General features: G+C 44.4%; 1 protein-coding gene and 1 pseudogene across 2 annotated transcripts; both read left to right on the top strand.

The window, feature by feature from the left end:
* The first annotated feature begins 20,767 nt into the window (after positions 1-20,767).
* On the top strand, positions 20,768-46,861 carry LOC146203835 (ragulator complex protein LAMTOR3-like). Of its 2 annotated transcripts, XR_014703916.1 has the most exons (6): positions 20,768-20,837; positions 27,176-27,297; positions 32,930-32,993; positions 36,788-36,874; positions 42,391-42,545; positions 46,631-46,861. XR_014703916.1 is itself a non-coding variant. In XM_084588941.1 (5 exons), the coding sequence occupies exons 1-4, from the start codon at positions 20,789-20,791 to the stop codon at positions 36,859-36,861; spliced, it is 309 nt and encodes a 102-aa protein (XP_084445067.1). In that variant the 5' UTR covers positions 20,768-20,788; the 3' UTR covers positions 36,862-36,874; positions 46,631-46,861. The 2 variants fall into 2 exon arrangements, 1 of the variants encoding a protein (XP_084445067.1); XM_084588941.1 differs by lacking the exon at positions 42,391-42,545.
* A 1,073-nt stretch (positions 46,862-47,934) lies between these two features.
* On the top strand, positions 47,935-61,303 carry LOC146203834 (uncharacterized; annotated as a pseudogene).
* Positions 61,304-72,089: the final 10,786 nt, after the last annotated feature.

The raw sequence follows: 72,089 nt of genomic DNA, 5'->3' as shown, positions 1-72,089 counted from the left end.
TTCAGAAAGTGGTATTCTCTAAAGATGCAGTATTTATTTCATGTATTTCCGGGCGGATGGCTTTATTGGTTTCGTGCGGCGTTCCAGACGCGCGGGTAGGCTTCGTGCGTTCTTAAAGGCATACTGCACATTTAATGCGACCTTTAGTGAAATCGTTGAAATTGCACTCAGAAAGTGCGATTCTCTAAAGATGTAGTATGTATTTCATGTATTTCCGGGCGGATGGCTTTATTTTCTGGGTTTCGTGCGGCGTTCCAGACGCGCGGGCAGGCTTCGTGCGCTCAGTGGAGAGGGCGAGTGCATCGAGTGTCTCTTTTTTGTCAGTTCTGTAAATTCATCGCCTCCATGTCAGTTCAGTCAGATGTTTGGAACACATAAAGAGCTTCTCCATGTGTAACAAACATCTGACTGCTCTGGCATGGAGGCGCCGAAAATCCGTTGCGCAGCGCCTGCAACACCATTCCAGCAAACGCGCTTAGATGTAAAAACAAAGTAGGAATACACATTCGCGCAAATGAAATATTGCGTTTCTGTAACGCCGTTATTTCACAGAAGCATTCTCTTTGTATGATTGCCAACAGCTGTTATCATACTGGAGCCCAGGACTCAATGCAAGGGCGATCAGTTGTTATGAGTAAGTATCAGTACTTGCTCCGCCTTTCAGTTACTGCGCCTTTCCTTTGCTATAATTCCAGTTCACTTGTAGGGAATCGCGCGGTCAGCGTCGGCCGCGTGCCGAAAAAGACAGAGTCGCTCCGGTATGTACTGCATAGAAAGCTCGCTTCCATGTGGACTAGCTTCGGCCGGACTCTGCTGGCGCCGCTCCTCTACCTTTCCTGAAATAAATGTGGCTGCGGTCGCTCCTGCTAGGCAACCTCCACGTACGCCCGAATTTCTGTCCTGTTTTTAAGAGCGTAAGCTCTTACCTCTCGCGTGTGGCGATTTCTTTCGGTCTCTCGGCGGCTCTGAATTCAAGATTTCCGAAGCAGCGTTCACCATGGTGGTTTGCAATATGGTTCAAAATTGATCTAATCGCTGGTCACCCGAGGTTCCTACCGCTCTTAGACGGTTCGATACGTTAATGCACGCGAAATCGCGATTCCAGTCGAACTTTAAATGCGTGAGGGAGTCGTACGGACGACCTCTGGTTACTGAAACAGTAACAGGGCTGTGATTTACGGGGACGTAAATTACAGCTGGCTTTCCGAAGGAGAACATGAGAGAGCTTTGATTTGTACTTTCGTTTCTTTGCAGCGCGCGTGTCACTGTAGCATTTTGCACAGACCGGTACCTGATCGAAACACTGGGCTCCTTTGCTTAAAAGATCCTTCCCTGGACAGTGGCCCTTTAAAAGGGCCTTTTCTGGACAGTGGCCCTTAAGAAAGCCCTAATTTAGCAAGGGGAGTCTCTTTTAAATTTTGTAAATTTTACGGAGAAATACGAACCACCGACAAAAGAGAAAAAAATGGTCTATGGATTCTATTTCTCCACAGGACTTACATAGGTCGGTCAAGGATAGAGCCGAACGACATAAATACAGATTTGGTTGCGGTATTCTGCAGCGCAAAAAGTCATGGACACTGCACATTGCCTTGAACTACATACGAGCACACGCTAAGGCCATTTCAGGTGTCCGCTGCAACAAGCAGAGGCTCATGACTCAGGTAATGGAGACGTTGGAAACACTGTTAAGTAGTTGGTATTTGGGACGTACGGGACAATAGCTCCACCAAGGGCGTACATTGATAAAAAATCCGCCCTCTCATTAGATGTAATCCCAAAGTGGCTAAGGAATCAGTGAAAGAGTACTTATTGTAATATGAGGAGGAATAAAAAAAAATAAAGGGAACGGCAAAGCAGAGTATCACTCGAATTTTGAATTTTCGAGCGCTGTCAAGACGGAAACACTGTCAGAAAGCAAAATAACTTTAGGGATATTACAAGGAATCTTTATTAAGGCCAACTCAATGGCCAGAAACTCAGCAACAAGAATAGGCCTAAAGTCAGGGACCCGAATTGCATAACTATAGTCAAGAGCCCGGGAGTATATGCCGATAGCATGCTTTTTCCTTTTGCTGGGAGGCATCTGTAAAAATGGCCAGTATGGGTCAGAAACTTGTCTAGATATTCCTCTATAAGGCCATTAAATATATTGGCAGACAAATTCTTAGCATTCCCTCGCCGGGTGTCATAAAATGAGAATAGATCATCAGGCCGCCGGTTGTTAACTTGTACTAAAGAATTTATTGATATGGAATCTTTCGACACCTGGGAATTAGTAAACACAACCTAAGGGAGCTTATATTTAGGCCAAATATTACCAACTAAGTATGATGGATTCGAAGTAAATATAGGGTTAGCCAATCCAGGGACAGGCTCAGTGAGAAGCTGAAACGAATAATTGTTTTCAAGGCTGAGCACTGACTGCTTTTGTCGCATTTTGTTGTTGTGCTTACTTGACACATTTTTCTGCTTCATGTCTGCACTTTTCGTAGAGCGGCATACTATCGCTAAATGCCCTCTCTTGCCTCATGCGTTGCAACGGGATTTGGCATGCTGGCATACTATTGCGTAGTGCGGCTCTCCACAGCGATAACAACTTATCGTCTGTCTCATCTGCGCTCGTCTCGCAGTGTAAACTGTCTGAGCTTCGGCCATGCCCTGCGTTTGCATCAACATGTCTGTTCTGGCTGTCCCCATCGCAACAAGGACCTTAACTACTGACTCGAACACCAGGTCTGGCTATTCAAGCAGGCGCAAACGAGTCTGTCCCGCAGCATGTCAGAAGGAAAGGTGCCGTATACTCACAGTTCGCCGACAGCGTTTTCGATGATGCTGCATAATCGTAGACGGATTCATTTGGTTGGCGATGGCGACTGTTGACTTGAAGCGGCCCACCACCACGGAAGGCTTCGGAATGAAGTGGCTGGAGAGTGCGCTGAATATCTCGTCGATGGAGACAATTGGTCGGGCGTCTTGGGCGTCACCAGGCTTCGTAGCTCGGAGTATGTGTTGGGACCACAGCACGTCAGGAACACAGACCTTTGCATTTCCCGGGGAACGAGCGTCGAAAAACAGCTTCACTCGCTCCAGGTACTCCGTCCAGACTGCTCCTTCCCCGTGGAACGGCTCCTATACTCCGTAGGTCGGCATGGTTGCAGAAAATTTATTACAATTAATGCCTGGAAAAGGTTCCATCTCGTCGCCAGAATGTTATGGGGTTGTAAGGGGCCGAGCCTCAAGACACCTATGCGTGGGTCAGAAACGTGCCCTGAGAAAGGCGCGGGTAGAGGTGCCCAGAAAGCAGACCGCACACATAGCTAGCGGGAGACAGCTAGACTGGCCTGGCTGTACGCAGGAAGAGCGTTTATTCCGGTCTTTCCCTTCCCGCTACTTCGCCACGCAGACCGGTTTGGGTTCCGTAGAGAAGAACGGGAAACACATGGGAGGAATCGTAGCAGTATCCGAGCTTCCAAGTACAGCAGAGCATTGGCCACTGATTTTGGCAGACCTAAGCAAAGGCTCAGCTAGAGCTCGTTGCTCCAAACAAATAAGGGTCCAAGCTTGTACCTTGGATACCCAGGAAAGAGAACGGAGCCGAATTCAATAATTGGCCGTTAGTCTTATTAAGAAAGAGCAGAGTGTGCGACGCATACCGTATTCTTTGTTGCTGATTATCACCAACCGGCTAAGGGCACGTTCATCTTTAAGCACAATACTTCTAATTTGGGACCTCAGTTTAACTACGGATTGTATATTATACGCAAATATTTAATAGAACCAACCTGTGGGATTAGGGTAGAATTATATGACAAATAAATGTTAACAGGCGTTGCCTGAGTTTGCCTAGCCAGACTTCCAACAATATAGGTTGTGAACGATATAGGTCATGAACAAACGATATAGGTTGTGAATATTTGTGGAAGAAGCGAAAAAAGCAAAATCATCTGCATACACATGAACTTTGACAGCCGGGTGAATAGGAATATCATGCATTAGTACATTAAACAATAATGGCGAGAGGACTGCGCCTTTTGGTATGCACCTCTAGATTGGGGGTAAGCGTTGGAATTTAAGGTACCCTTTGTGCAAAAGAATGATCTATCCCTTAAGAATTTCCTTATCCACGCAAAGATGTACAAAGGAGGCTGTAGACCAGCTAGTTTATGAAACAAAATGTTGTGTTCTACGCTCTCGTAAGCCTTGGTAATATCCAGAATAACTATAACTGAAACCTGTTTTTGCCTCACGGCAACCCTAATACAGCACTTCAAGTCTACGAGCGCGCTCCATATCGAGCATCCCCGTCGGAATCCAACCTGAGCCTCGCTAAAGTAATGAAAGGTTAGACCGTGATCCGTGAGACGGCAGTAGACTAGCCGTTCTATAAGCTTAACTAAATTTGAAGTGATGCCAATCGGCCGAATATTGTCGAGACCAAAGCCCTTCCCCTCGCCTTTCAGTATAAAAATTATTTTCGCAGTTTTGCAAGCTTGTGTAATCCAGGCTTTTTTCAAAAGACCAATTCACAATCTGCAATAGGTCCGAGACAAAGTCTTTCGATAGTATTTTTAGCATGACAACTGATACTCTATCAACACCAGGGGCTGCTGACTGCAGGCAATTAACTACAGACACTAATTCAGATACAGACATATATTAGTGAAGTTAGTACCAAACTGAAATCTCGGGTTGAAAAAAAAGGAAGTGCGAGCTTAAAAAGGCGCCATAAGGCCTTGGGCTATGAATTCCAATTGACCCTTTTCTTCTCGTGTGGACAAAACCGTAGACTTGGTATGAAAGGAGAGCAACACTTTTGGACGTTCCATGTATAGAATTCCGGTTGACTGGATTAGACAAACAGGTGTTCAGATTCGCATTATATTCATCCTTAGCCTTAGAAATCGTTCTTTTAAACGAAGCTGCAAAGAATTTTTAATTAATCCAGTTGCTTGGGCAGTGGTTATGGGCTAGGCGCTTCATGCGGCTTTCCTCTGACGATAGGCTTTTTCGCACTCTTCATTCCACCAGCTTGAAGAAGTTTTGTTTTTAATGGCGGACTGAACTATAAACTCTGATCGCCGAGTTGCGTCTTACATTGAAGACAATACTTGAGGACCGCGATTCGATTTAGCACAGGGGGCAGGGGACCTGAAGGCCTCCCGTAGAAGTTTTTTGAACAGTGTAGTGTTGAAAAATTTTTGTCAAGTACCAATTGGCCGGACTGCACGCAATGATGAAAGAGATTAGGTAGTGGTCACTTGACGTACCGAAGTCTAGACCACGAAGATACTCCAATACCATTCGTAGCTAATGTAGAATCAATAACTGAATGATAATTTGCCCTCCTATAAGTAATGGCTTGACTATTGTAACAATGTACATCATTTCTTGACATCCAAGAGCGAAGTAACTGCCCATTATAACCTGTTCTGAAGCCCCATATGACATGATGAGAACAAGCCCCCGCCAAAACTACTTTTGAATTATTACGCAGTAAAGCTTATAAACCGTATGTCCTACGGACACCTGCGGGGAAGTAGATATTTGCAATTATAACAGGGGCACACTGCGGAACAATGACTTCAACGGCAAGTATCTCACAATCAGGCCCAATAAATTCGTGAAACACTTTAGCACGATGAACCAGATTCTTTGATATCAATGTTAACAAGCCTCCGCCCCTGCCGTGTGGGCGATCAGCTCTAAAAACACGGTAATTTTCAACTGTAAAAGGACCATTAGGAGAGAGTCAAGTGTCTTGCAGTAAGATAATATCCGGGTAAGTTTGCTGTAGGTCGTGGAAAGAGGATAAGATAGAGCGACAATTCCACTAGAGACAGAGATTGCCGCCATGATTATAGCTTTAAAAATGAAATATTAACAGCCTCTTTCAATACATCTTATTTCTTTGTAATTTCTTGTGAACCTATATAAGATTTGACATGCGGATGATCCGATTTATTAGGAGAGAAGGAAGCACGACGCTTCTGAGGTGGGCGAGCCCTCTCAACATTTGACTAACAAGCGATGGAGATCGAGATTGGGTCAGTGTCGTTTACAGCCACAGACATGGACGCAGAAGAGGTGGTAGGTTTAATGTCATTTATTGTTGTATAGGAAGTAGTGCAGGTAGACGGGCTTAGAGTACCTATAGTCAGTGAAACAGCCTTCGCGGAAATGATTTGTTACAAAGCATCGCTGAATGTAATAATTATGCGTTCAAGTACACCAGCAACAGCCGTCTCTACTGCAGCCACAACTGACTTTGTTATCTTGCCTCTACATCGGAAGTTGTGGTGCGGACAATAGTTGCGTATGAGCTGTCTTTTGGCTACTGGGGCATAAGCACCTGCGCGCGAACACCTGTCGCGTTAAATGAAGTCTAAGACACTCTGCTAATCGGCCTTTATTTGGACAAGTAGGATCGTCATTTGCGTGACTGCTTTGGCAAAGGCAGCAACTAATAGTTTCAGAAGTGCAAAGATCTGATCCACGATCACCGCTACAAAAGCGGCACCGCGTTGCCGACTTCCAAGCTTTGCCACTGTGCCCAAAACAACAGCAATTTTTACATTGTGATGGTCGATAATGCAGAGGATCAGCACGGTAAATTACAGGCCAAACTTTAATTTCGCACGGGAAAGAGGATTATGCAAATGTTACAATGACTCCCAGCCTCCCTGCTACAGCGGTAAATTGAAAGGATTCCAAAACCGGCCTCATGTAGCTCTTCAAGAATCTCTGCTCGCGTAGCGGAAGAATCCAACCCGCGGATTATTCTTGCCACACATGCAAGCTGCTCTGGAATAAATGCTTTTACCAGCAGTGAAGCAAAATAAGTGCAATGGAGTAAATCTACAACGCAATCCAAGTCATCTGATTTGTATAATACTCCTCGCCAAATGCTCGCACCTCCGAAATCTGCAGGTATCGACTGATTGCAGCTTTCAATTGCTCTTAGATCAGACGAGGATTTTTTTTTCTCATTTTTATTACACCATATCCTACAGGAACCAGCACTACAGGAATATGATTGACACCATTGTCAGAAAAACATTACAGAAAAATAATACAGCACGAGCCCATCGACTTCGGCATCCTCGACAACCTCTAGACGGAAGCCCAAAACAAGTCCAGTTCTCCGAGGATCGCATATTATAGTAGTAAAGGCTTCTAAAATAAAAAAAAGAGAATATGCAAATAAAATGTTTTTGCTCAAGAAACAAAAAAACTCAGCGACCACTGTCCATGGCGTGCATGCAAGTGTGCAGCCGACACCTCGAATAGCAGACGACATGGGCATGATAAGCCGTTGTGACGTCAGCGGCCAACGGTTACCAGACCCGCAAGCTGATTTCGAAATAATAAAATAAAATTCATTAAAAAAGATCTACAGTACCGAATGAGCTCAAATTTCTAGGAATTATAATTTCACGTATGCGGAGTGAAATGCAATAATCAGTTTATGCCCAAATGTTAGCTGCCATGACCTCTTTAACCTGTGAATGACCTTGACTACGTCTGTCTCATCGAGCAGTATAAAGCAAGTTGGCAGCGCACTAGGCGAATGTTTCAAAGAACTAAATGATTGAGTTTTTCTCATTCAACAACTTAAATTGCCGATACAGTGAGCTATAAATATGATTTCTAGTCCACTATAGTTGCTGGTAACATTGTTATCCATTGTGAAGGCGCTTAGAGCAGCAGAAAGCCCATCAAAAGAGTCGTTCTTCTTCTTCTTCTTCACCTTCGGTGTATATGGCACATACCCAGAGGGGGGGATTGGCCAGAATACATTGTAGGTGACAGAATAGTAGTCATTATGTCGATTTAACTGTATGATAGATAACTTAATTATTAGGAGTTAATGTTGCTCAAATAATTTGGAATTTTTAAGCAATAGAAATAGAAATCAATGAAAAAAGGGTTAAAATTTTAAAATAATAAAAATAATAAAAAAGAGCGAGTATAGTTCAGACAGATCAGCGCTGAGACACAAATCTTCCGTTAGCAATATTATAATTGGGAAGTAACTCACACACTGGTTTTAGGGCATACCCGTTGACGGTTGCACCAAAGGAGAGGAGGACAGGAACTGTAAATGGCAGTCCTAGGCGAGCAATAGGTATTTCTAAATAGTTTCTTCTCTGAGTAGCATACCTGCGGCAGGAGAGGATTGTTTCCACGTCATAACATGACGCACAAAGATTCGACGGCGTGAATCCACAGCGACATGAATAAAGATTGAGGGAAGGAATTCTACAACGCATGAGCGTCTGGAGACCTCACATTGCCTCGAGTTACAATATCGGGCGTTCCAATGGAAATTTAAATGCTTGAAATCCGTAGTCACAAGGAGTGGCTCATGGCACAATAAGTTTAACGTTTGAAACCGTTCAAAACGGGATATATTTAGCAAAATAACATTCGGTACAACATCGGCAACAGGCCCATTGAGAGCTGAATTTGCTAAATAATAGTCGTTATATGAAAAACACTTCCAGTCATTTATATCTTCGTCCTCCTCACATGCGCTAGCAATAGTCCCGGGAGTTGAACAATGCAGACTATGTTTTTCTTATGCGTTCGTTTTCTTTTAACTCAATCAATCACTATACAGTCACCCACCGTAGCCGAACTGTTGAGGCCACGGAGAAGGTAGCCAATGCAGCTCTTCGCCATGCAATTCCAGCAGTAATTGGCTGAAAAAAGGCTGAACTGCTCTCCAGGCATAAATCAAACTATTTCTACGCATCAGAATATTCGCGCGCTCGAAGTGGTTGCGAAGGCAGCATTGCTTGGCGCAGTGTAGGCACGCAGCGTTTTTGCCTACACGCCACGTCGCTGCCAATCTCAGTGTCCATCTACGTCACAGGGGCCGCCATTTTTTTTATGCATAAAGTACAGCGAAGGGCTGCAGACGAGTTTAATCAGGTGACGAGTATCTTTTTCGGCTTGCACTGCTAAAGCTGTACCTAGCTGCACTACAAAATGGTGCCCGTGACGTCACTACTCCGACGGCAACGCCGCTTAAGCCAACAACGAGCGCCTAACAGTTGCTGTCCAAAAAGCGGCGATGCCATAATTCTTATGGCGCGTAATTATTTGCACACATTATTTGACTTCACGATAACAATGAATATATCCGCTGACCTTCCCAGGCAGGCTTCGAGCTTTTTGCCATTAGTTTGCCCCATTGGTTTTCTGTGACAGTCCTAATTACTCGTTGTGAGCACTGGACAAACTTCAGAAGCAAAATGTTACTACTCATCGGAAGCTTCGATCATCAGCATGCTCATAAAAGTATCTTGCAATATTCGAAAGTTGCTTCACGATTATTTTCAGATACGCAGACCATTTGTTTTCTATAGCAGTTTTAACTACTTGGAAGCGAGGGAAAACTTCAAAAGCAAATTTTAGCCTAGCGTCGTTAGCTTCGACCATTCCCATCAACATGTGCACAACAGTACATTACATAATATCCCCCGGCTCCCTCTAGTAAAATCTGCCTCGCAATCCTAGACTTGCACTTATTTGTTACCATAAATGTCTTTTTATGTCCACTAAACGGTATCGTCTGCGCGTGTACTGAGGCCAGTTATAGAAGCAAAAATTAAAACTTCAAGCAAAGATCAAACATTACAGAATTTTTTTACTCGGAAAGCAATTAAAGATTTAGCAACGAGGCAGGCGAGGTTTGTTGTTTCGTGAAGTTTGCAGACGCTGCAAATTGCCGAGTCCCGTGGACAACTTTGGCCTAATGGCCCTGTTGCGCATCAAATGTATGCAAAAAAGTGAACACTGTTCAAGCTACGCGTTCCACTAGGAGATTTCTGCAGAATGGGTAACCGGATGAGCGCTGCGAGACACTTGCCAGGTCTACAGTGCAGCACACCGCGTAATTGTAGGTCACGGCGACCTTTAACTGTCTTCGAACATATAAAAAATTCGTGGTAGCATTAGGTATTCATTTCTTATAATCCTAGATAAACTGCAGCCGACGCCTAATATCTGAAACTTGCACATACCGACATCCATCTCTGCTCATGACGTCAACGATATTCAATCACAGAATCAGTCACAATCGTACTGACGTTGCAGTCGAATGTATTCCACATTGCGAGCTGACCTCGACAGATTCTCCCTTTTCTCCAAACGGCCGTGGCACGCAGAAGGCGCATCCATCGCAGCTTTACTGATTTTTTTCCCTCCACTAATGTCCAAGTGGTGTAGGATCCTGGCACGAAGCCTGTCGAAAAAAAAAAAGAAAAAAAAAGAAAAAAAAAAGCAGAAAAACATTTGCACCCCCCGACCGTTCATGCCGTCGCAGCCTGGACGAAGTCCCTACGGGGCGTCGCTAGCCTCGCTCGTTAATGTACGGTTGCCTTGCAGAGGCGTGACACCAAAACGCGTGAAGTAGATGTAAAACGCTATCGCCAGCAGCGCTGTCACGACAGCCACCAACACCAGCAAGATGAACGTAGTCGAAGCCGGCTCTCGGGTGCAGTTAGGAATTTGCCAGAGAGGATGAGTCATGCTGAGCGCCTCAATGGCGCTCATCGGAGCGCGAGCGACCTCATCCTGGCGTGATCGTGGTCGTGGCGGCATGTGGGCAGTCTCGGGCTGCTGCTGCTGCTGCTGGTGTTGCTGGTGTTGCTGTGGAGCCGCTGTGTGGGACCCTAGTGGCTGGCCCTGCGTCGGTGGTTCTTGGCGCTCCGAGTTGCCGCGAAGTGACGTGTCGCACATGGACGTACTAGGGAGCCTATTGTCGGACGTCTGACTGACATCTGCGAGCGCGGTCGCGTCGTCTCCACTGCGACGGTGGCTGGCCATGGCTGCTGTTCCCTGAGCACAGGTCCGCGCACAGCTGTTGCCGCAGTGTGGGGTAGGGTACGGTGGGAGGTTGATTTCTGCTTCTTCACTTCCATACCCTGCTCGCCGGTCAGAATGCTGGTATCCAAGTGAAAGTTAGGGGCAGGCAACAGGAACATGTTGTTTTATTGTAGCTGTGCGACTTAAAAGAAAACTTCCCAAATGCCGAACTCGAGAGTGCAAGCAACGCAGCAATTACGGGATAATGCTTAACACGCCTAGCTTTTTACCACACGAACAAAGATGATGTCTATCAGGCTTCCTTCTCGCAGCAGCAGTATACCTTCACAACGAAGTCATTTGTATCAGTCTTATCAAACTTCACCGACGCCTGTGTTGTCTTCAGGCTAAAAAAAAATGTTACAGAAAAGAAATGAAAAGTTTTTCATGGAAACTAAAGATGGAGTCAAGACAATAAATATGACTGAATTTTTCATGTACACCAACTAAAACAGAGACAATTGTGCATCATTCGTAAAAACAAGAATGCGGGATCGTGGTTTATTGAAGTCGTGCGCTGCATCGTCATCAGGTCTCCAGGCAGCGGCGATATTCTAGGCACTGTAGCATGCTGTAGCGGCGACGCGATAAGGAAATTGTACACATCACGCAGGCTGAAGAACTCAGTCCGAACGTTATCTGCTTTCATGAAGCATAACGACAAGGCTGAAAACAGAGTTTGGTGACATCTAGCGTCATCTGAAGAGCGCAACAGCCCCCAGTAGCGATGCCAAGCGCGAGCTTAGTGCCCTGCTAGACTCCGTGTCGGAGTCTGGCGCCCTCTACCTCACCTAACCACCCGCTTCCCCTTTTGGCCTGAGGTAATCTTTATGAATGAAGATTTATGAATGAATGAATGAATGAAATGCAAAATCACTGCGATCTGTTCGCGTATCGTTTAGCAGGTGAAATGTTATAAAGGCCGCGTGCTACCGCTGATCAAGAAAATAATTGCTCTTTGCTGCATTATTTAATTCCTGCAAGGGCTCAAAGCTTTTTTCCGATGAGAACAATCGCAGGTCCAGTTTAAGCTCAAATGTAAAGCGTTGTCTTTACAGGCGAAGACTGATGAAGAAAGAGATGAAGTTACAGACAAAAACGATAGCCAAAGATGATTAAGTACATCTTGAGTGAATTATGTGTGCACTGTAAAAATGGCACGATAAACCTTAGAACTGATGAGTTCCCGGCTCACGGCCGATATGAACGGTTTGCGTCAAGCTAAAAATATAAAAAAGAAAGGATATTTCTAGCACTGGGCATCGGATTTCAATCATCGACGAATACTAGAAGTGAGTTATTTTATGCAGGATATTAGGGGGTGGCAGGGAGGAGGTAAGAAAGTGCTGCCATTATCAGCCCGCTCATTATGACTTAGTCGCCAATTAATTTTCTGGGTCTCCTTGGCAAATCATTTACCGTTGACCGGTCTCATGAGTTAAACTGAATCAGTTTCCACATTTGGAAATGTAATCAGTCTGCCTATAAATCAATGCTTGACCTGCTGGAACAAGTTACCATGCCTGCGATGTTTCTTACGACGGCAAGACTTTTTATAAATGAGAACGTCGACCAGAACTGTTCCATTAAAGCACGTCCTTCAGCAATTTTTATATATGACCCATAGTCCAAGCATGCCTGCACTTCATTGCTTAATTGTGGATGCTCTCATAGTCATTAGCACTGGTGACACATCCTAAAAGCAAAAAGTAGCTACGTGCAACTGGCCAGGATGGCGTAGATAGCCCGGGCAGATTCATTTCCTCCCTCACATTTTTACAGCCAATTCCTTAACGGTGACCTCTTTTCACACCATTGCATAGAGACTCCGGTACTCTAAAAAAGCTCCAATTAAAGAACAGGAACCTCTGCCGAGGCAGCAACAAATTTGGTTATGCTGTAAATTGCAAGTCGCCTATGTATGGCATTAAAAAGTATAGCTACAGGAGCTCGGGCGTGGCGGCAGCAGATCGAACTCGAAATACAAGGCAACTCGTTAGGTGCGACGCCAGTGGACGTATAGCATCCTATACTGCTGAAATCAGTCGGCAGCCCTGCATTACGTCGTTTCTCGAGTGCTCAAATGCAGCTTCTTGGCGGCAAGTCCCATATCTAAACTTACACCGTTTGTGGCGATATATCAACTATCACTACTACCCATATTATACGCAACACTTCAAGAAAGGAAGCCGCCAGCGCCTATTATATAGTAGCAGCTGGGCACAGCCCCTCGAACACAGTATACAAAGACGTTGGAGGTCGCCAACTTTTATTCTGGTTTTCTTTCCGGCCAGAAAAGGGGACTTTGTGATAAAAAGGGGCGCGAAATGGCGACTCAAAAGGGGCGTAGCTTCCTTCCAAGAGACTTCTTCCCGTGCTGTGGCAGTCGAAGGGAAGGGAAGAGTCCGAGTGTCCCGCCATGCACAATGGGCAGTCATGGGTATGCGGGTGAAGTCTTGGAGCTGAATCTCGTTTGGTACACGTAGACCGAGAACGCAATCAGCACCACCAGGAAGCCGAGTGACGCCCCTATGCAGAACACCAGCCGTCCCATCAGCCCAGCACACATGGGGGGTTCAGTGAAGGTCTCCATGAGGATCGAGTGGTGGATGTTCACTGTCTCGCTGCTCGCACCATTATCTTGTAGACCCGTGCTGTAGCTGACCAGGACCTCTCCAGGGTATCGCTCGGCTGCTGCGCGATCTTGCAAAGGTCGGTGGAACCCTTCCGCATCGCCTTTCTCCTGGGCCCATCGTTGAGGAGCATTGACGCTTACGCTGTCTCCTCGATAAGTCACCAGATACTTGCTCTTCAGCTCAGCCAGGGCCACATCCTCCCCGATGCGTCGCCCGCTGGCCATGGCTGTCGTGTCTTCAGTGGAATCGCACCGACAAACGAGAGGCAGCAGGTGCCGCGCGTGGCAGGAGGCCGTTTTCAGCTTCTTCCCCTTCTGCGTCTGTTCTACTGATTCATGTTTGCAAGGTCGTGCGAGAGCGTAGGTTGGACAAAGGCGTGCAGGTATTCAAACAATGTAGGAAATTGAATCAATAAAACGGCAGCAAATTGCGCAAACAATAAGGCAACTAAATTAAAGGCATATAAAGTGAGGATGCAAACGCTTCAAAAACGTAAACAGAGCAGGAAACAATAAAAGCATAAGATCTACCCAGTCATATGAACTACAATAAAAAATCAATAAAAAGAAGCGCGTACACATAACAGCATCATTTTGTTAAACACCAATAGCTTTAACGCTAAACACTTTCCCTCTGTCCTGATAATGATGATGATCAAGGCAGTACACTTATATTTGCAAGATGTCAGTTTAAAGGTGTTTAATCAGTCTTTCGGCTATATATACAAAGTTAAAGCTAAGCCGATATTTTTTTTTTTCTTTCAAAGCTTAGTATGTGAAACTTTGAGATCGAGGATTTCTAATTCTAATTCATACCGAACAATAAATAACTCTACAACTGCAAAATTTGCACGCAAGCGCTGCCTACACAGAACTACAAACCTCCATCGGAAGATGTCCTGCAGCCATTACTACTACTAGCGGTAGGTGGCGGAAGTACTTGAGAGGGCTGTTTCCGCCAGCGTTTCTACATAGGGTCAGTTGAAAAAAGATTGTTGGGGTTTATGCATGGCGTGAACCTAGTGATAGGAGCGAAAGCTGTGAGATTAGCCGAGGTATCCCATAGAGCCTTTCAGCCCGAGCTTTTTTTTTTCATATTTTAGGAGTACAGGATGGAAAAGCGCAGTATCTGTCACGCTTCTTCTGTGCCCACTGTGTGTGTGTGTGTGTGTGTGTGTGTGTGTGTGTGTGTGTGTGTGTGTGTGTGTGTGTGTGAGTGTGTGTGTGTGTGTGTGTGTGTGTGTGTGTGTGTGTGTGTGTGTGTGTGTGTGTGTGTGTGTGTGTGTGTGTGTGTGTGTGTGTGTGTGTGTGTGTGTGTGTGTGTGTGTGTGTGTGTGTGTGTGTGTGTGTGTGTGTGTGTGTGTGTGTGTGTGTGTGTGTGTGTGTGTGTGTGTGTGTGTGTGTGTGTGTGTGTGTGTGTGTGTGTGTGTGTGTGTGTGTGTGTGTGTGTGTGTGTGTGTGTGTGTGTGTGTGTGTGTGTGTGTGTGTGTGTGTGTGTGTGTGTGTGTGTGTGTGTGTGTGTGTGTGTGTGTGTGTGTGTGTGTGTGTGTGTGTGTGTGTGTGTGTGTGTGTGTGTGTGTGTGTGTGTGTGTGTGTGTGTGTGTGTGTGTGTGTGTGTGTGTGTGTGTGTGTGTGTGTGTGTGTGTGTGTGTGTGTGTGTGTGTGTGTGTGTGTGTGTGTGTGTGTGTGTGTGTGTGTGTGTGTGTGTGTGTGTGTGTGTGTGTGTGTGTGTGTGTGTGTGTGTGTGTGTGTGTGTGTGTGTGTGTGTGTGTGTGTGTGTGTGTGTGTGTGTGTGTGTGTGTGTGTGTGTGTGTGTGTGTGTGTGTGTGTGTGTGTGTGTGTGTGTGTGTGTGTGTGTGTGTGTGTGTGTGTGTGTGTGTGTGTGTGTGTGTGTGTGTGTGTGTGTGTGTGTGTGTGTGTGTGTGTGTGTGTGTGTGTGTGTGTGTGTGTGTGTGTGTGTGTGTGTGTGTGTGTGTGTGTGTGTGTGTGTGTGTGTGTGTGTGTGTGTGTGTGTGTGTGTGTGTGTGTGTGTGTGTGTGTGTGTGTGTGTGTGTGTGTGTGTGTGTGTGTGTGTGTGTGTGTGTGTGTGTGTGTGTGTGTGTGTGTGTGTGTGTGTGTGTGTGTGTGTGTGTGTGTGTGTTCACTCCCCGTTCTTGTTGTTGTTAATAGGACACTTATCCTTATTTCCTTGATTTGTGTGCGCGGATCATTTTTGCACGTGCGGCTCAGCACGCGTACAGGTTGCATAACTCGAATTGGTTCATACTGCGCAAGGTAAAACGGCGCAAAGACGTAGACGAGCAGGAAGCAGGTGCATTTACTAGGCCCGCTTGCTCAATATGGGAAGTTTGGTGGCGAAGAGAAAAAAAAAGTACGGTAACGGTGAATGCGATAGAATTACGATCATCTATTCATGTTTTCTTGTGGGCTTTCATGCATTTCATTTCTCATTAATGTTTCTTCACTCAAATTTGTCTAAACACCGCTGAGGAACTTTGACACGCTTCGCTGAGTCATTGTTAGTTGTTTTCATTTTTACGTTCTTTCTGTGACAGCTACCGCTTGTCCTGCCCCTCCTCTCCACTACCTGAGCCCGAACTTTTCGCTCTAATACGAGGAACGAAACGTGAACAAATATTTTATCTCGTCATCTATTTTGTTTTCTCTAGTCCGCTTTGAATTTCACTGGAATATACGTTGAAATATGCTTTAAAAAAGCCCTGAGTAGACCCTAGTGAGGCGAACAGACGTGGCTTTCTTTCCGCAAGCTGTTAGTGAGGCGAAGCGCACAGCGCCGTTGAATCACGGAACAAAGTGGCTGTGTATGCTGATACACGGTTTCCTCATGCAGGTCCGCCTTGCTCTGGAAAACTGGTGTACCCCATATCAGGAGGTAGTTGCAGTGGCAGTCAAGTTTAGTAAGGCAACTGTTGTGGTTGTGTAAGTCTATGTTAGACCAGGCGGTGGCTCTCCCTCCCGTATAAATCTGCGATAGTTATTGAATATTCGACTACAATACCCGGGATGTACAGTTTTAGTTGGTGGTGACTTCAATGCACCTCAGCCGGACTGAGGGTACTCCACTTTTAAGTCCTTGCGGCAGGCGAGTGCGGGAAGCCTTTGCGGATGCGTTGTTTGTTCTCCGGAACCATCCCGATACACCACCGAGTGGTTTGGGCGCCCGCCTCGACTGCGGGAGGTGGCCAGTTCGAAACCCACCGCCGAACACCCACTGGTAAAATGGGTACAAGCGTCCCCCGGCCCGGCGCCCGGCTCTCTCAGGGGTGTGCGTTTGGAAGAGGCTCTGCTAACCCTGCTGTGCTCCTTAGAGGGCTTAAAGTTTCGAACAACTAATGACCTGCAAAGGTCGGGTTCTCACAGGGCTAAAAGGGCCACATACTGGGCTTTTGCCGCGCGAGGCGGGCTTATTGTTGTCCGATGGCGGAACTGATCACTGCCACATCGGCGCAACTATTTAGGCCGTGACACCTTTTCCCAAGCATTTCACCCCAGAAGAGCCGAGCACCAGGCCGGGGGAAAGCTTGTACCCATTGAAAAACCGGTGGGTAACCGGCGGCACCAGGGATCGAACCCGGTACCTCCCGAATGCGAGGCGGATGCTCTATCACAAGGCCACCGCTGTGGTAGAGCATCCGAGAGAGAGAGAGAGAGAGAGAGAGAGAGAGAGAGAGAGGACGCCTCTCCCCGTTAACCGTGCCGAGTCACGGGTCATGCGCGCGCGACCCGTGACTCGGCACGGTTAACGGGGAGAGGCGTCCTCTGGTTCTTTGGACGGAGCTAGGAGAACGGAATGTCTGTGGCGGACATTTCGGGCGTGGACCAGGGCTCGGGCTTCCCGGTGCTTTTGTTGCATCTGATAGCGCAATAAAGGTAGCCTCCATCGAGCGAGCCGCCGAGGGCTAAGCAGAGGACCCCGAGGCGGGCCATTCAGCGGCGATGCTCGAAGGTTCGACACCTTTGTTGTTTTAGCCTAGATGCACAAGCCCGACTGGAGATCGCACCGCTGGCCTAGCCGCGCGTACACACAAGATGACCGTGGCTCTTATTTGTATGCTTTCGAGTCGCTCAATGACGTTTCCTTGAATATTCGAGACAATGCCAGGTCGTCAAGCCCAGCTTTTGAATCAAAGCATTGCCCAGCAAAGTATGTTTAGGGGAGGTGGCCGCCTAAATTCGCCGCCTCTCGATGCTGCTCATACCCTCCATTTGCGGCAGCTAGGAAAGGAAGGGAAAATGCAAAGGAAAACCAAAGGCGCATATGCAGAACCATAGCACCGGAGCACCCGTTGGCCGAGGCATCAGAGGGATGGCCATGGGGATGGCAATACGTAGCCGTGACGTAGGTTCTACGTCGCCCTTGTTGCCACGTGATTTTTCCCGTCACGCAGCCGCAGCCGTCACGCCTGTCCTAGCTCGTTTGAACGACGGCACCGCGGCATGGCCGATTTTAGTAGTTCTTGCTTGTCTTTTATTTGCTAAATTTTCTTGCTCGAGCTTACTGGTAGAGGTAGATAGAGGCAACTGCAAGCCATTTGCGCTTTCTTTGATAGGTTATAAATACTTTACCGTCGTTGCTGCAATACATCCGGCCAGCAAGTCTCGAGTGTATGTTTACCGAAATCCTTGCCCCACATGTGCCGTTGCAGGAAGTGAAGAAGCACCTTATTCAACTGATTTATAGGTAGAGAAACGTTTGCATCGTTCTGAATTGTTCTTATTATGTTTGCGCGCTATATTCTCACACCGGTTCCGTGGAACCAGTTGGTTTCAAGTAAGCACATTTCTGATTGGCGAAGCAGTGCCGCACCGCTGTAATTAGAAGCAATATTTTTTGTTAAACTGAGGAGGGAGCGGTGGTGGCTCAGCATACCTTGACCAGTTGGTAGGCCTGTGCGTGATATTTTCTTCCTTCCTACAGTCGCAGCAACACAAACCATTATGTTAACCTGTATGTTACTTATGAACAATATGCACCAACAATACAGCATACCTTACATGATGAAATGGGACTCTTCGCATGTTCCACTAGTAAGGAATCAATTTTGGCTATCAGGCAGAATGTAACTTTTTGCATTTGATTCCAGTTAATGCATCTTTATGTCCTTTTCTTTTGCCTTGATAAAATGTTTCAAACGCACACCTCATATGCTTGGCAAATGAAGGCTGCAATTTATTCAAAACAGATTATACATGACATAATATAGCAAATCCACATCTTAGTATTTTGGAAAGTGCACAGGAAACATCTGCATATTTCCATGCAAAAATTCACACAATTTTGGCAAAACCACGCCTAATTTCTTGGCATAGATGTTAAAGATGCACATTTAAAGTACAGCCACTCTAAGCGTGCGTCACACCCAATAGCGTTGTCATGGACATCTTTCTGACATGCACTACGTGTCCATAAGCTGAGATTACACTTCTGACCAACTGTTGCAGTAAGTGCAGCCCAGCCATCAGTGGTGAAATATTGGTGGATTTCATCAATCGCAATTCTGTCATCCAGAACTGCTGAAGAAATTTTCTCTGGAGCGACTTCAATTTCTGCTTCGTCAACCTTAGCTTTCTTTGTTACATTTAATTCGACAAACCACTGCAGCATCATCATGGCACATTCAAGGGAGCCTTCATTAATAGTAGCGTTAGTCATTAACACATTTTCTTCTTTGGGAGGCCAATAACGGTCTGACCTAAAACTTTCGGTCGACCACGATGTTTTATTGTTCTGGCCAGAATAAAATCTTCAAGCGCACCTGAAGGAAAATGGACAAATGTATAACTTTGCGAAAACTGTAAGGAGATGAGGGTATATGTAACCGTCTTACTCTCAGGTGAAGGATTTGCAGCAGATGTGGGGCATTGAGAGGTCGCTGTTGTTGTCTGCCTGAAGGAAAATGGACACATGTATGTGTGTGTGGAATACATAACAAGGAGATGAAGGTAGATGCAAGTGGCTTAGCCACAGGTGAAGGATCTGCAGTAGATGTGCTGCACTGAGAGGGCAGCTGTTGTCCACTTGAAGGAAAATGGACACATGTATAACTGTGGAACCCCTAATGAGAAGATGAGTTGTGATGCAGATGGCTTATCCACTGGTAAAGGATCTGAAGTAGATGTGTCCTGTTGGATGTATGTTGTGGGAACTTATTTTGATGCTTCTGGTTATTCGAGGATGACAACTTCTGACCCATTTTTCACAGCAGTAGTGAAAGTGTTTACAGCTCTCATCAACACTTTAAACCTAGCCATTGGCTGCTCAGCAATGCTTGATGCCAATTGCTGCAATGCTTCACTGCTTTTTCTGTATTTTGAATTTTGGAGAGTATTTTTGGCCTTTTGCTGTTTTGCAAGCCAAAGAAAGCTGCTGTCTCATGTGTATCTTCCGATGAAGCTGAAATTCTGCAGGTCTTGGCGTAGTGTTTTTTCGTCCAGCCTTCAGCACCACCAGACATTGAAAATGCTGGTAGGCCTTCCAATCTTCGCACGTAAAACATATCTTTGCAGGGCATTCCAATGGTGCTATATATGGGACATGTAGATACAATGATCAGTATTTGATGTCACTGAAGAGTAAACCTCATTTATGCTCTAAAATTCTCTTTTTCACGCACCCTCTAAAAGCAATATGGTGTGAGAAGTTGCGCAAACTTTCTCTTGTCTTCCGTTAAGTTCAAGATTGCAGGTGCTTTCAATAAAGACTCCACAAGCATGCTGGTCCCTTTCAATGCGAAAGCTTGTTAACAGAGCCATGAAATCACCGAAAAGCTGAGGCAATCTTCCATACCTTGAAATAATTTGCATTACTTTCTGGTTGATAGATTCAATTTTAGTCGTATTGCCGAACGTCAGTAACCCTTGCATTCCTGAGACCCACTCATGTCTGATTAGATGTCAGTTATTCATGGAGTAAGCCATCACCAGAGGACATTCCATATCTTGATTGCTCTGCAGCAGTTGCGAGTACTGTTTATTTGTCCTCATATCTTTTCCAAGATTGCAGTTCTAACAGCCAGTGTTATCGACATTTTCTGCGGTGTGATTTCTATCTTAACCCTCTAATGCCCAGTGTATCATATATGACACACAAGATTTTAATTAAAGATACACGGTTGGCTTCCGCAATGAACCTTCAGAAATCGATTCAAAAGTTCCCGCTATCTTTCGCCTACAATTTCCCGTTTTGCGTAGTGCAAATGCAGCACGCCAGGTGGCGCGAAATTGTCTTGCAAGATGGCAGCGCCCGGCACTAGCGGCATGGCGATTGGAGTGCGAACGTTTTACGGCCGTGCGTCTAAAAGCAAAGGTGGGAATGACATATTTGTGTTCATGTCTTTGGCAGGAAGACTTCGTGATCATTTAGAGGTGCTTAGCGCTCTCGGATGCAGCATAATACATGTTTTACATGCTCATGCTTTGTGTGTATCATATATGCTACAGTGAGCATTACTTCGTGTTCCCTGGCGAAAGGAGGCGGGTCGCTCTCGAGCACACATCTCCTCCTCTAGTCTGGTCATGGTTACGAAAAGTTCTTTGGGTAGTCTGTTATGCATAGTGCATGCGAGACAGAGACGTGGGAAGTTATTCGTTTTTTGTTTTCGTTGGGATTGTTTTCGTCGCCTATAGCACTAATGCCCAATGTATCATATATGATACATATTGTCGTCTTGTGAAATAAAGGCACAGAAGAAATAAAAATGACTGGGGTCATCCTTTAGAAGTGTTTTGAGCAGGTATTGAACGAAAAATAATTTTTACTACTACTCAGTAGCTGTTTGGGCATTACAGGGTTAATGTATTTCTTTGCTTGCTGCTGCTGCCTACACATTACGAAGATCTCGAAGCAGCACAATCTTGCCAGTGTTCCGCAGGTTATTTTGTATAAACTTTTTGTTCCCTCCAGCGCTAAGGATCTCTGGGTTGTTGAGCTGTCGTCCAGTTAACTTATGCTGCCGCGGCAGCTGCTCATAGCATCCCTATAATGGAAGTAGGGGAAATTGAAGTCCCTTATTTATGAGAAAGTATTAATAGGCGAGTTGTGTTGCCAAAACCTGTGGCCAAAATGTGTCCAACAAAAACTGAAGCCAAAATATGTTGGTGGTAGTGGTTGTGATAAGATAATTAATGAAAATGAAATGCAAGTATAGTGACAACAGTATGAATTAGTAAAATGAATTAGTGATAAGAAAATTATAAGTAAATTAGGGATAAGAAAATTAGTGAAAAGGATGCTTTTGCATTTCTCCAGTGTGGGGTACCGCAGTACTTGTACTGTTTTTAAGGCGAAAGCCTTTGACAGCTCATGAGTGGCATCCACAGAAAGTGTGCTCAGAAACTGCGCGTGACGTGTCCGCGGGATATTGATGGGGTTCTGGTATTTCTGGTATATAGCGACCGATAGTTATAGTTAGTGATAGATAATGGTAGTTAGTGGTGAAAGAAAGAGGAACAGGGTATACTTTAGTGAGAGAGAGAGATACTCTCTTCTCTTTTCCTCTCGTCACTATCCCCCCTCTCCTCCTCCCTCCCTAGAGAGAGGGAGAGAGTCGCTCTGCTTTTTCTTTCTCTCTCTCTCTCTCTTTCGAGGAATTGGGGCCATTCCAAGAATCGCAGCAGGGCAGCCAAAGTGCTTTCACCTTGCTGCACGTAAGGGGACTTAAGTGCTCCCCTTAATTATTTTTTTTACTTCATTATTATTGGTAGTGACTTTTCAGGAGGTACGCTACATCATTTAAAATTATTACAGTTATGTTGGTTTGTTACATGTTTTAGCAATACAAGAATGTATGATAGCACGCTACTGACCTTACTAACAATGTGGTTATGGGTTGTCTCGGATTGCCTTAACATGAGGGCGTATCCATCCTTGGATGTCAGTAACGTTATTCTGGCTTTGCAGCCAACCTTCGATGCCCTGTAATATTTGCAAAAAAGAAACTACATGCTAAGCAAGTCGTTTAATTTTCATTGGGCAAGATGCTCTCTTTTGATTTGGTTTTTAACCTGTTGATCTTGAAGTGAATATCCGGCCACCATTAGTACAAACATACTCGATCTCAGCAAACTTGAGAGTTTTGTTCACATCTCTGGTTAATCCTTTCTTCCTTGCTGCAACAGTTGCTCTTGATCAATTCACTCAAAACTGCACGTAATTGCCCTCTTCGTATTCGCGCATGGCAGCCTGTAGGTCTTCGTATGACGAAAATGTTGCTTCCACGTCAAATGGGTCATTCGACAAAGCGTGGCTTTCCACGAGTAAGGGCACTTAGTTATAAAGACATCCGGGGATACCAAGTGTGTGTGACTCCATACGGATGGGAACAAAAAAATTGAATAATATAGTTTAGTGCACACACAAACCAAACCAGGCTACTCAAACTTCAGAGTAGCGCAATGCCTTGGCGGGACAGGGCAGTGGTCGACAAGTGCCACCAAAAAGTAAAAAAAAATGTGTGTGTGTGTGTGTGGGGGGGGGGGGGTGATAATGAAGTTCACTAGACAGGCAAAAGAAGTAAAACTTTATTATTGAAAGAAAAGATAGGGGAATTATACAGTACTATTATAATGATGGGCCCCCTCAACTTAGTGTTGTTTAAAAAAAAATAAGGAAATGTAAGGAAACAAAAAACACGAATAAAAAGTAATATATGGTTGGCTGGACACTCGTACCAAACCAAGCTACTCGTATCTCAGAGTAGTGTAATGCTTTGGTGGGGCATGACTGTCACAAGTGCCACAAAAAAAAAAAAGTAGGGAATAAAAAGAACAAAAGAAAGTGATATAGTTCACTGGACACATGAACAGCCTCGCTACAGTAAAGGCCCCCATCGCTATAGTGCTGTTAAAGTGAAGGGCCCTCTCACTGTAACAGTGTAACGCCCTTGTTGAAGTACCGAGCCCCGTCAGTGGAGTCACTACCATAGTTTTAATTTCAGTTCCTGGGGAAAACATTGGCTGTACCTTGACATTTTTGTATCAAGAACCGCATTGCTCACTTCACTTGCAATTGATTCCTTCGTTTTTTTTTACTGTGGCTAGTATTCTTTCCAGAAGGAACTGCTGCTATAGTCCCGTCCACGCATAACAAAAATGGCTCTTCGCTACATCCACGCACAAGAGTGACTGTCATTAAGCACCCTGGTGACAGTGAACCATACCTTATAAATTAAAATCATGCAGCAGTAAATATATTATCTGGTATGTTTTCACATAACTCTAACTGTAGTCGCATTGTTCCGTCTGGGTAGAACAACAGAAGTTATGAATAGAATTACCGCCCATGGAGTTGTTCGAGATCTAAGAAAGGCAGCTGCAACTTCTGCCCCGCCGCAGTGGCTCAGTAGTTGGGGCGCTCGACTGCTCAACCCAAGGACGCGCGATCGCATCTCTGCTGCGGCCGCTGCTTTTCGAAGGGGGCGGAAAGCAAGGCGTGCGTGTGCTGTACAATGTCAGTGCACATTAAGAACCCTGGGTAGTCAAAACATCCTGAGCCCTCCATTGAGGCGTCTCTTATGGCCATTAAATCCCATAAATGCAAGAGTATGAACACCTTTAACGATGGCAGCAATAACATTTGCGGGAGGAAAACGAGAACTTTGAAGTTCTGTTGAATACGCAGTTCTTGCTTCGTGAACTGCGGCGGTTAGTTTTCCGGCTCAGTAGCGGGTTGTTGGCTCTGTGAAATGGTGAGGGCGAATGATGAGGGAGGAAGTCCAGGTGATCAGGGGGTGCTGTTAGTGGACCTAGTGGGACTGAGAACTGGCGGGGCCAAATAAGGTGGCGCAGGCCGTGCAACGAATACCATAGATAGGCGGCGCCAGCAGTAGTGTGCAGTGTACCTAGGAATGCCACAGGCATAGCATATGTGCCTGTTGTCTGAAGTGCACCATGGAGATGAGGTCTGAGGCAAAGGAGGTGCAAAAGTTGTTGGTGCTGAACGCACAGCATGCGAAGCATCGGCATATGCCAATGGAGGAGGTGGACTTGAAGCGACTTCGGCATTTGTGTGACACAGTACCTGAATAGGAGCCGGCGTGAATGCTGGAGCGTAACTTAGCAGTGCAATGCCAAAAGATGGATTTGTAGGCTCAGTGAACAGCAGTGAGGGTGCGACCGGAGCTGTTTGAAGACCGGAATTAGGGACAGCTTCTGAGACATGTCGCTGGATTGCACAGCGAAGCTCCGGAGCAAGGCCAATTGGTGACTCCATCACTGACGGTAGCAGAGACAGTTGTCATGCAACCTCCTCATGTACGAATGCATTTCTGCAGAGAGGACAGATCTGGCTCCTGCTCCTTGTGCAGCTTGTCATAGCTTTAGCAGAATTTTAGACTTCCTTGACCATAGTGGGACCCTTGGCAGTGAGCATGTCGTCATCGATTCCCGTAAGGACATGATGTATTTTATCGGCCTCTGTCATGGTCGGGTTAACGCGGCGACACAAGTCAGCAATGTCCTCATGAACGATTCACCGGTCAGCTGTGCTCGCGATCGAAGTCGCTGTTTCGCACATAGTTTGCGAATAGCGGGGCGGCCGAAGAGGTCAGAAAATTTGGTCTTGAAGTTAAGCAAGGTGGTAATGTCTTACTCTAGTTTCGAAACCACAGATTAGCTACGTCACTGAAGTAAAAGATGACATTGTTGAGCTTGCTATTGTTGTCCTAGTTATTGTGGTGGCTGACCCATTCGTAGGTGGACAGTCAATCATCGACGTCGTCCTTGCTGCTACCACTGAAAGTAGCGCGGTCCTGTTGACGTAGGGTACCAATGCAGGTGACTGCAGAGCTGGGTGCAGTGGGGTCGGCTCCGTCATTGGGGCGGTCAGCGTTTGACTGCGAAGTTCTAGGGCGAGAAGGATACTGGAAACCTCAGATCTACCTCCACCAAGTGAAAAGAGGATTTAATGAATTGGTCCGACGGTTAACATTGCCAGTACTTCGGACACAGCAAGGTAGAAGTTCCAGCCGCAGGGCACTGCTTCACCACGAGAGGTGGACGCTGGAGACAAGCGCTGGCGATAGCGATGCCGCAGCGCTGTGTTTTCTTTTTCTTCCTTACAGCTGCTAGTCTTTCAACTTTATGGGACACAATAGGTCAGAATTATAGCCTGTGTCACTTTGGGACATCCAAATCCAAACCAATAGGCCAGAATTCTTAGCAAAGGGGCTGTGTGGCCCTGTTGCCTTGTCACACAGCCAACTCTCCCTAGCCTTTGCTCTAGAAGAACTGCATCAGTAATATTTTTTTTTTTTTTTCCAACATAGTTCATAGGCTGGCGTCACCCATTTGCTTACCTTGTCCTTCATCTTTGTTGGCAGCTAATTATACTCTGTGTAGAGAACAGGGGTAATATGGTCACTTATAGCTCGAAAACAAAGTGGAAAGTGCCTCTCAAAGGAGATCCTCCAATCAGTGGTGTTGCAGTAAATCATAAGACGTGCAGAGTTAATCCCCCACCACGCCATTGTGATGAGGTTTACCATGGGTTAAGCAGACGTTCAGAAAATTTGTTGATGTCACTGACCTGAGAGCTTCCCTTCGATGAGCCTTTGCCACCTGTTCTTGAGATGTTTACAACTATATCGCTGTTTGACAGTTTCATGTCAGACGAGGCAGAAGAAGAGTCATCCTCATGCTGACCTCTCCCTTCTTCTGGCTACGAAGAAGTTTGAAACTGGTTGGCAACTCAAAGTCGATGGCAGAGTTATGACAACAAACTGAGTGGCACTATGGAAGTAGCCGAGAGGCAGAAGAGCAGGGCTCGAGGGGGGGGGGGGGGGGGGGTCTGAGACCCCCTGCCAGTATTTAAGAAGGGACTGAGACCCCTACACTCGAAGGTATATGGACTGCATGAATACAAAGCAGGCTGCCATGTTTTATTTTTGTCAGTGGTTTTCGGATCATTTTTTCGCTATTGTTCCCGCAATTTCTCTGCGATTTTTAATAATAACAATTAACATATTTTCTAAAACCCAAGACAGAGAACAATAAATTCTCCCCTTTTTAAAAATTATGTGCGAAGCAGGCCACCAGTCGCTTTCTTTCTCTCTCACTCTGTTTCCTTTCCACCTGTGCTGGAATCAGTAGAGACCCCCCCCTCCGATGGAGCCAGACTTTAAGCAGTGCAGAAGAGTGAATAAAAAAGAATTTCATGAAAGCATGCTCTGCTGAAGTAATTTGGAGCTTAATGAACACTGTTACCTTATTTCAAGGCTAGTCTATCATATTCTCATTTCAGTGATTTGGTTGTAGAAAAGTGATGTAGCAAGAGAGATGGTTGATGAAAGCCATGACAGGATTACTGGAGGAGAAAATATCTGCATTAGTTGCACCTGCATCCAAGTAACCACAGCCAAAATGTTGGCAGTTATGTTGCTGAGGTTTTGTTTCTTTGTTTGTTTGTTTATGCTAATTTTAGTCAAGAGGGTTTTATGAAGGACTAGTGGTTTAGTGCTTGCTTGGGATCAAAGGAAGAATTTTGGTTTCAAAGTTTTTAATGTTCATTTTTTTTGTCGTATTAAAATGATTGATCTGGTAACTCTTCTCACACTGTTTTGTCTGCCATTTAAGCTTTAGCGTAAGTATTCTGTGTTCGGTGTGTCATTCTTGCTCAGTGGAGTGCTATTGTGCATGCTGTGGCCGCAGATGGAGCTCCCGAGCATGCTCTGAGGCCTGGCTTTTTGGCCACTGTGGGCATGGCCATGCCCCAGGGTAATAAGCTTGGCTTGAGCAAGTACAAGATGATCTCCTCGTACGGTAACTATCAGGTGTGTGTTGTGAACCACTTCCTTTTATTTTATTTCCTTTAAGGCTGTTGAGATTGCGGCTAAAGTAGGGAGCTTTTTTCGCTTCTTCAGTGCCTCCGCTGCACAGGAAAGATCTGCAATGAAACCGGACGGAGCTGTCATATCGCTGCTGACAGCTCTACCCGATTTCATACAGGCTCTTCCTGTACAAAAAGCTGGTATATATATGAAATCCTATATGAAATTTATACTAGATTTTTTAGTTTGTGCTATGCTAGTTTAATTTTATTTGCAAATACCATGTGAATTCTGAAATGCAGAACACAAGCTGTTTGCCATTTTTTAATCTTCCAGTTTTTTTCCCAGTGATCAGGTATTTAGTATTAGGCTTGATATTTGGAGGCATAATTTTTTTATATTTATACTCTATTCATGTTCTGAAATTTCAATATTCAAACAACCCTAGATCTCACAGTAACGAAAGCTACTGATGTGAGCTGCTCTACTAAAGAAACGGCATAAGTATGTGCCTCTTCAAGATGTAGCACTCCCCGTGTCAAAATTCATCAGTGCAGTGTGCGTCGGCAAATGTTGACAAATTTGAGAGCCAGCCTTGCGTTTCAGTGTCAGTAAACTTGTTCGGCCTATTGAACATGAAAGGAAATGTGTGAACATGCTGTGCGGATGCTAAAACTGAGATTCCGGCAGCTAGCAGTAGTGTTATCCACCGATATCAGATGTTCATACTGACATGGCATTTCCATCAGCATTGCTTATCAGCCACACAAGCAGCAGCTGGCAGATCACATGTTCATTACCCTATAAAAAGGGCACTGCATCAGTAAACTTATGTTCAGTTCCACCCTGGCATCAGGTTGATACACAATAGATAGTAACAAATGTGATGAAGCTTCAATGTAGTGGGTTACTGTTACTGCTACCATTACTGTGTGTGCCAGGCACTAATTGTGCACATACAGGTTGTCCTACTTGAGCCAAGTTTTTAAAAATGAAAGGCACTAACATAATGTAGACACTAACCTTGAGCTACTCAGACTATTCTTTATTTTCCTCTTAAATTACTGATTGCTTATGTTTAATTGCTCAACTTTTCAAGTATTGGCTGCAAACCCCAAGCATGATACACGAAGTTGTGGAGCACCTTTAAAAATCTCTGAATAAACTGTTTTCTGCACAGTGTATGTCACGTGGTCTCTTTTTCCTCATTCCAAAGAAAGCCTGTGAAATATGGAAAAAAAAAAAAAAAAACATGATGAGGTGCTTACGTACCACTATTGTGGTACTCTCAGTTATGCGCTATGAGTGAACAAGGTTGGCTGCAATGTGACTGTGGCCACAGGAAAGTGACAATGCTTTGCTCAGGGAGTCGGTGTCTGGGCCTCTGGCTTTTGTAGCATGATGGTGCAAAAGCACAAAGCTGGCCGAGTGTTCCTCCTTTGAAGCAAAATCAAAAAGCTATTTCCTTGTTTTCTTTTGCAATCTTGGACACTTTATCGCTTCCATAACGCTAGGCCAGCAATACACATTTGCGTCGTCATACGACATGAAGGGGAAGCCAAAATATGTACAACTGGCAGAACCATACCTGCCAACTCTCCTGAATTGTCCGGGAGTCTCCCGAATTTGATTACATCTCCTGATTGTAAGGACGCTACCTCAAATCTGAAAAGTGGCTGACACAGCCCAGCATTTGTTTTTCTAATTTTTTTTTTGCATGCTATAGCTATAATTCCATAACATCCTATAATATAACCATGCCGGAAAGCAGAGTAGGAGCGGTTAGTCACCAGCATGCACCTTGAATCTAGGTAGCGGCCGCCAGCACCACCATGAATGTGAGCGACTGATGGGAGCTAGATTTTCCGGACTGGCTGGTCTCTGGCTGGCTCGTGCATTTAGCAATCCAGCTATACAATCTCGGGTGCACTAGTACAGTGGCTGGAATACTGCGGCGCCAGCAATGTGCTAGGCTTCAGTTGGCTTCCTCAGGTCGTTGAGTGAAGTGAGGAACGCCGAACTACTCTTTGTGTTTCCCCAAGTTTGAATGATTGACGGTGCTATCAAAAGCCAAGAAGAATTTCGTTACAGAAAAAAAAGTACTTGCAAGTATACTTGGAAGAGTTTCTGACGATGCAACAACACAGAGATCAGTTCAAAATAAGCTAGTAGGCCGCCACTCTCACTTCTTTCAGATATCAGCCTCAATAATTTCCGAATTGCTCAAGTTGCATGGGGCAGCCTGTATAATTGCGCATATGCAGCTTGTGATAAGTATGGAGACTCGTGATAATTGACAGCATTAGCTGTGATCGACAACTTTTTTGAGTAAAGAAGAGATTCTGGAGTATTATACAAGGCAGGCACGTAGCCAGGATTTTTTTGTGTGTGTGTGTGTGTGTGTGTAGGGGAGGGGGGGCTTAATGCTTATGTTAAACTGTGGTGTTGGCATATGCGGGGGTGCGCTCCACTGGAGTTTTTTTTTTCTCTATGGTAATCCAACGAGACAGGCTCTCGGAATGTTTAGCTTTCAGAGGAGAATGCGTGACAGAAGCAAAAAAGCGCCACTTTCGCCGCGCTGACCTCACGTTCGCGGCACACCATTGTTGAGTCGTTCACGCTGACACTCCACAGACACCGTGTGCAATTTTCCTCACTGGCCGGATGTTGCCAACCGCATCATTCCGCTTTGTTGTCTCAAATTACTGCCTCCACGACAACCCCTGCATGCTGCTTCCGCGTGCTTTTTGCATCTTTCCTGTAAACTTGGCAGAAAGCAATGCGTAGAAGGAGGACAAGAAAGAGACTGAGCATGAAGGTCGCTGACTGACAGCTTAAATATATTTTAGGGAAGAAGGCTCAGCGGTCAGTGGCACAACAGGCCAGGTGAATTGACTGCAAGATATGGTGCCGAAGGCATGTAGGGCATAGAAGAGCAGGCAAGGTTATAGAAGGAGCACTAATTACGAACTATGCCTTTAAACTCTTCAGACAGGAGTCTAGTGAAAGGAAAAGCGAGGCAAGGAAAGAGGGTCACACTGCATCTGTGGAGTGAGGGAATGTACTGAGCGGAGGGAAGAGGTGCCTCAACGTTTCCTTTTGAGGAGTGCTGGCGGACTGGATGGAGAAACAAAACCAAGGCAGCAGAAAACAAAACAAAGTGAAATAAACACGAAAATGAGGCAGCAGTAACTATCATCTCGGCAACGTTCGAAAACCTTTTGCGACTAGTAAGGTAGGGGCTTTTGTATCTTAAAAAAAGGAATAAGGTAGATAAAAAAAGGGGCTGTCGTTTCGTGTATGCACAAAGTAGCCCACAATTTGAAAAACGTAGCAGTACTTTCTGACGTTGGCATAGTTTTTTCAGCGCTGTATAAGCTGAGCGGGCTCTGCCATGCGATCAGGGACCGTCATGAAAGGTTGATAAAGCTTCAACCCTTTAAATGCCAGGTGTTGCACAGGTCAAGCAAGGATTGCAGAATGCATGTGCGCCATACCATATGAAATACCAGTGTCATGCAAGAAAGCATATATAGGACTAAAGGGAAGATGCATAAATATTTGTTTGCGAGAGCAACTGAAATCCCTTTCTGATACAAACTACTCCCATTTGAAATATCACTGTCACGGTTGTGGAAAAGATGAAAAGAAAAAGAACTTCGACTGTAGTTGCAAACACTAAGGTTTTATATCTGCACTGGGATAGAACAACAAGAAAGCAGATGGAGGCCTACTTCATCTGAAAAAGGCAATCTCAATGTGTAAGCCAGCCTTCTGTTATGCTAGTCGATAAAGAGATGGCGTTCCTTGATAATTCATAATCTCATAAATTTTCAAGGGAGATGGGAGGAAATCATTTTTAGCAACTTATCAGTGATAGTGACTTATGTTTTCTACTCCTTGCAATTTGCTCTGTGCAAGTGCTGTAGGCTTCTTGTTATTACCTGAAAGACTTTTAGAAAGATGTGTGTTACTTTCCAATAAAAATTAGTTGGGAGTCAGCGCACATCTGGCTGCCTTTTCCTTTTCTTCTTCTGTCTTTTTGCGTTGTACCTTTCCAATATGAACCAATACCAACTTGCCTGATTGTCTATTCTTCTTCCATAAACCTATGACTCATGGCCTGTGAGCATGGTGTCCAGAAAGCTGGGGTCACAGGTTTGCATTGTCCAGCATGTCCTGTGCAATTTCCAGATGGCATTGTTTCTTCTCCATTGTTAACAGCATTGGTACAAATTTCCCAGACACGTTCCTCACGCCCAAATCCCCAGCCAAATTGAATGTACGCATGCAATGCTTACCTTATCTTGTTTGCAACTTCTTGGACTATAATACGACTGATGTCCATAGCCCGCACTTGCCCAATGACATTTTTATTCTGGCTTGCTGAGGGTCTGCCAAGACGTTAGTGGCGATCTTTGAAGCAGTTGTACCATTGCTTTTTTCATGAGTGGTGCATGGCATCGTTCCTAAAAGTCTTTTGCATCTTGGGAATAGTTCTAGCTTGGATATTTCTAAGCTTTTGGCAAAGTTTGATGCGATATCACTGCCCATGTTGTTCGGTCATCTTGCAACTTACCGGAATCCAACGATCACACACTACACGTCCTTACTTACAGGCCGACTGCCAGCAACTGCTGCTTTCTGCTGGCGGGGAAAAAAAACGTGCATGCGCATGGTTGTCCCCTGTGCATCTCCACTGAAGAAAGCTTCCCGCACTTCATTGATTCAGATGGGACTTTTTAAATGCATCTTATACGGTGGTTGGCCTTTTGCAAAACATGACTGTAGCTACTGAGAACAGCTATATGTTGAAGTATTTTGCAGGTTTTTGATAATAATTGAACACAATTCAAACACATCCTATCTGTCGATTGCGTTTTAGTGCTCTTCAGGTGTCCTGAGTATTTGTTTATGGTGTGACCGTAATCTAACTAAAATTTACATGACCTTTTCTAGCACTCTTGGGGTTCACAAGTTAGGGTGGGATGCCATTTCTTTTGTTATAGTGGCTTGTAAATAGTGCACATGTAAATATTTCCCTGTGGAATTATAATCCCTGTGGAAATGGAGACCTCCAACCGTAGAGCTGAAGGGTTGTCGACCAGCACTGAAAACTTTATAGAGTGTGCCTCTGGTGCAAGATAAATGCAACTCGAACAAAGTGGAAAATGCTTGAAATTTTATTTTCCTCGGTTGCAATGCAGCTCTAGCTTGCTGCAAATTGTCTTCTGCCTCTTCCATTAGGTGCCTAGTCCTATAATTTTTTTATATTGCAGGTTCAATTTATGGTTAAACACTTATGCTTGAAAACTCGGTTTTGAACTTGTTTGGTGGAGCTGTGGTAAGGATAGGACCAGCCTCGACAGTGTTGAATTCAGAACTGACAAGTTTATTTGCACCGCTCGCAGCGCGTGCGCTAGCACTGACTTCTTCGTTGTCAATGGGTGCCATCCTGAATGCTGTGCAAGGTTGCTACAAGGTCATTTAGCAATATCCCTTTCCAGAAGCAGGAGATAGTGAACACGTTTAATTGACAGTTAAGTAGGTACCCATAAAGAAACTAGTTCATCTAAATGCTCTTGTGCCATCATGTTTTATTTTATGCTATTGTTTTCTTGTATTTGGCATGCAGGTGGTGAGCTTCAACAGGCATCCTGTGACCATTACACTTGTTGCGAGCAGTTCAGCAAACACTGGTGCGTAATCATGCCATTTGTCATAATTTTACTACAATGCCAGTCGATGGCGCCATACATGGTTACATTGAAAACCTCCAACGTTGTACATACTATGCTTTATCTGCACCACTCCATGGGAAACTAGTGCCCGCTGTTTTATTTTCTATCATGCCTGGTGCTGGTGCAGATATGGTGCAGTGCTGTCTTGACTTTCTTCTTTTTATGCCTTACTGAAAGGCAATGCAGTAAACCCGTACTGCTTGCTTGGTGTGAATTTTTCTGCTATAAAGTTAGTCACATGGTCAAGGAATCATACCACAGCTTCATTGTGCATTTGAAATGTGCAATAAAGAAAGCCTCGATGATGCTATGTGAAAATATTGTTACGGACGAAGAAGTGGGCATTGGTGCAGTCAGGAGTGCTCACACTGCTAGGCCCTCTGGCATTCATTAAACTCATCTCATTGTCATCAGACATCTGCTCTCTGTTCTCTTTTTCCTTGGTTTATCAGCTTGCCGCCCCGTAACATTATATTGAAAAAGTGTCCCATAAAGCTTGATCCATATGCTACTTAATTTTGAAAGATGTAACCGCAGAAGGAGGTACAACAGCAGTCACTGACAATTTTGCTTCATAAAAAGGTCGGAAGGTCTGAACTGCTGCTTCCTAGTTGCAGAATTCAGTCCACATTTGGTATGTCAAAAGAGGCCAACAACTCGCCAAATTTTGTGATGAGATTATTGTGGAAAACAAAGATCTTGTCTCATATTGTGGAAATTGAACACTGCAGTTTCAAGGAAATGAGGATTTATAATTTTAATATGGCATTGAAAGTCCCAAACAAAAAAAAAACTCATTTTCTGGTGAAATCTTTCCGCTATCAGTGTAATTATCCATTACCCCACCTCATGACCATGTCTTAGTTAAATGTTTAAATTAATGACTTTTTTTGTTAAATGCAGTGTTTTTTTTTTTTTGTGCACTCTCCAGTTTTTTCTTGGATAAATAGGAACATTCTCTCCACATTACAAGCTTTTCTCACTTGGTGACACCACAGTGTTTTGCATTTGTTGGGTAAAGCAGTAATAACGGTCCACTGATACATGTGTCAACAAGATGTATGTGCGTTACAGCTTTGCTAGTGGGGGCTCACATGGATGCTACTCTCTACCAATAGTTTTGCTTGTATTTTCTGTATATCACATCACGTGATCTGCTTGTAAATTGGCACAGTGTTATTTATTTTACTACTATGCCCCTTTGCACCTAGGCACTGCAGAGAAGCCACTGTAGTGGGTGGCTACTGTTGCATTCCAGCGATGTTGCATGACCCAATTTCGGCTAATTTATGTGTTTGCATGTGCACGATTGATTGCTAAACATATTGTACAATCAGAATTTGCTTAAATATTATACTTAGTAGCTGGGAAATTCTGGTATCCGGCAGCATAATAATCAGGCTGAAAATTGCTTCTGTGTGGGACACTTTTAATGTTCACCTTTGCTGCCAACTGTACAATTACTGTCAATGTCAGTGGAAGGCAATATTAGTCCAAAATTTCAGTTTCGTCCCCCTCATTTTATGCATTCTTGGTTAAGTATATGCAGCCTAATTGAGATTGTGCAGATCATCAGTGCACTAAAGATTATGACCATGGTGCTTTGGATTCAAAGAAATTAAATTTTTTTAGCGGAGTTACCTTCCATTTACTTTGATAGCACCTGTGCTTCAGAATTTCCCACCACAGTCCTTTGGAGGGGTGCAAAAATTGTGTTGCTTTTGCATGAAATATCATTTTGTACCAGAAGATGATTGAAACCCTACGGGTGAATTTTCTTTTGGGTCCTAATCTGGTAATTTATGTAGTCTAAAACCCTCTTACAACTACTGCTGGCATTTGTGCCATTTTCCTTCGCTTTGCTTTCTAATCTTATGAAAGAGGGATGCTCCTCATTGATCACTCAACCATCATTTTTGCTGCTGTGTTTGTTTAGCCCAAATTTAGTGGTAGTGAGGGCTAAGCTGCTTTTGTCAACACTATAGTAGTAGACGTAAAATTCTCCAGGAAAATCGGGATAGGGTAATTGCTGCATGCTTGTTGTGCATAAAATAGGCAAAACAGGCTTAATGGTACAGTGCTATTCATCGAGTAAACTCTGGTTAATTCGGCCCTCAGGGGAGCAGAAAATATTACCATGAACCGAAAGTTCAAATCACCAAATGGGCCTGAATGAACTGTTGAAAACCGCTTGCATTAGAGCAATTTTATGTAATCAACACTTTTATGATAGTTGTCTACATTGAAAATGAAATCCAAGCAAAAACGATCATTTTTTTCTGTGTCTTGAAGTGCCTTGTTTTGCTCGGACTGTTGGGAAACAGAAGAATTGCTACAGATTCGTTAAGGGCTCCACTAGCCTTTTCGTAGTGTGATGCAGTAACAGTGGTGTGCCTCTTTGCAGAGCGACCCTGTCATATTTTGAGGCTCTTTCACCATAGCCTACGCGCTGAGGCACATTGTGTTGAAGCATGCAGTGCAGTGAAACTGTGCATGACCAGCGCAGTTTTAGCTTACTGGAAGCAGTATATATGGGTGTATGCGAGTGGTGTTCACTTAGGCGTTAGAACAGCATGGTGCCATCCCAAAATAAAAATAAACAGCGACTCTCTAAGCAGCGTCCAAAATGGTGCGACAGGCCGACCAGTGTGTGTACCCGATCGCAGCCAGAGATAGCATGAAGTTCATGAAAGCGAAACTGAAGCTGTGGCTAAGTATTTCGGTTGGAGAGCTTCCGATCGTCACCATGGCTTGTGCATAAAGTGCACGGGCTCCCCTGTTTCATGCAATTCAAGTTTGGGGAGGTCGGTTTATAGACTTACTGAAGGTCTGTAGAACATGTAGACTTGAAAGTACGGTACCTGAAACAGCATTAAAGCCGGTGGCCCAGTGGCATGCCACATGTTACACAGGTTAAACAAAAAGTGTCGCACTTAATGACCAAGTTTTTGCCTCTTTTGGACTGTCACTCGAGTTGAAGGAATCGAGAATCTGCTCAGCACTATGCTGGGACAGCCACCATGCATTGGTGGCTGCTGTAGGGGCACCTCAGTTGGTATTTGTCTCGGCCTGACCAAAGGGTGCTGGGATATGCATTTTGGCCACCACTCTCGTCTGTTTACACCTGTCTGCACCTATATGTGGTATCTTAAGGCTGTCTTATCCACTCATGACAAGCAATTAGCTTGGTCTTCTGTTTAATAAGAGCTAAGCACATACTGTCCAACATGCCTGGAGGTCTCAAGCTGCAGAGAGGGGATAACAAGAGCTCACCTCAGCTTCGAGAGATTTGAGATGCAGATGATACGAAACAGACCTCACTGCATGGTCCAGAATCGAGCCTTTTGGACTGTGCATTTTTGACAAAGGCTGAACATATGTAAGTGCATCTTGCATGGAGTCTCAAAATTTCATCTTCAGCCAGCAGCTAACCACAGTGCAACAAATGTGGATCGAGCAAAGGAAATGCAGAGCGTAGGTTCCCGACAAACCAAATCTTCATTGGCAGGGCAGCCAGTATACGTGTAACACATTGGGGACCAACAAATGTTTTGTTATCCTGGCTGATTTTAAGAATAGACCACACAAGTGGGAGTTGCTTTGGTATTAGCTTGCCCTGCTGTTTCAGTGTTTTTGTGCCTTGTTTACTTGTGTGTTTATGTCTTTGAGTGCACTTTGTCATAATTTGTATGGTTTATTTCTGGTACCCGTTTAAGTGCCAATATTTACCTTCTGTTTCTTTAATTTCCTAGGCATGATACTCAACCTTGAGGAGGAGCTGAATACTGTCTCACAAACAACAAGAAGCATGGATGAAGCTCCTTAATCTGTATAGGCAGGTAAGATTATGAGGATCAAGTGGTTAAAAAAGCAGTGTGCCCATGCAGTCATTTTGATGTGGATCTGAACCCCTGTTTTGGGGGAAACACTCCAAAATAGCAGCAGTCGCATGTTTTGTCCTGGTATTCTGAGGTTGATATGTCTATCTTAGCAGGGAGCTTAAATTGAAGGTTCTGTTCACTCTGACTTGGGTAGGTGGTGTTCCATTACTGCCATGCAGTAATTCCTAGCTGTATTGGTTACTTGATTTTTTTGCTTTGTTCTTCCTTTTTTTCCTTCTTCCTGGGCTTTTGCTAATCTAATCTTTTTGCTAATCAGATGCGTATGCCTGCAGCCATAAGATGCAAGGAAACAAGCTTTGTGTCAAGAAAGCAATTTTGGTGTTAGGTTGATACAGTAGAGCCTCATTGATATGGCCACGGCTGATACAGGTTTGTGTACAGTAATTGCTCTCATTAATTCGACCTTCAAGGAGCAGGAAAAAATGTTGAAATTAACCAAAAGTTCATATTGAATGGACCTGGTAAAAGTGCCAAAAACCATTTGCATCACAGTAATTTTCACAGTGAGTGGGCTAGGCAGCAGCAAAGCTGGAAGCATGCTTAATAACCCGTTCTGCTTCGTGATCCAGGTCGCGGTGCTTCTTCTTGGAATCAGGCTTTCAGCGTGTGGCTGCTTTCCCCTGGAAACAAGCACTGTCTACGTCAGCCGAGCCGTGAACTCATCATCCACTATTGGTCATCGCTGCCCTATCACTCAACCGAGCATCGCAATCAACTACAGACCAGCTTGGGACCCGTACAACGCGACGTCACCTAACGTGACCACAACGAGCGGTATAAATCAGCCCCCGAAGCCATCCAGCATCAGTGGGCTAAGCAGCAGCAACGCTGGAAGCATGCTTAATAACCCGTTCTGCTTTGTGATCCAGGTTGCGGCGCTCCTTCTTGGAATCAGGCCTTCAGCGTGTGGCTGCTTTCCCCCGGAAACAAGCACTGTCTAAGTCAGCCGAGCCGTGAACTCATCATCCACTATCGGTCATCGCTGCCCTATCACTCAACCGAGCATCGCAATCAACTACAGACCAGCTTGCGACTCGTACAACGCGACGTCACCTCACGTGACCACAACGAGCGGTATAAATCAGCCCCCGAAGCCATCCAGCGTCAGTGGGCTAAGCAGCAGCAATGCTGGAAGCATGCTTAATAACCCGTTCTGCTTCGTGATCCAGGTTGCGGCGCTCCTTCTTGGAATCAGGCCTTCAGCGTGTGGCTGCTTTCCCCCGGAAACAAGCACTGTCTACGTCAGCCGAGCCGTGAACTCATCATCCACTATCGGTCATCGCTGCCCTATCACTCAACCAAGCATCGCAATCAACTACAGACCAGCTTGGGATCCGTACAACTCGACGTCACCTCACATGACCACAACGAGCGGTATAAATCAGCCCCCGAAGCCATCCAGCGTCAGTGGGCTCAGCAGCAGCAAAGCTGGAAGCATGCTTAATAACCCGTTCTGCTTCGTGATCCAGGTTAGTAAGCTTTTACCTACCGATTGCTACAAAGATGACAATTTGTATTTCTTGCTGCTGCCTTGCCCACCATGCTTGAAATATCGTATTTCTTGTGTTCTTTGTTCTCCTGTCGACCTGTTGGTTTGCGTTGATGTAGAAGCTAATCCTGGTCCCACAACTGAGCAATTGCTTATTGAGCTTCTGAATGGTCAAAAAGCCATACAGGAAAGATTTAATGCAATTGAAACAAAACTGGAGGGGTTAGAGGAGTCAGCAACAAAAGTTAAGGAACTGGGAATCAAGTTCGATAGTCTGGAACAAACTGTCATGAACATGCAAGAGAAACTTACGGACTTAGAGAACAGAGGAAGGCGCAATAGTCTTATCATATTTGGTCTCCAAGAGGAAACGAACGAAACAACAGAGTCACTTACAAAAACTATAGTTGAAGAAACGTTTCAGGGAACATTAGGCGTTCATGTATCGTCAGTTAAACGCATTCATAGGATGGGACGCAAACAAGAGGACAAATCGCGCCCTGTAATACTCAAGCTCATTGACCACCGCGAAAAAATAAAAGTCTTGCAAAACTGCTACAAGCTAAAAGGAAAATCTATCTCTGTCTCGGAAGACTATTCACTAGCAACAAGACAAATTAGAAAGCACCTCTGGGACAGTGCTGCTCAACAAAGGCTGGCGGGTAGCAAAGTCAAGCTTCTTTATGACAAGATTAAGATAGATGACGAAGTGTTTGAATGGGACAGCATGCACAACAAAAAGATTCCTGTAGCTGATCCGAAATGACCGGAATGAACTAATAGCAAAACACCAAAAACATTTCGATGCTTTAACGTTAACGCTACGCAGTGTAATTAATAAAACAGCCGACTTGGAAAGCATCATTATTGCCCATGAACCACACATACTGGTAATCACAGAAACTTGGTTAAACCCTAGCATTAGCGACTCTGAAATAAGCCCGCCTGGTAACAGCATATATCGGAATGACAGAGACAGCCGCGGTGGCGGCGTAGCAGTCTTATTTCAAGAGTCACTGCGAGTGACAAGATTACCAGATATTGCCGAAGTAGAATCTGTTATCATCAAGGTATTCCTGGAAGAAATGAACATAGTGATTGCGGGCTTCTATCGACCACCAAGCACCGATAGCACGTTTTTTAGGCACTTGAATGAATTTTTGTGTTCGTACAGAAACCATTCATGTAGCGTACTGCTTACTGGCGATTTAAACGTGCCGTCCGTTGACTGGAGTGACGACTTTCCAAGCGCTCTGTCTCCAACCGCGGAACCTCTGGTTGATCTCATCTTATTTCATGACTTAACTCAATTAGTAAAGGAACCAACCCGGATTCAATGCAGCTTGTCATCTGTACTGGACTTGTTTCTTATCGGCAAAGCAATTATGCGTCGAAACCCGGAAATCCATATTTTTGAAGGCATTTCAGATCATCAAATGGTATGCTTTTCAATGCAGGTCAATACCCTATCACGACAAAAAACGCAAGAACGAGTTGTTCCTGTCTTTTCTCGCGCAAGTGATGTCGATATTTTAGATGCAATGGATAGCTCATTTACCGGTTTTGTTTCCCTTTGCAATTCAAACCAGAGTTCTGTTGACCAGCTATGGCGCTTTTTCAAGAATTTGGTGTTGAAATGCATAAACGACTTCGTGCCCTTTCAGCGAAAGATAGTGCGCAATACTAGCCCTTGGAATAATAAAGAAATCGTTCGGCTTGGGCGAAAGTTGAAAAACACGAGGAAGCAACATAAGCGGCACCCGTCCGCGGCCAGCGCAATCAAAATGGGCGATCTGCGCGCAATGCTGAAAGATAGCATCAAGAAGGCGAGAGCTCATTATCAAAATGTGTCTCTCAGAAATTTTGCTTGAACAATGTCGTTACAACCGACAAATCTGAAATTGGAAATGCCCTTAACGATTATTTTTACTCTGTTTTTACACGTGATGACGGCTTAAGACCCAATTTCAACCTCTATGATGAAGTCCCGGCAATTGGTGATGTATACGTTAAAGAGAAAGGTGTACTTTCGCTATTACTGAACTTAGACGCTAAGAAGTCCTCTGGTGTAGATGGAATACCAAACTGTTTTCTAATTAGGTATGCTGAATGGTGCGCGAAATACCTGACCCCCATATTTAACAAATCTTTGACATGCGCCGAACTCCCAGCTGACTGGAAGTATGCCCAAATCACTCCTATTCCAAAAACTTCTGACCAGTCGCTACCCACATTTTTTAGGCCCATTTCACTGTTATGCACTTGTGCTAAAACCCTGGAGCATATCATTGCCAAACACATTTCTGTTTTTCTTAACAATCGTTACATAATTGATAAGCGTCAGCACGGTTTTCGTAAAGGGCTATCTACTGTAACTCAGCTACTTGAAACAATTCACGACCTCGCTGCAGCCTTAGATAATCATAATCAGATTGACATTATTTTTTTAGACTTCGAAAAAGCCTTCGATTGCGTGTCTCATAGTAAACTACTGTTGAAGCTAAAATCTTTACTGAAAAATGATACCTTGCTTGCATGGATAGAAGCTTATCTGTCCTTTCGTCATCAGAGTGTTAAGGTTGGTAATGTGTCCTCCAGACCTGTTTTAGTTGAGTCAGGAATCCCTCAGGGATCGGTACTCGGACCACTCTTCTTCTTGATTTTTATTAACGACATCGCTTGTGAAATCCCAGTGAAAATCAAACTTTTCGCAGATGACTGCTTGATTTACCATGAAATCCGTAGTTTTGAAGATCAGGTAGAATTAAACACATCTCTGGCCAAAATACAAGAATGGTGCCCTACGTGGCAAATGGCTATAAATAACAAAAAAACAGTCGCTATGACAATCACTCGTAAAAAACAACCATTGCACTTTACATATTCTCTTGGAAACCATGCCTTAGCTACAGTATCAAATTTTAAATATTTTGGATTAATAATCACAAGCGATCTCAGATGGAACCAACACGTAGGATACGTTGAAAAAAAGGCAATGAAAGGGCTCGGTTATCTCAGAAGAACACTGGGAAAATCAACACGCGACATAAAACTTTTGGCTTACAAAACGTACATCAGACCGATATTGGAATACGCTGCCGCTATTTGGGACCCCTGCACACAAACCAATATCATCAAACTTGAAAGCGTACAACGTAAATCAGTAAGATTCATTTATAACGCATATAACTGGCTCACATCTCCAACCCAACTCTTACTAGATGCCAACCTGGAAAGCTTAGCATCAAGACGTTACCGGGAAAGAGTGAAGCTTTTTTATTTGCTTTATCATGACGAATTAGGAATTGATAAAACGCTTTATATTGAAACCGCTAACCCACGCACAACACGTTCCAATCACCCTAAAAAAGTTAAAGAATACTCCTCTAAAACCAGAATTTCTAAAGAATCATTCTTTCCTAGAAAGACTCGCCAGTGGAATACCTTACCTGCTGATGTTGTCCAATGCACAAGTGTATCTTCATTCTGTCACGCGCTGTCCTGAATATATTGACACATTTGTTGTATTGTATTCACATCGTGGCGTCGGGCTGAATATCGTTTGACTTTTTTTTTTTTTTTTTGCGACATGTTTCACTTCACATTCTTTTTCTATTTTACACTCTGTGTTATAGCTTGCTGGTCTAACGTTGACTTATATTTATGATGAGTAGTTACAGCTCCGTGTATTGACACTATGTATGCATTGTGTAAATTGTATGTTTTGCAAAGCATTGTATGCCTGCTCCTGCCTAAAGCCTGACACTCAGGCTGGCAGTATGTTCTTAAATAAAAAAAAAAATAATTTTATTTTATGAACAGCTGTATGATGCTTGTCTGCATTTGAGGTGGAACCCAAGTGAGAGCTATGGTTTTTCCTAGTTTAGTCAAGTACTGGCACTTTCGAGAATGTTGAAGAAAAAGTGCTGCAAAATTTCAAAGGTCTCCACCATCCTTTTTGCAGTGCGATGCAGTAGCAGTGGTGCCTCTTTACAAAACAGCTCAATCACATTTTGAGGATGCCTCACTCTGCACAGTCAGTAGTGTAGCATCACGATGAAGCATGCGGTGTGGTGAATCTGCGCATGTCCAGCACGCAGTTTCAGCGCCCCAGAAACAGTAAGTGGATTCATGTGAGGGAGATGTGCGTAGGCATTAGAAGAGCATGACGCCATTTCAGTAAAGCCCAGTTCACACTGCGGGAACACAACAGCGGCGTGGACAAAACATGTTCGCCCGTCAAGCCGGAGACTTGTTTCCGAAGACACTTGTTTCCAAGCAGCTTGTCACACTGCACAAGCAACTGAGAAACAAGACAGGTTGCCGGGGTGTTACGTCGGTATGACAGACTTGGGCAACGAAAACTAAATGCAAACCGTGGTCATCGGCAGTGTTTGACTTGTTCGCTGGCCGAGCGAAAATCCCGGCGACAACACACCACCCCCGCCACTTAACCATGATTGATCGTTTTTTAATGGTTTTCGGGCTCGCAAACAGCACTTGGAAAAAAAAAAAAAAAGCTCCCCTTCATTGCTTTGTTCTCCCCCGCGGTACGGCGTCTTGAATGCAGTTGGGCAGTGGGCCACAATTGAAACCAGCTATGGTGAAGCCACTATGGTTCTCTTCTTATCTCCGGCCCTTTCTTGCACATAAGACCTCTCCTTGTGGGGGCCGTCGTGGCTCCCCTCCTCTTTTGTGCACCGGACTCCGGAGTCACCCACGGCTACGCTAGAGAGGCAGCAGAGGAAAGTCGCCGAAGTTGTTTTTTTAGTGTGACAAGGAGTTTGCCAAGGATTCCTGCAGACCTCTCCGTTCCGTGTAGCCGGGCGACAAAGATGTACTTCCGGACAGTTCGTGTTGAATCAGTATGACAGGGTAGCTGACATTACGCGAACACGCTGTCGCGAGACAGAGTCGACCAAATGTTTCCGCAGTGTGAACCGGGCTTAACAAAAATTAAGAACAGTGACCCTTTAAGCAGCATTCAAAACTGCGTTAGTAGCCGATGCACATGCTCGATTGCTGCCATGGGATGGCATAATGTTATGAACAGTGAAACCGAAATTATGCAACTGAGCTATATTTCAGAAATGGGGAAGTTCCAGTTGTCATTCATGCCATACCACACACGAAGCTGGCACCACTGTTCCATGTGATTGAAGCTCAGGGAGGCCTATTTCAACAGCCACTGTCTGCGTGGGTCGTATCCGCATTGTGATAGGCCATCCAAATTTACTGAAGCTAGCACCATATATGAATGAATTATAAGGCACCATAGACTTACACGGGCATCGGCCAGGGCCACGGTCCAAGTTCGAACAATTGTAATTTCCAAATTAATGGTGGTTTAATTAAAAAAAATTCTAACATTCTCCTGACTGTGGGTGCCCACATCACAGCAGTGAACATTTGTATGTGCATGTGGCAAGCACCACCATGCCTTTGTTGCGAGTGCAGATTGGTGGAAGCATTTGTGCTGTTGCGTTGGTTTGTTTTATATTAACATTGTGTTGTTTCATCAGTCTGAATGGATAGAAATGCATTCATGAGTTTAGGATTGCAAGCATTCGAAGTTCTCAAGAAGGCACAGCCCAATTTAACAGGTTGACCCCGCAGAATGCAGAGAATGACAAGCGACACTTTTCCAATTGTAAACAAATTTGCGTGAATGTATTTTTTATGCCCCTGCATGTGAATTTTGTTTATTTTTGGGTGATAGTCTATATAGGGACTTCACTGTCCTAAAGCTGAAATCAGGTATCACTTAATTGGCTCTCTTGCATTACACCATACATGTTACTTATTCTTTTCACTATCGTAGGCAGGTCCTTCTTGTCATATGGAAACTGTCGCAGTTGCAGTCGGTGACAAACTCTGTTTTACATATATCTTGGAGGAAACTGATTGGAAAGTAGGCTCCTTTTGGTGGCTTTTTTTTAATTGCACTTTGTGTGGCCATATTTTCAGTCACACCAGAATAGCTGCGTGCTTGCTTTGATTGAACTGAATTGTGCGGATATAGAGGCTTTACCTCATGGCTGAGCTATTTTCAGGAACTTGTGTTGTTATTGCTTCAGCTGTAGGCATTTTCAACAGTGACTGTGCAGATGGAGTAGCTGTAATTGATACAGCTCATAAATTACCTGCAACAATGTGCCTGATCCTCTTGTTGCACCGTCATATTGGGCCGCCGGTCTGGTGCTCGCCACACTTCACATTTCCGTGGCCGCTGATAGGCTGGTCGAGCAGGCACCCGAGCAAAACCAGACGGCTGCACTGCTTGAGTCGTGGTATTGACGGTATTGACGTCGTAGCCAGGTGCTGGCACCCGGCAGAGGACAGATGCATAGGTAGGTCTGACCTTTCTGCAGGCTGCATTGACAGTGACATTCACACCAGGCATATCAAAGTAAAGCAGCAACGGAAATAACTTTCAATTAGAAAGCATGATTTAATAACTTCTAGAACTGACACTAAAGAAAAATTGAAAGCAACCTAGAAATCTTGCAAATTACGATAAGAAGCCCTGTCACAGTGGCTCAGTGGTTACGGCTTTTGTCTGCTGAACCTGAGGACACAAGATCAAATCCCTGCCGACCGCTTCTCGATGGAGGCAGAAAGCAAGGCACTCGTGTACTGTGCAATGTCATTGCACATTAAAAAGCCCCAGGTGGCCAAAATTTCTGGAGCTCTCAACTACGACTTCCTTGATGACCCGAGTCACTTTGGGATGTTAAATCCTGTAAAAAAAAAATTACATTAAGAAGGCGCAATGTTTTATTAGTCTTTGAGCCTGGCCATGGCAGCCACATTTCAACAGAGGAGAAATTCAAGACACCATTTACTGTGCGCTATTAGTGCATATTAAACGATCTCAATTGGCTGAAATTCTCCAGAGTCTTCTGATATTGTGTCCCTCATAGCCCATGTCGCTTTGGGACATTGAACCCCGATAAATTGTTGATTCATTTTGACAGGTTGAAGGTTCCTTTGTGGTGAGCTTGTATACTGCCATCCACATTACTGTTGCGAGGTTTTAAACTGTAAGCTGGAACTGTGAGCTTGAACTGGGATTGCACTTCCCTAATAGGTGTACCAAAATGTGCTGACAAAGTCCCCGCCACATATCTTGGTGCAGGAGAGTCCATATCAGATTTGCCAAATAGGATGGTCTCGCATGACCGTGACGCAGTGCAATCACTGCCGTTTTCTTGCACCCCATGGTTGCCTGCATAGGCGCACGATGCAATGGTCACACGAATAAGATGTGTAGAATTTGTGGTAACCATGATGATGAGAAAATAGTACACATTCATGTGCCATCCATGGTGGTTCAGTGGCTACGGCTTTTGGCTGCTACGGCTTTTGGCCCATGAATGATGTATTGAATCCTGGCTATGATGGCTACATTCCAGTAGAGAAATGCGAAAACACCTGTTTACTTGTACTTTATTGTAAGGTGAGGTCAATAGAAGGCCTCGCACACCGCTTATTATATTGTGGGAGTAGCCTGCTTACTGTACAACTTCAGTGCACGTTAAGAACCCCAGGTGGTTGAAATTAATCTTGAATCCTTGTGCTGCTTTGGGATGCTAATGTTAAACTGCAGATACGAATATTCTCAGGCATTGATTATACAGAGCATGTATGCCAAGAACATAGTGAAAAATAAACGCCAGTATTTGCTTAGTAAAAGAGGCTAGAAAAAAGTTTTTGTCGTTACGGAATGTTCAAATTTTTTGCACGTGCAGGTCTCCAGACAAGAAGGACATAATATTGCTGCAACTATTATTTTTTAAAATGTGTTTGTAATAAAGCATATTTATTCAGTATATCCCACTTGTGCCATATATATTAGTGTTACAAAGTTCATATAGTATGTTTATTGGATATTTTTTTATAAAAGTGTGTATTCGGCTTCCTATCTCAAGGTCATTGGTCTGATTCAGGCTACGGCAGCTGTACTTTGCTCCAGACGACATACAAAAGTACAAAACGCACATGCACTGTGATATCAGTGCACAGTAAAGGACTCTAGCTGGTCTAAATTGATTCAGAGCCATATATTATGACATTCCTCATAGCCCTTGTTTTCAGGACGTTAAAAATTATGGGGCATTAGAAGCAATGTGTCTGCTATTGATTCATTGCAGTACCACAAGCTCATTGACGATTTTTGTTTTTATATGCTTTTAATATTTCAGCACTTATAGGACGATGTAAATCCAACCTATTGCCACTGCTCACAGCCATTTCACGTGAGTGACTCACCTTGGCCACGTCACATGGTTTCATCATGTCGCACACCTGGTCAACCACCAATCAGCAATATAAGGATGCTGTATTGAAAGTTTATGACTTAGATGTTCCCTTCAAAGCTGCACTGTGAAAAGGCTGAAAGATCAGTTCTTGAATAAAAAGCCTGGGGCACTTTTTTTTATGCATTTTTTTCCCAGAATGCTACCTTAACTGGTGCACCTGGAGGCAAAATCTAAAGTGTATAACTTCTTATTAACAGCTGTGATGCTGCATATTCCCAAGGGCTGCCACGATGAACACCTGCTGCAGCTATCTCAGCCGCCACTCGCCACAGAAGGAGCATAGCAGTGATGCCTTCTCCATCAGATGGCGCCCATCTTAATGCTTATGCCTTGAACCTTACATTTGAGTATGAGTTTAAAGTAGAGGCATAAATGTTTCCCCCGCTTATTTGTGGCTGACTGTTCGAACCGCCGACCGCACTTCGTGACTGTGTGCTACCGAGCGTAGGCCCACCACGGCGGGCCATGCTCGTTGGAACAATGAGCTGACACTAAGCAGGCATTTATTACTGGAACAACAATAACGCTGGCTAGCAAAAAAATACACTAAGGAATTGAGGTCGTCTGACTTTTTTTAGAAATGTTATGAGCAAATATTCAGGCTTATTCTGGAGTATTCAGGAACACTCTTGGTGCCGGATGGGGTGGGTCAGGCGGGATCAAGTTTACACAAGGTTTCCCTATGGCATGCAGACACCCTAGCCCCTGGGATGCGGATGGTGCAGCTGCACTATCACCCTGGTGGCAACTCAAGGAATTAAACATTCTTGAAATTGAGGTTATTTGGGTGCCAGCGCACTCCGGAAGCCCCGGGAATGACAAGGCCCACGTACACAAAATCTAGAGGTTTCATCAGCCAAGCCAACGGGTCTATGTCTACCTTATCGGGGTTCACAAGAGACAGACCAACATCTTTTGGGCATTGCTAACCACTACAAGCTGGGCAGGAGAGAATACATGCCCCCGGATAAACAGTTAACAAAGGCGCAAGGATGCGTGTGGTAGAGGTTGCAGACACGATAATTTCTTAACCCGTACCTATTCAATAAAATGTACCTGGAAGAGATTGATCCAAAATGCAAATGCTACCAGAAAATGGCAACATATGACCACATTCTCTGGGAATGTAGCATAGCACCGTCACCGGTGGATGGGGTACCGAACCCCCTCTCAAGCAGTGGAGGGCCATGCTAGCCAGCCCCAACCCAGCCTTCCTGACCACAGTTGTGGAGTGGGCCACCCAGGTTGCTGTCAGTTACAGGCTGACAAACGTTTTTCAGTACAATATGCACATGGTTCTTTGAAGAAATAAAGCTCTTTCTCTGAAAAACATTTTTATAGGATTTCAAGTTTCACGGTTGTGGTGACTTGACCGATGCAGTGACTAAACAGTTACTGAACTTAGAGGACCCGAACTTAAAGGGGCAGTCTACAGCCGGAGGAGAGTATTAAAATACTTCCATATTTTGGTAAACCTCATCACCTGGTGGCATTCAAGAGGGCAGAACTCGTGATTTAGGCAGGAATTTATAAAGTTAGTCGAGAAAGTCAGGTCTGAGTGGATTATGGCACCATGCTATGTGCTTTTGTTGTGGCAAACATGGTAGTAGGGGCCTAGAGTGTCTGAAGTGAATACCACATTTCATTACTGCCACAGCATCGCACTTATTTTTGTTCATATCAACTGAAGGCAGCTTACCTATCAATGAATTACAGCTACTTTTATTGTTTATAATACTGCTTGATTTGCCTTTAAAATGGTTTCGAAAAGAATGCACACAACTGAAGGCGCACGCTATGCTTGTAGTGGCACTTCCATCTGCAGCCCTGCTACTGGCAAAAACAGTTGTTTGCATTTCTAGTAAATATCACCGGGTTTTAGTTTATTGATTTTATTTTAAAATGGTTTAGCACTTTCGAATGTAGCTTTAACAAAATTTGTGCAGCTCAGTTAATATTATGCGACATAGGTGGTGTGGCAGTCTTCATGACTAAATGGTCTGCTGTTTCTCAGTTTATTTGATTGATTTGGGATAGACCTTTCGAACGACATATGAAAAAATGTTGGATAAGTAATAATACTGTCTCTTTAAAATGATTCATTTTAAAATAATTGTTGTAACATTCCATCGTCTTGGCACATCGTCCACGAGCCGGAAGATTCTCTTGAATTGAAGACAAATGTAGTACGAACCTGTCTACCTTCATTTCCATTTTGGCTGACCACTTGCAACATTTTTAGTCGTGTGCCGTAATTGCCACTGATGCTGCCAAGCGTGAGGAAAAAGCGGAGGTTGGGATTTTTTCTACTCTACTTGATAGGGCTTTTTCACTTTGCCTACCTGATTGTATCCCCATTTTTATTGCAGAATTTTGAGCTATGCTACCATCCTGAGAGCTTGTTTACAGCACTGCAACGTCATTGTGGTGACGGACGCTCTTTCAGTTTGTACTGCCTTGACTTCTTCGACTGCATCTTCTCTGCGTCGGCAGTTTTATGAACTCGCGCTGTCTCATATCCGTGAAATTTGACTTGTGTGCTTTCCAGGCCATTGTGGCATTTCAATTGATGAATCCGTGGACTTTCTTGCATCAGCTTCCTTGAATGGCCCTGTTCTTTCATTACTCTTCTGATTATCTTTATGAGTGGCTGCATGATTCAAACAATTTCTTTGGATGAAGTCCTCAAATTCACTCCTTCTGTCTTTGGACAACTTCCAGCATTTGAAGTATAAATGGAATCCTGGTCAGTGCCTTTCCCATCAGTGCAAGGTGCCCATGGTTGACAACGCTTAAACACAGACAGAGCAAAGAAAACAGAAAAGACGACACAGGCGCCCTGAACTTCAACTTTATTTTAGAATCTATGATACACGGCTGATATGGCCAAAAACAGCACTGGCTAACGAAGATATTTGACGGTCATGGCAAAGAAAAGTAACATGACAAATGGAAATGTAAAATTAAAAACCATAAATATAGAACCGTAAGAAACAAAACCCGAACAAAGTGAAGACAAAATAAGCATGCTATTTGTAAGCCGCCAACACATGGAACAGTGGAGTAATTTGAACAAACGGATTTCCATGAACCACAGGCTGAAGCACGCAGGCAATGCAAGAATGTTGCAGTTACTATTCCCTACATGCACCAAATTTTGCACAACCTTAAGGAGATTGGAAAGAAACCAGGAGTAGACATCTTTTCTGCTCCTGAGTGCCTATCGCAGCTTTGGCTGGTCGTAAATGAAAAAGGAAAAAGAAACGGAGGCTGTACCACGTGGTACAGAAAACCCTTAGTGGCATGCGTGGAAGGCGTTGTTTACTCTATCCCTTTGTCTTGCCGCAAGGTGTACATCATCACTTATCATTCCCCGCAGGGGGCACCTGTTAAAAGCAGGTGTTTGTGTGTTTTGTGCGACATCATGGACCCCGAGCACCCATGCTTAGCCGTGCGTGGCGTTGTCGTGTCTGGGGAAAAGGGGATCCTGGTGGTTGAGCCGATGCCGAGTGTTTGAACCTTAAAAGACCCCCCGGCGGAGGCAACACACCACTTTGGCCCACGCTTCCCATAGACTGCACCTCCGGGCTGACCCACCCCGGGGGGAATCGGCAGTTGCCTTTTCCTGTCCTCCCCTCCATCTTTCACTTTCCTATCTCCTTTCTTACAACTGTCCTGTCTTCTCCTAACTTCTTGGTTTTCCTTCTTCCAGGTGGCTAGGGTTAACCTTGTGTGGCGAACCACCCTGAGTTCCGCCATATTTAGTTATAGCTGGGGTGTACAGCTGGCATGGACTGGCCTTGGTTGCAAGATCCTGTCCTGCCCCCTTGTTGGGCTCCATGGTGGGTGGCTGCCACCTTGGCCGAACAACACACACATCACATGGCTTCCTCTGCTGTAAAAACTGATCGCCTAAACAAAAAAAGGCGCACTGAAGACACAGCAGAATTCCTGCAAAAACCAAAGAAAAGCTTCCCCAAATACCACGTCATGCACTCTGAAGTTGAAGGAAAGCCGGCCCCAACTTTGTCCCCATTCTAGTGTCAAAACGTTTCTCAGATGCACTTGGTCCAAAATACAAAGTCACAAAAATAGCAAATGGAGACCTACTGCTTGAATTAAACGATGAAACGCAGTACACAAAGCTTCCAAACCTCCACTGTATTGGGGACGTCGCTGTGACCATCACCGCCCATAGATCTCTGAACACCATGCGTGGTGTAATCTCCTACAATGATTTCCTTCACATAAGTGAGGAAAAAATGCTAGAAGGACTTTCAGAACAAAATGCTGTAAATGTCCACAGACTAACGATCCGAAGAGACGACAAAGAGATACCAACTAAACATCTCATCCTCACATTCAGCTCAAGCATACTACCAGAAAAGATTGAAGTAGGGAACATGAAAGTTGAAGTCTGACATTATATACCGAACCCCCGAAGATGTTTCAACTGCCAGCAATACGGCCACGGATCACATAGTTGCCACAGCCACAAAACGTGTGCAAAATGTGCTTCCAAAGAACACCAGTCTGAAAACTGTGATGCCCCAGCGCCACACTGCGTGAACTGCGAGGGGGATCATCCTGCCTATTCTCGATCATGCCCAAGTTGGAAGAAAGAAAAAGAGATCATCACTATCAAAACAAAAGAGAACATTTCATTTACAGAGGCCAGAAAACGGCTAGCAGAAACAAATCTTTTTGTGTTCACTGGAAAACCAGACTATGCGCTTGTAGCGTCCAAGGGCGAGGCACTACACCGCAATCAGGCATCTGCCAAGGTGCCTTCAGAACCTCTGGCAGGGCCATCCGCTCGCCCCAGGCAGAAGCAGCAAAGGCTGCCCTGCCAGTTTCAAAAGAGGGCTTGCCGACCACGGAGTCGGGAGCTCTGCAAGGTTTCTCCTTCCAGGGGGAAGCCTGAAGCTCGTTCGTCCATGGCATCACCGTCTTCCAGCGCCTCCAGTGAGGCGATGGACGTCACCCTCAGCACAATTGCGTTGCAGAGGCGGCGAAACTCGTTACAAAAAAAGGGGAAAAAACCAGGGTAACTCCACCGGAAACTAAACTTCAATTTCCCAGCACACCACAATATGGCTTACATAGTACAATGGAATTGTAGAGGCTTACTTAGAAATTATGCAGATATCACAGATATACTTACATCAATGGCACCAACAGCATTATGCCTCCAGGAAACTAACCTTGGTCCACAGAACACAAATATCCTTAAAAAATATAAAACCTTCCGAAGAGACTGAGAACAGGCTAACAGACTCTCAGGAGGCGTCGCAATCATAACACAAAGTGACGTCCCTGCAACAGAAATACCATTGAAAACAACGTTCGAAGCAGTGGCCATTAACATAATCGGCCACAAAACAATTACAATATGTTCTGTATACCTACCACCATGCCAAACCTTTACAGTCAGTGACTTAGAGAAACTTACTCAACAACTACCGGAGCTATACGTGGTTGCTGGGGATTTTAATGGGCACTCCTTCTTTTGGGGAAGTGAACGTAATGACACAGGAGGTCAAATAATAGAGGATTTTATATTATCAAACAACATATGTCTCTTAAACACAGGAAAGCCCACTTACTGCTGCCTCTGCTCGGGCAAAATGACCTGTCTAGATCTAGCCTTTTCATTACCTTCCATTTTTAATGATTTTGACTGGGATGTTTTAGATGACCCTAGGGGTATTGACCATTTACCCACCATTTTAAAATTATCATCCTCTATACCCATCATCTCAACAAGGCCACAGCATTGGAAGCTTCACCTCGCTGATTGGTCAGCTTTTAAAGCAAATGCCACATTAGAAGAGCAGTATTCCGAAGAATTAACAATAGACGAAATAAATGAAAGGTTTTCTACATGCATTAAATCAGCAGCTTTAGTAGCTATTCCACAAACATCCCAACACGCAAGGAAAAAGCACAAGGTATGGTGGACGGAGGAGTGCAAAGCAGAAAAAAAGAAACAGAACAAAGCGTGGGGCGTCCTCCGTCAATACCCAACTGCAGAAAACTTGATCACCTTTAAAAAGGCAAGAGCCAGAGCGCGGTACGTGCAGCGAAATGCTGAGAAAGCCTCCTGGCATAATCATATAACATCCATTAACAGCTCAGTTCCTGAAACAAAAAGTGTGGGAACAGGCCCGAAAGTTCACCGGCAATTATACCCCATTTACTTTTCCAATGTTGACGACACCCGGAACACAAACAACACTCGAAGAACAGGCGAACATTTTGGGTGAACATTTCTCTAAAGTTTCAAGCTCTTCAAACTATACAGACACATTTCAAAAACACAAGGCAATAACAGAGAAACAAAAACTTCCCTTTCGTGCAGGCACAAACGAAGAATACAACAGACCAATCACATTACAAGAACTAAATACAGTTTTATCACATAGTAAAAAAACAGCACCAGGCCCAGACAACATATATTATGCAATGCTAGTGCACCTCTCTGAAGCTGCTATAGAGGCCCTGTTGAAATTTTTAAATAAAATTTGGGAAACTGGAATAATACCTGAGGCGTGGAAAGTAGCAGTAATAGTACCATTTTTGAAACCCGGAAAGCCCCTTACAAAACCTGCCAGTTGCAGACCAATAGCCCTAACCAGCTGTATCGCAAAATCTTTTAAAAGCATGATAAACATTCGACTCACTTTTCTTCTCCAGTCCCGGAAACGACTAGATATACATAAGTGCGGGTTTAAAAAGTAATCTACAACTGATGACCTGGTCCGCTTTGAAAAGACAGTCAGGGAAGCATTCATCCACAAACAGCATTGTATCGGGGTCTTCTTCGACCTGGAGAATGCCTACTATACAACGTGGAGGTTTGGCATCCTGCGTGACCTAGCCGAGCTAGGTATCCGCGGCAGAATGCTAGGCTGCTTGAGTGACTTCCTAACCAACCGTACATTCAAAGTCTGCGTAGGCTCAACTTTTTCAACTAGCTTCATGCAGGAAAACGGCGTTCCCCAGGGATGTGTCTTAAACCACCCTCTTCATAATTAAGATAAATTCCTTAGCAAAAGTCATCCCAAGGTCCATAATGTATTCCCTTTATGTAGATGATGTCCTAATAGCACACACGTCTTCCAACTTGTCAATCTGTAAGAGACAAATACAAATCACTATAAACAAAATGTCCACGTGGGCAGACAAAAATGGATTTAAGTTCTCTCCACAAAAAACAGTAGCTGTTTTATTCTCGCTGAGACGAGGAATGCAAAGCCACCCTACACTTCACCTGAACCAGAATCCAATACCCATTAAACAAGAGCATAAATTTTTAGGTGTCACCTTTGACAAAAAACTAACGTTTCTCCCACACATAAATAACTTTAAAAAAAAGCACCCCATGCCCTCAATGTGATGAAACTACTTTCAAGAAAACACTGGGGGTAGGGCATGCCTTTTAAATATTTACCGTTCTCTAGTTCGCTCTATGTTAGACTATGGCTCAATAGTATACGGCTCGGCCGGGTCATCCTACCTAAAACGGCTAGATCCAGTTCATAAACTTGGTTTACGCTTATCGTCCGGTGCTTATAGAACTTCTCCAATAGCTAGCCTCTATGTGGAAACTAACAAACCTGCATTAAAAGATCGAAGAACGGCACTAACTTGTACATACATCCTCAAAATCCGTTCTATGCCTAAACATCTCTGTTACTCTCTTGTCACGAAATGCCCTTCCCGAATACTCTTACAAGCCTCAATCAATTAAGTCTTTACTCTTGCACTTCGAAGAAAAATGCCGAGACCTGGATGTACTGAATGAAACAATGCATTGCACCAAGGCACAAACCACTCCCTCCGTGGTATACTCTCTCCGCAGTTTTTGACCTCACGCTAACACATTTTGAAAAAATGCACACTCCTCATGAACATATATTGCAAGAATTCTTAGCACTGAAAGAAAAATATACGAATTACATTGCATTTTACACAGATGGTTCAAAAACGAGAAACTATGTTGGAAGTGCAGTAGTACAAGATGAAACAGAAGCAATAACAAGACTACCTCCTTATACATCAGTGTTCACTGCAGAGTGTTACGCTGTTTGTACTGCAGTAGAGAAAATGAGAAATCAAAACATCACAAATAGCATTATCAACAGTGACTCTTTAAGCATCCTCACTGTATTAAACTCTAAAAATGCAGTTGAACCCCTAATCGGCAATAAAACACACAACATAGTACAGATAACTTCCCAAAAACATAATATAACATTCTGCTAGGTCCCCAGTCATGTTGGGATTAAAGGTAATGAGAGAGCAGACGCATGTGCTGCACAAGCAAGATCCAGAGAAATAAAACGTGAGAACATACCCCACAGAGATTGTATAAAGTTGGTGCACAGGAAACTAAGAGCTAGGTGGCAAGCTGATTGGGAAAATGAAGAAAAGAACAAGTTACATTCTGTAAAGCCTTTTTTAGGGGAATGGAAATTGTGCCTAAATCAGGAACGTTTTATCGAGGTTATTTTATGTCGTCTACGCGTAGGGCACATACACATCACTCATAATTTTCTCTTAACAAATAAAGACAAACCAGTATGTGAATTGTGCGGAGATGAGCTCACAGTCAATCATTTTAATCTCATGCATGCAACTTGAGAATCTCAGAAAAACATATTTTATTGTAAACACATTCCATTTCATCCTTGCATTGCTTTTAGGGGAACAAGCATTCGTTGAATTTTCTCTAGTTTGTACATTTCTTAAGAAAGCCAATGCTTTAAATCGAATATAAGAACCATAACTCCTGGGCACTTCACGTAACAAATCATCTAACCTTGTCTTTGGCGCAATATAGCCATAGTTGCTCTTGCGCCATAAAACCTCATGTAACTAACTAACATCATTTATCATCATTTATTGTCCCTTAAGGGCCCTGGGTCGGGCATTACATAAGGGGGGGGGGGGGGGGGATAACGAGTAAAGTAAGTATGTGGTCATATGATTATACAGTGAAACGAAAAGCAAAGAGGCAAGGTAACATTATACATTTCTATGGAACCGTAAGTAATGAAAGGACAAGACGAAAAGACCACTCATTTGATTCATGATACATTCAATCAAAATTTATATATGCACAATTATTGCAAAGAAAGGAAAAAAAAAGACATACAAGGCAAAGCAGAAAAATATGACATATACATGGGCTTAGGGAAGAGCTACAAAGCAAAATTCGTGGTTGATACATGAGTCAAACAGGAAATGTTTACTGATAAGATTATTTGTCAAAGTGAGGTAATATTAGCCGCCTGAATTTAGATTTGACACGTTCATAGACTATTGGTTCAGGGATTGAATTCCATTCTTCAATCACCAAGGGTAAGAACGACTTATTAAATGAGTTTGTCGAACCAGTTATGCGCTGCATGCTCATGGAATTGAAAAGACGCCGTGATGTTCATACAGGTGGCACTAAAAGAAAGTTCTCAGGTCAGGGCGATTGTAATATAGACTATGAAGTAAGCACAGCCGCGAAATCCTTCTTCGAAGTGCTAATGAGTCAAGGCTAATGGATGATTTAATGGCACATAACGCTAACTCGTCTATTATATTCGGAACAGATGAAGCGAGCTGCCCAATTCTGAATGCTTTCGAGAAATTCAATTGGATATTGTTGGTGTGGGTTCCATATTGCACTGGCATATTGAAGTTTAGGTCGAACGTACAACTCGTAGGCAAGTTTTCTTATGTGACTGGGGGATAAAGAAAGGGAACGCTTGATGAAACTAAGTGTTTTGGAAGTCTCTGCTACTAATTTCATGATGTATTCAAACCAGTTGAGTTTGTCGGTATTAGGTGTGATTCAACCTTTGAAATGGCAGTGGAGTTTAAAGAGTATGAATAGTTGAAGGTGGAAAGCTTTCGGTATATTTGCATACTCTTGTATTTGGATATGTTTAGATTCATCAGCCAGGTGGTGCACCAGCTAGGTTTATATTAAATCGAGGTCTTTCTGGAGGAGTGTCTGGTCGGAGGCAGCAGTTATGCGACGATAAAGAACGCAGTCGTCAGCGAAAAGGCGAATTGTGGAAGAGATATTTACAGGAAGGTTGTTGATAAAGACTAAAAATAAGAGTGGTCCAAGGACAGAGCTTTGGGATACACCTGAGGAGCGATGATTTCCGATAAAAGGGAACTGGGTGCGGTCTGAGAGGAAAGAAGAAATCCATGACAGTATTAAAGGATCCAGACAGAGAGAGGATAGTTTAGCCATAAGACGTTTATGTGGAACCCGGTCAAAGGCTTTAAAGAAATCAAGGTAGATGATATCAGTTTGAAATGAGGAATCTAGGTTCAGGTGAAGGTCGGTAGTAAACTCGAAAAGCTGGGTGTCGCACAAAAATCCAGAGCGGAATCCATGTTGTTTGGCAAAAAAGAAGGAATTCTTGTTCAGGTGAGAGCAGACTTGTGAATATATGATGTGTTCCAGCATTTTACAAACAAACATGTTAATGAAATTGGTCAATAGTTTGATGGATCAGAACGGTCGCCAGCCTTGAAAATCGGGACAACGGGACAACCTCCAGTCATTTGGGATTGCAGAACTTGAGATTGATTGACTAAAAATGATTTGTTATATTTGGCATGAAATTTCTGTTGTACCTTTTAGAATCTCAGTAGTTATGTCGTCCGGTCTGGGAGCGCTTGATGGCTTCAAGTTATCAGTGAGTTTAGCTATGGGGTCTTCGACTGAAATGGAAATTGGAGGCACCTGGCTAAATTTACGGCTGGTATAGCTGGGTACATTGAGGACTGGTTTCCGAGTAAAAACTGAAGAAAAGTAGCTGTTCATGACATCCGTGCAGCGATCTGCAGGGACGTGCGAGCCATCTTGGTTGTGCAAGATGATATTTTGAGGCGAGTTGCGGTTTGGCAAAAGGATATTCCAGAATTTTTTAGGGTTATTCCAAATGATGTTATGCAAGTTTTTATGGAAAAATGTCTTTTTGGAGTGCCTTAAAAGATTTGTATAAGCCCAGAGGCATGCAAAGTACTTGTCCCATTTGGAAGCAGAGACGGAATTTTTTGGCAGCTCAGAATAGCCACTTTTTTTTTTCTTAACAACCGCCGAAGGCCATTAGAAAACCAGTGCTTATCAACATCACCACGAATGCAGATAAGCGGGACATACGTTTCCATGAACGAAAGGATTTTTTGCTTGTAAAGTAACCAGTTACTACTAACTGTTCGGGTGTGAGTAGTTTTACTAAACTGATAAAAAAACGCTTCCAGTTCAGGGTTAATTAGCGCATAGTCGGCTTTGTTATAGTCGCGAATATATATTAAAGATGGCTTGCGGCTAGGAATAGCAATAGCCAAATTAAAAAATAACAGGTTGTGATCACTAAGGCTACTAGTGCACGAGAGAGATTGACATAACTCAGGCTTTGAGACCAACACTAAATCAAGGATGTTGGTGTCACGAGTTGGAGTTCTAACAGTCTGAAACAGATTAAAAGTAAGAATTAAGTCAATAAATTTTTTCGACTGAAGAGAGGATGCCGGCAACTGTTCCCAATCGATAACCAGGTAATTAAAATCTCCGCATAGGACCAAGTTCGCTCGTGGAAAGCGGGATTGGAGGTGTAAAAGTACTGAATACAACTCATCAACAAAAGAACAATCTAAATCTGGCGGATGGTAGCAGGCGATAAGCAAAGTGTTGCTATAAGTAAGGGACAGGTTAATATATACTAGTTCAGTGCTACAACGGACAGGCACAGAAATGTGAGACTACCGTTGATTTAACGGGAATCAGGACACCACCTCCTCTTCGGCTACTCTGTCAAGTCTGTAGACACTTAACGTTTTACTAGCCTCGAGAAGTTCGCTGTCCTTAATGTCTATGGTAAACCACGACTCAGTAAGGATCACAATACTCGAGATGTTGTCATCGAGAAGTGCTTCCACAGCTTCCTTTTTTGGTAAGTAGCTGCGAATGTTTGTGAACATGACAGCCATTTTATGATAAGATGAAGTGGTGTGCGAACCTTGCGAATTCTGAGCTAGCTGCTTAAAGAGAAGCTTGGAAGCGGGCAGTGGTCACTATGACGAAAGTTTGATTGCTCGATCCTCATTGGCTTCATATATGTATTGTTTTTTGTCGATCACCAGTTTGTCGTAACATATTTTGAACATGGCGTCGCTTTCCTTATCAAAAGAGTACAACTTTTTCCGGACTAATCAAACATGCGCAGAATAATCTTTACGGACAGAAAATTTTGAATCTTTCAGCTTTGGCTGCTGCTAGAATTTTTGACTTTACCTTAAAATGTGCCATTTTGACAATAATCACAGTTTTTTTATTCTTGGAAGCGGCCCATTTCGTGCGGGCATTCTATATCATCAGCATTTATCGATAGACCAAGGTGCTGTGAGCAGAAAGAGATTACGTGCTCCTCTGATTGTTCCCAAATTTCACCGGTCGCATCCGTGATACCAAAAAAGATCAAGTTCGACTTGCACAAGCTATTTTCTGCGTCATCGCACTTTTCTGTGAGGATTTTTATTTCGGATGAAAACTTGGTTATTTCATCGTTCGAACTTGTTTCTGAAGTTTTTCCGCTGGCTTGACCTATGTGTACAATATTTTATAAAGCATCAACCCTCAAGGAAAGTGTGCTGACGTAATTTTCAATGCTAGTCTGGTCACTATGGACGTTTGAAAGCTCAGTGAGTACAGTGTTCTGCGATTGTTCAAGACGCAATATCGCCTCAGATATTGCTTCTAGGGTCACTGGTGTGTCGGTATTAGGGGGTCCAGGGTTCAGTTCAATTTCGCCAGACAGAACAAGCAAGAGGTAAACGACATAAGCATTGATGCATTATGAGCAAGTTTGGTACGTCACTTAGCGGCAAAAACCGATAAACTCAAGTGGGCACGACACCGCAAATAAATAGGGATTGCTTGTGCGGGTACAAATAGTTACAGCATAGGTTACAGCAAAAATAATTAATTTTTGTCATGTGATTGGTTTCAGATTTCTATCGACCCAGTGTGGGAGACCTTAAACCTAGATGGCTCCAATTTGACCCTTCAGGTAATGCTAGGCATCACTGCATGCCACACACAGCTAAACAACTTTGAAAAAATGCAAGTGACATACGCTTTTCAACTCCGGTGACAGCGTGCTTAATGGTCTCCGGCTGTACCAGAGCGAGATTGAGCAGCGCTGTGGAGGCATTCAGCCTGTTCTTGTTTTTTTTTTTCGGGTAAGAAAAGTGGCGACGGCTTATACTTTACCTCATTTTACAGCATGTTCATATTATGTTCGGCCTTTTTCAGAATGATGCGTGACCTCATTGAGATTATGACGTCATGATTTCCTGCTGAAGCTCTGCGTCCAAACTCAGCGGCTGAGGAGAAGTGGATTTTACTTTTGGCGTGCATTTCCGAGTGGGAACTTCATGATCGCGAACGCGGTGGTTTCCTATCAAATTCCACAACAGTTGGACTTAGGGTAACTATTGGCAGCATGCTGTCTCTAACTGACTACCTGGCATGTATCATTGGGTACAAATTCCTCATGATTTCACGCCTGAGCCAAGATCCTGTAGAAAACTTTTTTTGGCATCGCTAAGCAATCTTCAGGCTGCCACATGCACTCAACACCTGAGCAGTTTTTGGTCACGGTGCCCTGCCTTAGTTTTTGCAATCTAGCGAAGTCTGTTTCCCATAGAAATGCAGAACCAGGTGTTTTGGATTTTTAATGAGTGCTGATGCCGTTCCAGAGGCAACACAAACCAAACAGTCACTCATTGACAATTTGATTGCCGATGGTGATCTTTGCAATGCTGAGCTTGCTGTAAAGCAACTGCAAGAGCCAACTTCTGTCCACATAACATGTGTATCCGCTAAGAGGGATCAGCGTCACATTTTTTTATGTTGCTGGATACGTAGCACGAAAGTTTTTGGCTAAATCATCATGCATTGCATGTAAAAAGCTCCTACTCACTGACAAAAATGATATACGAAACTTTCACGCAGCGGAGTTTACACGTCTTAAGTATAAAGGAGGCCTTTTATATCCGTCTGGCTTTTTTAGATTTCTGGAGATGAAAAACCTTTTTACCAGCTGTTTTAGTACGTCGGAGCTTCACCAGTGAAAGTGTCATGGATATCATTGCACTCTTTCGTTCCAAGTAAAAAGAGAGTATTGGCTGTCCTTATCACTCCGAATCACCAAGTGCTGAGATGATGGCATTTTATGTGACAACAAGGTTGCACTTTTTAGGGAAGTCGCTGAACCATGCCAGAACGCAGAAGCGCAAAGCCGCTAAATATCTTAAGCTTAGTCGCTCCACGTAGGTCGCACATGACAGATGTATAGGGAACCCAAGCACAAGTTTCGCCGCGCGATGGCAGCGCCGCATTCCTGGCATGGTGGCGAAATGTGAAACGATGGGATGTCGTTGGAGCAGACGCTCTGCTAGCTTCCTGTGCACGTGCGACGATCGAGTTGCGCCTGGCGGTTATTTGGTGATACAAAAACGCTTCCGCTGATGCGAAACGGAGGTACTAAGTAGCATCGTGTCATGGGTAGCCACAATAGTAGGCGAAGCGCCAAAAGACGAGGCTCACGTGTGGAACTTTGCAGATTTCATTGGAAACGTTTCCACAAGGCCTGTTTTCCAACCGCATGACAGCATTCTGAGAAGTCTCGCGTTCTTTGTGGAAACAAAAAGGCCCAATTTTCCCCTTCTCCATAAACTCGGAAATGTTCGACAGTTGAAGGTTGAAGGTTTATTTCCGCAACTGGTGTTGCGAGGACAGCCAGGGAAAAAGCTGTATAAACAGCTTGAGAGGTCCTGGCTTCCTCTTACAGAGCAGCATTGACGGCGGCGGAGTACAATACATCAAACAAGATGTGAGAAAAAAAAACAAAAAACTAAAAAAAAAAAAGAAACAAAAAAAAAACCGTCGGCACAAAGAAAGAGACATACTTTTAGTACGCAGTGCATTGTACTTGTACAGTACAAAACTACATGGACATTTGGGGCAATTCTTTCAAAGAAATATTGGTTAAATCTATATTTTCGGAGCAGTACAACTGGTTCAGAAGGGTCGGTAAGGTATGCTGCAACATTTGTTTGCCATAGTTTGTGCGGCATTTCTTAATATGCCAAGGTTCTGCGGCACGGGTATCATACACAGTTCTGCTTTGCTCTAACCCAGCAAGTGTAAGTAAGAAGTCATCCTTTTTCGTTATGGCGAGTTTATATTTATAGCACAGCCTATAGTAATACATGGACTTCATTTGTATAACCTTGTGTTGATGGAAAAGGCTTGCAGTGTGGAAGAAATACGGCACTTTACATGCAATGCGTATAATGCGCTTTTGTAAGACAGTGAGTTTGTTAATATTTTCAGCTCTTGTTGTTGCCCACACCATACATCCGTAGTTGGCTATGGAAGAGAACAAAGAGTGGTAAAGTAACATGTTAACTGACGTAGGAAAATTAAAGCAATTTCGGCGCATGATACCGACTGTTCTGGAAAGTTTCTGAACTACGTAATTAATATGATCATTCCACGACATATCTGCTGCAAAGTAAACGCCGAGAGGTTTCACAGACTGCACAAATTCTATTCTGGTATCGTTTAATTCAATTAGAGGAGGTTCAAAATGTTTATGACGTGAGTGAAACATGACTGCTGCAGTTTTGCTAACGTTAATCCTTAAGTGATTATCAGCCGCCCAAGTATTTATTTCTGGGCGGCTGATAATCACGGCGGGACAAAAACGTCTTAGAGAGGCATCGAAAGAGTACAGTAGTTTGAGGTGGCGGTTCCACGGTCGCCATCTTGGAAGTAGTTCAGATTCTGCCACCAGGCTACGCCACTAATCCATGACTGAGGAATTGAGTACCCAGCCATCCAGCCCTCTCGACTTGCGCTGCCTGAAGGCTTTTCTTGTTGCTGCGCGGACTTTGAAAAGTATTTGCGGCTCCACATCAGTGTCCAGGCAGAGAAGGGGAGGACTTTTGTCCCCATCCTGCGCAGCATGGGCTGCCCCATTGAACTCCCCTCTTCACCCCACCGCACCACTACTTCGAACAATACGCGCCCCGAAAATGGGAGAAGAGCCTCCTTCCCTCTCTTGCCTATACTTCGTCTCACAAGATTTTTGCAGCACAGCGAAAGGCAGAGGCACCCCAGCTGGTCCAACCAGGATCACGCGTACAATAGGCAATTGTGCTCATAAGCGCCTCTCGCCCCCCCCCCAAATTGGCGGGGGTGACAGTAGGAGCACAATTCTCTATTATAGTGCACACAGGCGAAAGGCATTTAGAAGCACAATTGAAAGGGCTCCTCTGCCTTTCGCAGTGCTGCAGATATCTTGTGAGATGAAGTATAGTTTCCGCTGTAGAGCCACGAACCCGATTGCTCCTACCCGCCGAGCGTGAGGGGGTTGGACTGGACTGCAGTAGGCTAGCTTGACTGAATACATCCCCCGGACACCAAGAGTGCCGCCGCGACATTAGGCCGGCATAACCCGTGTCCGGTTCCCCCCCCCCACCCCCCGTGAATATCCCAAAGTTCCCAACAACAACAACAACAATAAAACAGAGTGTCAACATGATTGCACAGTGCAATTTTAGTACCAGTGAAAAGGAAAAGCGAATGGCATTATTTCTGCAGACTTCGTCAATGAACCTTAGTTGAAGTCGGCGCCTGTCCTGTGTTCTTTTGATCCTCGTCTTAATTTAGGGCTGTGCAATCGAGTGATCATTAGCGAGCTTTAGAATACGGCGACCCACCCGTAAGTGAGATATAGTAAAAGTGGAGCATGCGCACTATAATAGAGAATTGTGCTCCTACTGTCACCCGCGCTATTACCCTGTCCCCCTAAGTGGTAGGGGTACCATATTCTAAACCTCCCTATTGTTGATGCCATAGATATAGTAGGGATCGGAACACTCCTTGACTGGAGTGGAAGCTGCCAGCTCTTGCGGTCAACAGAAATTTGCTTTATCAAGATCAATCAGTATCTTCTTGGACGCAGACAATTCACATCAAGCAATGGCTACCGCTCATCCCTTTCTGACGTTACATCAGGTGTCCCCCAGGGCGCCGGCTTATCCCCGCTACTCTTCCTCATTTACATCAATGATCTCCCAGCTAATATAAATAATAAACTAAGACTATTTGCGGACGACTGTGTCATCTACAGTCCCATTCGTCACCTCACCGATAGTCACCTACTGCAAAAAGACATTGATGCAATAGCCACATGGTGTGACACTTGGCTCATGCCTTTGAACCTGGACAAATGCCAACTCTTGTCGTTCTCTCGCAAACGAACAGTAATTCAGCATTCATACACCATCAACGCTACCCTGGTTGCCGAAACATCATCCTACAAGTACCTTGAATTGCATCTTTCATCTTCGTTATCTTGGATCAATCACATCCAAACAATATGCTCTGATGCCTCACGTGTTCTAGGTTATTTACGGCGAAACCTCAAATCAGCGTCCCCGGAAGTGAAAAAACTGGCTTATCAAACTTTCGTCCGTCCCAAACTAGAATTTGCATCATCAATCTGGCACCCATCTCAAGCCTACCTCACCGCCGAACTCGAAGCCATCCAAAATCGTGCAACCCGCTTCATCACTTCTGAATACTCCAAAGAAATCAGCATTACTGCACTTAAACGCTCTATCTCCCTGCCCACTCTAAAGTCGCGCCGCATCATCTCCCGTCTTTGCCTACTGCACAGCTTCTTTTACCACCCTGCTTCCAGACACCCTTTGCTGCAACCACCGCTCAGAACATCCAATCGCCTAAGCCACAGCCTCCCCATAGCAGGTATCAGGAGCGGCACTTCGGCTATGAACAGTTCTTTTTTTCCCCAACGCGATTACTCTCTGGAATGCCCTACCTAACGACATAATTACATGCGACGATCGCAAATCATTTCGCACAAAATTGCTAGTCATTTCCAAGATGTGTAAGCATTTCATCTGTGTTACCATCAATCATTCATTGGCTTTCAACTTTACTTGCCGCCGCACGTGCATTTGTTGCTTTTCTGCATGATCCCACGGATACCTTGATGCACTATATTTATTTTACTTTTCCTGCCTTTTACAATTTGTAGTGTTTGTGTTAACTGTGCCTGCATTCATCAAGATTGTATTTACCCCAACTGTAGCCCCTCCTTATGTAATGCCCTCGGGCCCTTAAGGATGAAATAAATGAAATGAAATGAAACGTGATTACAAATATGATAATGTAGCTATAATTAGCTGAACTTCACTCAACAGTCGCCCTTGTTTGTTCGTGCTTGTCCAATCTTGGAAACTAGAGCTGGTAAGTTACAATGTGTAAATAAGTGAATGATTGCCCATTTTTTCCTTTTGAGATGAATCGATATTTCGAAATAGATGTGAAATCCATCAAGAGGCTAAGTATCGCGCAGGAGGCCGGCATGTATTCATGTTCTCTTCGGCACTGAGGAGGCGCATTCACACTAAACTATGTGGGAAATGGGGGAAGGGGAGAGGGGGTTGTAAAGGAAGGTTGCCAGAAGAAAGGACCTAACGGGGACAGTTTTGTAGGCGCTTATGGCGGCCACTTCCCCACTCCCAATTGGATGCTCCACAGAGTCCTTATTTTATTTATTCGCTCGCGCGCACGCGCGTGTGTGTGTGTGTGTGTGTGTGTGTGTGTGTGTGTGTGTGTGTGTGTGTGCGTGCGTGCGTGCGTGCGTGCGTGCGTGCGTGTGTGCGCACGCAATTAAAGGAACACAGTATTTTCAGGCAATTAGAATCAGAGGTGGGCATTTGACCTCAAAAACCTCGACCTCACCTCAAACTCAAAAAATATTTGGCGACCTCACTCAACCTCAACCTCATCAATTGAGGTTGAGGTCCTACAGGCGACCTCACCTCACTTTTCAGGTGACTATTGGCGACCTCACTCAACCTCACCTCAAACTCAAAATGTGAGGTTGAGGTCGGGCGCTCGACCTCAAAAAAAAAAAATCATTAAAATAAACCGTAACTTAAAGCAAATAAACATTTCTCTTTAATCCTAGGGTATATAGGCTAGCCAGAATTTTGTCGATGAAGGCTGTATTTTACTCCTAATTTTATACCATAATTAATATCCCGGATAAAAGCAGAAAAAATCCGGACACTACATGTTCAACTCTGCACTAAAGTAGCAATCCTCTCCCCCTCCTCACCTACCCTTTTGTGGTCGGTTTCAATCTAAGGTCTACATGGGTACCACGTTACTACGCATAGGCCCATAATGAAATACAAAGAGTTTATCCCATCTGACCCACGTGAATAAGATTCGTATTAGAAATAAAACAAGCCAGTTCTTACTAAAACTGAAAAGGCAAATGCTGTTGACCCTAGTGACGAAGACAACAATGATGATATGCTCTTTTTCTTTTCTTGCCACATAGCGCTAAACAGACAGGGACACAGCGAGACACACGCGACGAGCGCTTTTTTTTATCGCCAGTCCCGTATTTCTAGCTGTCCCTGTCTGTTTAGCGCTATGAGTAAGAAAACCGGCACCAACGCGCCCAAGCTTTCATCATTGCTCTTTTTCTTAATTTGAAAAAAAAAAATTTGATGATTGCCGAGCTTTTTTTTAATACACTGTACATTGTTTTGCTAAGCAATACATTAAATTAAGAAAAATAGGAATACAGTCGTGCCTCGTTAGTATGGAAGCTTTGGTTTCCGACCAAAACTGTCCATAAAGCGAGTCATCCATAATAACGAGTCATGAATAAAAACGAAAAGTATATAATTGAGAAAAAAGTTATATTAATGGCTGCTATTTAATTAATTTGGGTATATAAACACAGCCGAGATGTCGATGCTACCCTCTTCTTCATAAATCCGTCGACCCGCAACGTCATGTCTGTTCTTAAACCTTGTCAGCCATCCTCTTTAGTAGCTGAAGTCAGTAACGCCTAGACAGAGCGTAGAATAATATTTCTCAGTAAACATCTCCCTGTTTTACTGAACAAAAATTCCGTAAGTCATCACAGGTAAAACATATCAACACGAAGGAGAAGAAGCACCCATAATGTTGCCGAGGCAGCGAGCCTTCTCTTGAAGCATTTCGTCGCTCACGACAGCACCATTCGCGAGCACATTCCGGAACCACATTAACAAGGCTGACTCCATTTCTTCGAACTGTGCTGGGCGCTGTCGGACTGTGGCTTACGCTGTGATGCCGACGTTGAGCCATTTATCGGAGTCCGGTAGTATATACAGATGGTATACGGTCGACCTGACCAGGCTGAGGCCTAGTTGAACTTGGGTTCAGTTTTTCACGGCTTGGATTGACTGAGATTGCTTTTGCCGCTTGTATTCTCAGATTTCCCGCTTCACGCCTAAGTTCAGCTCCATTCTTTTGCGTTTAACTCCCACCATGCCAAAAGTCAGACTAAAGTTGCTAAAGTTGAGAATTACAGGCTCCTGCTTCTTTGCACTCTTTTTCCCTAGCTAACCTCCCTGACTTTCCGTTCTTCTGATTCTCTTTCTTGCCTTGTAATGTTTTTGTAAGGAAGCGAGGGAGTCAAGTTGGCAGGCTACTATACAGAGGGCTATCAAATAGCCCTTTCCTGTGCCGTTTGTATGTGTTCCTATGAAACAAACACTGCAAGCTGAAGTACAGTTTAGAACGACGGCTAGCCGACTACGAAGAGTTCAGACCTTGTCATGGCCGCATCGTTGACTCAAGGCGAAGCCGACATGCGGATCGCTGTGGTGCAAAATGGGGTAGTTCGGCAGCGCAAGGGACGAAAACCAGGAGCATGAGAAGGAAGGGCGTCCAGGACGGGACGCCCGGTCCTGGTTGCGTGGTCGTCGCGCTTCTTTTGTCGCTCTACTTCGTGAGTGTGTCTTAACCCTGACCGAAAAGCGTTAACGGCTTCATGGAACACACTTTCTGTTCTGGGATAGAAAAACTTCAGTTCCCACCCCCAATTTTTGGCGCTTGTCTTTCTTCTTATCGTTTCTTTCTTACGCTTTTACCGGCCTCTCTTGTCCACGTTCAGCAGAATTTATGGCTACCACATGTTGCTGTTTTCCCGACTGCGGCCTCTAGTTGCGGCGCTGCCGCTGCACCCAGAAAAAAATAACTCCCGGTTCCCTCCTTTTGGGGTCTTCTTAGTTAGCTGACCCTCGGTTTGCTGTGTACGATCCCTGTCATCCACCCTCCTTTTCTCCTCCTCCTCCCTTCCTTTCCGCTCTTGCCCCCCCCCCCCCCCCCCCTCCCCTCCTAAAACGACGACACGCCCGCTTTGGTTCTTTGCAACTCCACAGGACTCGTTCAGGCATCCGACCGTATCGGCTGTCGCATAGGTTCCCGGCCTGCGCACCCTTCTTTAACTTGCGTTCGGACTCCCCAGCTTTTTTCAAACGATGTCCATATTAACGTGACAAAAATACATGGGCCGAATAGGCTGTGTGCATTCATCCCATCTCCATTGTTCAGAGAGCGAGTTTCTATATTAACGAGACATAAATACATTAAAAATCTTCGCCGGGTCCTCCATATTAACGGCTGTCATATTAACGGGGCACAAATTTTCCGTAATAGCCACTCATGAAACGACTTGTGAAGACTAAATCCCCAACAGTTAAGACAAACAAAAGAGGAAAAGACAGCAAAACACCAATTAATCATAAAACTCGGCCAACGCCGAATAAACCTTCAGAAAATTTCGAAGAGGAATGCTGTTTATCTTATGAGGTCCCAACCGGCTACGCCTAGGCGTTAGTTGATAATTCTGTGATCCCGTGGCGTATTGCAAGAATTGGCGAAATTGCTTCTTCGAACACCACGCTTACAATAAAAAATTACAAGGGTCGGAACTCCTAGGAAAAAGGGTTAAACGTAAACCACTTTGCAGTCGCGAACATCGGCTCGCCCGTCAAATTTCGCCGGAGCAAAATGTCCAACTCCCACCCAACTAAAAAAAAACGCACACACGATATAAATACTTGTAAGTCCGAACCGAATACTGGATGCCATTTCGCCAACAATTCTGAGACGAGCTTCTTTGTGGTATTCACTTGTTTTCCTTTGAAGACTGAACTAATAAATTGCACGTACGGTGGTGTCTCCGAAGCTGCTTCGCCGCATGCACCGTAGGTGAAACTAGAGAAACCGATTCCCCGTTAGTGTCGCGTAGTTACAGCACATAAACGTAAACTAAAGACAAGAACAACAGAAAGAAGGCGAGCAAGCGGCCCGGAGGGTCCGCGCCACCCTCAGTGCACGCGCTCCTCTCTTCGCCGTCCGTCTGTAGGCATCTGGTTTTGCTCATGCGATGAATGCCGAACTGTCACCAATACACACCAAACGGCAGTGGCGTATGTGTGCCAGCTCCGCTTTCAGAGACTAGATCGCGCTTTCTAATACTTGCAAAAGAAAAAGAAAAAAACTAAATGACCGCGCGGGTAAGTGGAAAGGATGGTTGGGCTCTGGGCCTCTGAAAAGATGCCAAAGAAAGAGCGTAATGTGAGGGAAGAAGCCTGTTCTCTTTTCGGCAGTGTACAAACTTAATTGACATACAAGAAAAAATATATAAATAAATACCATGTTGCCAAAAGTAATAACAAATATCGCACACTAAAAACAGAAGAGAACTGCGCTTCCCAGAGCGTATAGAAGGTTTGAGGCATCGGCTTAATACTGCATTCCTCAGTGCTAACATGTAATTCGCTTCATATCACGTACATCTAAATTGATCTTTAAGGAAAAAAAAAACAAATATCTGAAAAAATTATTCTGACATCTCGCCACAAAAATTTTCATCCGATTGATTTGTCCGTCTCGAGCAGACTGGAGCACAAAAGAGACACGCTCAGTTCGCCACACAAATTCGTCCGTCTAGACACCAAAATTTCGAGCCGGAGACCATTTCAATACTTTCTAGTTCATAAAAACATGTAGGAGAACGCTTTTCTCTTTTTTTTTTTTCTGCGCCTGAATAAGAGATTTCAAGAGAAACCTGATATTATGAAGTTAAGAATCCCTTACTCTCCTCCTTTCTCCTGCATTGCTTGATTTCACTAAAATTTGAGAGAGAAATAAAGGGCCTTAGCGGAGCGAAATCATTTTTTTTTTTCATTGCGCTTAACTGCATACAAGCCCCATATATTTTTTCGTCTCTTCTATCTCGGCAAATGGTTAACATGCGCAGGCTTTTTCCTGTATACCAGTTGTGTCTTATACGCTGTGCCGTCCATTTCATCCTGTTGCATGTTTTACCGCTACACTAGCACCTTCATCACCTTTGAATCTGTTAGAAGAAACAAGCACCACAAGACCAAAGAGAGGTTGTTCTGGAGGATACAAGAATACAAATTTACAGGACCGGAATATAGAACGATGACGTACAATTCGAAAGGGAGGACTTCGATAAAATGCTCAAGATGGTATTGTGCCGGTTTTTCTGGTTTGTTCATGTTTTTTTTATCTGTCAGTATCACGTCCCCTAACAATTTCGCTGCACCATTTTCTGTTAAGTTTCCGTGTAATGTACAGCGGGGTCCTTTATCGAATGTAAGGCAGCAGCCGTGACGTTAGCGCCTGGAAACGGGCATGCATAAGACACAGTTCCGCTCCGCGCCGTCTGCGCAAAGACAAGTTGCTTTGGTTTTTAGTTTGCTGGTTTCTTTGCGGCATCCGACAAAAGCCCCGCAGGTCAACGTGAGTTATGTGCTTTGCGCGCTCCTGGGTGTTGTAGCCTGCGGCAAGCATCGGCACAAACAAGTCAGAGGAAACGGGGGTGGCTGGCGGGGGGCATGAGGAGTTCGTGAAGTAAAAAAAAAATATCTCCTTCCAAGTAGACCAGAGGGAAGCATCCTCGGGCTGCGGACATTACGGTGGAATGCCGAAAGCTGGGCAGGGGCTGCGGGCTTCCGGTCGTCCGATGGGGGGTAACCAAACACCGAGAGTCGGCGGGCACACCGCGGCAGTACGCTCGAGCTCCGCGTCAAAAGGGGCGCTCTTCGAAGAAAGCCGCGGCAACAGCAAAAAGCCTGGACCTCACAATTTCGACCTCACACAATGACGACCTCACTCAACCTCAAACTCACGCGTGAGGTTGAGGTCCAATTTCGTGACCTCACTCAAAAATTTTCGAGCTGTCACCGACCTCACCTCACTCCGTGAGGTTGAGGTCATTTTGAGGTTGAGGTCGACCTCATGAGGTCGAAACCTCATGAGGTTGCCCACCTCTGATTAGAATACAATTTTAACAATTAATCTCCTAGAAACATTTTTCTCCTGCAGAATTTCACTCGACACTGAAATCTGATGTGAAAAGTAGCATGCATGTAAGACGCTGACCTGTCCTGCTGCGGCTTCCCGTGATGATGCATGCACTTTCTGAACCAATATATTGGGTGGACTACTGTTCATTATTAGCTTGGAGCCTGACTTTATTGTACTCATTTCACAGTGCACACACACGTATGCAACAAGTATACTTTAGTATTGAGCCCACCTTTCGGCTTCATGTGTTGGTAGTAAATAATTTCGTGATGTAGCACTTACTTGTACATTCACACATTTGCAACATAATAATCAGAGCCCAATGTTTACTCCATGCAAGAGCGCCCATGCATCTTACCAAATGTTTGCCTGCAAATGCCAAACGATTAGACGCATCGATCAGATTGCATGCGTTCTATCAGATTTGGCATGTGCTATAATTTGTGTATTTTTCCATACCAATGCAGTACAGTGGTTTTGCTTCATGTGGTCAAACGGAAGCACGTTCTTTGTATGCTTCGAAATTCTCACATGCTTCTGTCACTTTTGCTAACATGATTGGGCACCTTTCAGAGCACAGGAAGTCGAGTTGCATCAAAACAAGGTTCAAATATAAAGTCAACAAATTGGGCGTTGAGACGGCGGGTGAGTGGACGCCTGGGTGACACGGTATCTACCTTACTCGAGATAAGGGCCCCATTCTTTTGGAAACGCTCTGCCTGCCGACGGGCTTTTAGAGCGTTAGCTCTGTTGCTCACTTGCGCGAGTGGCGCGTTTTTCTAAGAATGGTAAACAGTGCCATCACCGTAGCAATACCTCCGTCTTCGTTGTGCCCGGGCAAACTAGACCGAACGCTCCACGCCCCCGGCCACAGCGGCAAAGCGCAGTAGCGGGCGATGCTAGGTAGGTATAGCATTATAGCAAAAATGAACGCCGAACCAGCTTCCCTGCCGAATGCATCAACGGTTTACCGTAGACGCCGTAATGCTTCGGACAATCCGCGGTATATCCTTCTTCACGAAGCGGAATTAG

Source organism: Amblyomma maculatum, chromosome 1 (assembly GCF_055883805.1).
Source record: "Amblyomma maculatum isolate TAMU_Amacu chromosome 1, ASM5588380v1, whole genome shotgun sequence".
NCBI lineage: Eukaryota > Metazoa > Arthropoda > Arachnida > Ixodida > Ixodidae > Amblyomma > Amblyomma maculatum.
Note: the sequence above shows the minus strand (reverse complement) of the source record. Positions and strands in the feature narration are given on the sequence as shown.

What these genes read in the sequence shown, in the direction of transcription:
- LOC146203835 (XM_084588941.1), top strand. Translation starts at nt 20,789, where the DNA reads ATGGCGATTGGAGTGCGAACGTTTTACGGCCGTGCGTCTAAAAGCAAA. An exon ending in CCTCGTACGGTAACTATCAG is followed by an intron (nt 27,298 to 32,929) that starts GTGTGTGTTGTG and finishes TTTGGCATGCAG; the next exon opens with GTGGTGAGCTTCAACAGGCA. An exon ending in GAGCAGTTCAGCAAACACTG is followed by an intron (nt 32,994 to 36,787) that starts GTGCGTAATCAT and finishes TTAATTTCCTAG; the next exon opens with GCATGATACTCAACCTTGAG.